The 54,934-nt window shown below is 40.7% G+C and overlaps 1 protein-coding gene and 1 non-coding gene across 2 annotated transcripts; both read right to left on the bottom strand.

Annotated features, from left to right (window-relative positions):
• Positions 1 to 13,911: 13,911 nt before the first annotated feature.
• Positions 13,912 to 26,351, bottom strand: SNRPC (small nuclear ribonucleoprotein polypeptide C). The gene is made up of 6 exons (XM_059076470.2): positions 26,291 to 26,351; positions 25,893 to 25,935; positions 20,684 to 20,792; positions 18,284 to 18,373; positions 16,919 to 17,023; positions 13,912 to 14,253 (listed from the first exon to the last, which is right to left on the bottom strand). The coding sequence occupies exons 1-6, from the start codon at positions 26,296 to 26,298 to the stop codon at positions 14,129 to 14,131; spliced, it is 480 nt and encodes a 159-aa protein (XP_058932453.1). The 5' UTR covers positions 26,299 to 26,351; the 3' UTR covers positions 13,912 to 14,128.
• A 10,202-nt stretch (positions 26,352 to 36,553) lies between these two features.
• Positions 36,554 to 36,687, bottom strand: LOC131764697 (small nucleolar RNA SNORA70). Its single transcript, XR_009337908.1, has one exon. It is a non-coding gene; the product is annotated as a small nucleolar RNA SNORA70 (small nucleolar RNA).
• Positions 36,688 to 54,934: the final 18,247 nt, after the last annotated feature.

Below are 54,934 nucleotides of genomic sequence, written 5' to 3'. Positions count from 1 at the left end.
GGTCGCCTCGCCATCCTCTATGTGCCCCTCTTAGCCTTCACCTGGTTAACCAAGGGATAAATGTTTACTCAACACATGTGAGATGTACTGCAGAGGCACCCACTCTCAAATGCTGGGGGCAGCAGAAAATGAGGCAGTAACTTTAAATGACCAAGGACTTTAGAGATCAACTTTGTTTTACAAATAAGGAAACTGAAGCCCAGGGGAAATAGCTGAAAGAGCTTACTGAAGGTCACAGCTACATAGTGAGACAAAAGACTAGAACCCAAGTGTTCTTACTCTCAGTCCAGTGCTACTTCCACTCAGTCCATACACTTAAAAGTGTAACCCATATGCTGGGGACACCTGTAGATTTGGGCAAAGGTGGGAAGGTGGCAGTATTCTGGACTTAAACCTTCAAGCAAAAACCTGAGCAAAATACTCCCCGAGACAGGCTTATAGGAAATCTGGTCACCGGTTAATTTTTAAGTTTATTCATTCTTGGAAATAGATAATACATGAACATAATACAAAAATCAAGATAAGCCTCCCCCATCCCCTGTCCCTCAGCCATTCAATTCCCTTTCACTAAACAACTGTTACCCCTTTCCCAAATTATGTTCTTGTTTTGTTTTAATTTATTTCATTTTATTTATTTATTTTTGGCTGCATTGGGTCTTTGTTGCTGCGCGCGGTCTTTCTCTAGTTGCGGCAAGCGGGGGCTACTCCGTTGCAGTGCGCGGGCTTCTCATTGCGGTAGCTTCTCTTGTTGCAGAGCACGGGCTCTAGGTGTATGGGCTTCAGTAGTTGTGGTGTGCAGGCTTCAGTAGTTGTGGCATGCGGGCTCTAGAGTGCAGGCTCAGTAGTTGTGGCGCACGGACTTAGTTGCTCCACAGCATGTGGGATCTTCCTGGACCCGGGCTCCAACCCGTGTCCCTGGCATTGGCAGGTGGATTCTTAACCACTGTGCCACCAGGGAAGCCCCCAAATTATGTTTTTAAAAGGGAACAAATCATCCTCAGCCTGGGTTCTCTACTATCCATTTTCCTCCATCAGGACTGCATAATCTATCATTATTTGTTCCTCTGCCCACTTCTCACCAGAATACATACCAGGGACCAATAGACCCCACGGAAGAAGAGACTTCTTGCCAGCATTATTGACCATAATAGTTCCTTCCCAATTTGGCTGTCACCTGCTGGGGCCTCAGGACAATTTCTTCCATTTCTTGCTCCTTTTCCTAGAGCACCCCAACAGCTGACTGGATATCTGACATTAGCTATGTAAAACAAAACTTGCCTCAAGCTCAGAGACTCAGCATCCTTGTTGGATGATTCATCATGCCTGATGAATGAGATATTTTTATTGAAAGCAAAAACTCATACTCTAAAAAATATGGCCCCTCTAAGGACCATGGAATTGGAGAGTTCATACTCTCAGCAATAGTATCGTGTTTACCTTTCCCTGCAATGCTAAGAATGCAAAGCATATAAAAACAAAAGGGATTTGGGGCCGATCTGTATTTTTTTTAAGGTTAAACATTTCATTTTGAAATGATTGTAGATTAACATTCAGTTAAAGTAAGAAATAATACAGAGATCCCTGTACCCTTTACCCAATTCCCCCCAATGGTAACATCTTGCAAAACTTTAGTACAATATCACAACCAAGATATTGACATTGATACATTCAGTGTACAGAATATTTCTTCCTGATATGAATCCCTTTTATTTCCTTTTCTTGCCTTATAGAGTGGGCTACCACTCCTGGCACTTTGTTTAATAGTACTGGTGAGAGCAGACATCCTTTCTTTGTTCCCAACCTTAGGGGGAAAGCACTAATTCAGTCTTTCACCATTAAGTGTAATGTTAACTGGAGATTTTTTTTGTAGGTGCTCTTTTCAACTTAATGAAGTTCTCCTCTATTCCTATTTTTTCTGAGAGATTTTATCAAGAATAAATGTTTAGGGAGTTCCCCGATGGTCCAGTGGCTAAGGCTCCACGCTTCCAATGCAGGGGGCCTGGGTTCGATCCCTGGTCAGGGAACTAGATCCCACATGCTGCAACTAAGAGTTTTCATGCCGCAACTAAAGATCCTGCACACAGCAACTAAGACCTGGCACAGCCAAATAAATAAATAAATACTTTTAAAAAAATAAATAAAGGATGTGTTTTTAAAAAAAAGAATAGGGACTTCCCTGGTGGTGCAGTGGTTAAGAATCTGCCTGCCAATGCAGGGGACACGGGTTTGAGCTCTGGTCAGGGAAGATCCCACATGCCGTGGAGCAACTAAGCCCATGTGCCACAACTACTGATCCTGCACTCTAGAGCCTGTGAGCCACAACTACTGAGCCCTCATGCCACAACTACTGCAGCCCGTGTGCCTAGAACCCCTGTTCACAACAAAGAGAAGCCACCACAATGAGAAGCCTGCACACCGCAACAAAGAGTAGCCCCGGCTCACCGCAACTAGAGAAAGCCCACGCACAGCCAATAAATAAATAAATAAATAAATTGATTTTTTTAAGGAATAAATTAACTTTTTACAAAGGCTTTTTCTGCATTTAATGTTATGTGATTTTTTTTTTAGCCTGTTAGCATGATGGATTACATTGTTTGACTTTTCAAATACTGAACCAGCCTGCATCCCTAGAGTAAACCTCCTTTAAACATGGTGTATAATTACTTTTATATATTGATGAATTCTACTTGTCAATATTTGGTTAAGAATTTGTGTATATTTCCTCGATGGCTAATAATGCAGAACGTCTTTTCATGTGCTTATAGGCCATTTGTATATCTTCTTTGGAGAAATGTCTATTCAGATCCTTTGTCCTTTTTTTTTTTTTTAATTATTTTTGGCCGTGTTGGATTTTCGGTGCCATGCACAGGCTTTCTCTAGTTGTGGAGAGTGGGGGCTATTCTTCATTGCAGTGCACAGGCTTCTCATTGGGTGGCTTCTCTTGTTGCGGAGCATGGGCTCTAGATGTGTGGGCTTCAGTAGTTGTGGCTCATGGGCTTTAGAGCACAGGCTCAGCAGTTGTGGCACACGGGTTCAGTTGCTCTGCGGCATGTGGGATCTTCCTGGACCAGGGCTCAAACCAGTGTCCCTTGCATTGGCAGGCGGATTCCTAACCACTGCACCACCAGGGAAGCCCCCCATTGTCCATTTTTAAATTGGGCTGTCTTTTTATTATCAAGTTGCAATAGTTCTTTTGTATTCTAGATACAAGTCCCTTACCAGATACATTATTTGCAAAAATTTTCTCCCATTGTCTTTTCATTTTCCTGACTGTAAACTTTGAAGCACAAAAATTTTTAATTTTGATATCATTTATCTTTCTTTCTTTTATTGCTGTTTTTTGTGTTGTATCTAAGAAATCATTGCATAATCCAAAGTCATGAAGATTTACATGTATGTTTTCATCTAAAAGTTGTATAGTTTTAGCTCTTACATTTACTCAAAATGATCCATTTTGAGCTAATTTTTGTATATGATGTGATGAAGGGAAACAATTTAATTATTTTGCATGTGGATATCTAGTTGTCTTAGCATCATTCATTGAAAAGAATATTCTTTCCCTATTGAATTATCTTGGTGGAAATCAGTTGCCATGTACCAGGAACTGACATAGGTTGTAGGTCAATTATACTTCAAAAACAAACTAACTCATAGAAAAAGAGATCAGACTTGTGGTTACCAGAGGTGGGGGGTTGCGGAGGGGATGGGGAATTGGATGAAGGCAGTCAAACAAATTTGTTATAAGATAAATAAGTACTAGGGATATAATGTACAACATGATAAATATAATTAACATTGCTGCATGTTTTATATTAAAGTTGTTAACAAAGTAAATCCTAAGAGTTCTCATCACAAGGAAAACAATTTTTTCTATTTCTTCAAATTTGTATGTTTATAAAAGGATGGATCTTCACTATACTTATTGTGGTCATCATTTCATAATGTATGTAAGTCAAATCATTATACTGTACACCTAAAACTTATACAGTGCTGTATGTCAATTATATCTCAAAACTGGAATTAAAATAATAATAGAAAAGCAATTGCCAATATAAGGGTTTATTTCTGAACTCTTAATTCTATTCCATTCATCTATATGTCTAATCTTATGCCAGTAACACAGTGTCTTGATTAGTGTAGCTTTGTAGTAAGTTTTTGATTTTTTTAAAATAAATTTATTTTATTTATTTTTGGCTGCGTTGGGTCTTCGTTACTGCGAGCAGGCTTTCTCTAGTTATGGCGAGCGGGGGCTACTCTTTGCTGTGGTGCACGGTCTTCTCATTATGGTGACTTCCCTTGTTGCAGAGCACAGGCTCTAGGCACACAGGCTTCAGAAGTTGTGGCACGCAGCCTCAGTAGTTGTGGCTCATGGGCTTGTAGTAAGTTTTGAAATAAGAAATCTACAGTGTTTTTGAGTGTATAGCTTTTAGTTGCACAGCTTTTGTTTGTCTAGGTATTACAGTATTTATACAAACCTTATCACAGTCTACTGGTATTGCCATTTACCAGACATAATGAAGTATAGAAACCTTACCTCCCTTTATGTTCCTTTTTACTCCTGGAGGTATAATTGTCTTAAATATTTCCTCCACATATGTTTAGAGCTGCATTAATCAGTGTTGTGATTTTTGTGTCAACCATCAAATGTAATTTAGAAACTCAGGAAAAGTATAGTCTACTGTACTTAACCATATTTTTGCTACCATAACCTTCCTTCCTGATGTTATGAGATTCATTCATTTATTGTTTCCTTTCTGTTTAGAGAACTTTTTAGCCATTCTTTTAGGGTATATCTGCTGGCAACAAATTCCCTTAGTTGTGCTTCATTGGAGAACATGCTTATTTCCCTTTCATTCCTAAAACACTATTTCCACTGGATATAGAATTCTGGACTGATAGGTCTTCTCTTTCAGCACTTGAAAACTGTTTGCCACTTCCTTCTGGTGTCCATGGTTTCTGATGAGAAACTGCTGTCCTTCAAATTGTTTTCCCTCAAAAGTAAGGTGTCATTTTTCTCTGTGTGTTTTCAAATTTTTTCTTTTTAGTTTTCAGAAGTTTGACTGTGTCTGGGTGTAGATTCCTTTGAGTTATCCTGGTTGAGGTTCACTCCATCCACTGCAAACCTTTGGAAAGTTGTCAACCATTATTTGTTCCAGTACTTTTTTTGGCTCTTTCCTTTTATCCTCTCCTGGAACTCTGACAATATGAATATTACATCTTCAGGGACCCACGGGTCCCTACAGCTCAGTTCATTTTTTTTCTTGTAAGTCTATTTTCTGTTGTTCAGATTGGGTATTTTTATTGTTTTATCAAGTTCTCTGATTATTTCCTGTTTCCAATTGTTTGCTGTTGAGCCCATCCACTAAATTTTTTTACTTATTTGGGGGTTCCAAAATTTCCATTTGGTTCTTCTTTTTGCCTTCTACTTCTTTGCTGAGATTTTTTTAAAAATATTTATTTATTTATTTGGCTGCACTGGGTCTTAGTTGCAGCATGCAGCATCCCCTTGTAGCATACGGGATCTTTTTTTAGTTGTGGCATGCGAACTCTTAGTTGCAGCATGTGGGATCTAGTTCCCTGACCAGGGATCGAACCCGGGCCCCCTGCATTGGGAATGCACAGTCTTAACCACTGGACCACCAGGAAAGTCCCCTTTGCTGAGATTTTCTATCTCTTCCTTTGTTTTGAGCATGTTCTTAACTGCTCATTGGAGCATTTTTACAATGTCTGCTCTAAAATCTTTGTCAAGTAATTCTAGCATCTCTGTCATCTTGGTGTTAACATGTATTGATTGCATTTTAAAATTCAGTTTGAGATCTTCCTGGCTCTTGGTATGATAAGTGATTTTAAATTGAAACCTGGATATTTGCATATTATGTTCTGAGACTCTGGATCTTATTTAAACCTTCTGTTTTGCTGACTTTTTCTTGCAATTGCCTGGCAGAAGTGGGTAGGTGCCCTCCTGTTACTATCAGGTGGAGATAGGATTGCCCAATTAGCCTCCCTGGACACCCAAGGGAAGGGCTCCCCGTTACTGCTGGGCTAAAGGGAAAGTTCTGACTTTCCAGTAGGCCACAGCTAATACTCTTCCAGCTGGCAGTGGCAGAGTATTGTTACTGCTACCCACAAGGCCTCCACTGGCATGGGGGTATGTGCAGCCTCATCACCACTGGGCATTGGTGAAAGTCCTTAAAGTCCTGACTAAGCATCTTCTGACACTGTATCAGTCAAGAGGGGGCAATGCCTTGTAACTGCCAGGTAAGAATGATAATCCCAGCTCTTCTCTGATACCACCCTGGCAGGAATTTGGGGCACTTCATTATAGCCTCACAAGGGTGGAAGTATAAGCTCCCCACTTGCCCTTTGTGGCATGGGTTGGGGTAGGGTAAGTTTTTTTCTATGGTGTTGGGCTGGAGTAGAATGGTTATCGTCTAAAAGTTTTCTGTCTTTGTAAGCTGCCTCTTTTCTGGTCCTCTGGCTATAGGGAGCAGGCTTTTCTTGGGGAGTTTTTTGTCTGTTGCCCATTGGAGTTTCGTGGTTGCCAGCTTCTTCGGCTCCAAGTCTGGCACCTTTGAGGCAAAAAGAAAATCCAGACAGCTCACTGTGTTGTTCCTTGGGTCCCAGGTTCCCTAGCAGTTCTGCTTTCTTCTCTCCACCTTTCAGAGTTTCTTATGCTTGTTTTTTAATATAATGTCCAGTGTTTTAGTAATAAGAATAGAGAAATGTACACCTATTCCATCCTTCTGGAAGCAGAAGTTCATACATTTTTAAAAACTTATTTTGAAATAATTATAGATTCACAGGAAGTTGTTAAGATAATACAGAGAAGCCCCATGTGCCCTTCACTCACTTTCCTGCAATGGTTATATCTTATGCAACTACAGTACAATATAAAACCCAGGAAAACTGATATTGGGGTGTGTGTGTCTATAATTCTGTTATTTGTTATGTGTGTAGACTTGTGTAACCACTACCACAATAAAGATACAGAACTATTTAATCACCACAAAGATCTCCCTCATGCTACCCCTTTATAGTCATTCCCTGCTCCCCCCAACCCCAACACCATTCATAACCCTTGGCAACTACTAATTTCTTCTTCATCTCAATAACTGTGTCATTTATATAGATGGAATCATGCAGTAGGTGACCTTTTCAGACTGGCTTTTTTCACTCAGCATACTGCCCTTGAGATCCATCCAAACTGTTGTATCAATAGTTCATTCTTTTTTATTGCTGAATCATATCAATCCATATATTTTTAAAACACCTAGGTGACCACTTTATTTCAGACCCAGTAGCTTCACTCACCTGCTTGGCAGGACAGCCACATCCTCTAAATTCAGGATTAGGGACTTCCCTGGTGGTCTAGTGGTTCAGATCCGGCGCTTTCACTGCCATGGCCCAGGTTCAATCCCTGATCAGGGAACTGAGATCCCATAAGCTATGCAGTACAGCCAAAAAAAATCATGATGAAACATTCATTTGTACATACTGTGCTTTGTATGGAACAAAAGAGGGCATACACAATGCACAAAGAAAGATAAGACTATGCAAACAAGGAAAGGTAGTTTTATAGAAGACTCAAGAGCAGGAGGGTTGAGTAGCAAAGAGGTGGTATTGCTGTCTGTAAGGCTTCTTGAGAGCAATTTCTAGTTTGTGGTAGTTATGACTTTTAAAAACAAGTTGAGGGGAACTTCCCTGGTGGCGCAGTGGTTAAGAATCTGCCTGCAAATGCAGGAGACATGGGTTCAAGCCCTGGTCCAGGAAGATCCCACATGCCGCGGAGAAACTGAACCTGTGCGCCACAACTACTGAGCCTGTGCTCTAGAGCCCACGAGCCACAACTACTGAGGCCAGCACGCCTAGAGCCCATGCTCCACAACAAGAAAAGCCACCCAAAGAGAAGCCTGCGTGCTGCAACGAAGAGTAGCCCCTACTCACAACTAGAGAAAGCCTGCGCACCGCAATGAACACTCAACGCAGCCAGAAACAAAAAATAAATAAATAAATTTATTTAAATCTATCTATCTATCTATCTATATATATTACTTTCCTCCTGGAGTATCTCTTTTATCAGTCAGGTAGGTTCAGCTGCACATAATGGAAAACTCAAGATAATGTGTGACCTTAATAAAAAAGATGTTTACTTCTCTTCCAGATAAAAGAAGTTTAATGTAGAAGTACATGGCAGCTCTTCAATCTTTAGGGACCTATGCCCCTTCTATCTTGCTAACACCATCCTTAGTTGCCAATTCATGGTCCAAGATGTTGCTTGCATTTCAAGCAAACATCATATCCACATTCCTGTCAACAGAAAAGAGAAAGGGCAGGAAAAAAAGGCATGTTCTCTCCTGCCACATGGCCTCACCTAGTTACAAGCTGTGGGAAATGTGCTACCACCCATGGCCCATGGTCATGCATACTGATAAAAATCAGGCATTCTCTTATTAAAGATACTAAGAGATACTGGGGTAGGCAATTAGTAATGTCTAACTGCCACTCTAGGTTCTATTGTTATTCTTTTTGTCCTCACATGCTTCTCTCTCTAGCAGAGCCCTGAGAGATCAAAGGGATGAAGAGGGGGAAAATATAGCATTTGAGTGTAGAGGTAAAATTCTTTGTCCTACTTTTTACTCCTATATTCTTTCAACAAGCATCCCCAGAAAGTACTAGGATGTGTGATGTACAGGCAAAGAGGAGGGGGGAAGGATTAAGAGACCTGTTTCTCAGGGTCATTATGAAAGTTAAGTACTTACAAAGGGCTTTGAGATCTTGGCCTCCTGTGCTGAGTTCAAAGTCGCATCATCATATGAGGGCGTAAGTCATCTTATGGGCTTTTCTTTTTCAAGAATGTGAAACCGGGGGCTTCCCTGGCGGCGCAGTGGTTGAGAGTCCGCCTGCCGATGCAGGGGACACGGGTTCGTGCCCCAGTCCGGGAGGATCCCACATGCCACGAAGCGGCTAGGCCCCTGAGCCATGGCTGCTGAGCCTGTGCTCCGCAATGGGAGAGGCCACAACAGTGAGAGGCCCGCGTACCACAAAAAAGGAAAAAAAAAAAAAAAAAAGGAATATGAAACCAGTTTGCCTTTATTTTTTTGGCTGTGTCACATGCTATGTGGGATCTTAGTTCCCCGACCAGGGATTGAACCTGCACCCCCTGCAATGGGAGCTCGGAATCTTAACCACTGGACCGCCAGGGAAGTCCCCTTATGGGCTTTTCTTAATCGGCAGCCAGGGAAAGATACTTATTCAAAAGGAACAAGTATGGAGAATTTGGACAATCACCTGGTAGGTGATTAAAATTACTGTTACCAATGAGGGGCGGATGCCTGTGTGCCTGCCTACAGATGTGATATTCTAGGGATGCAACTGAGGACATGTACCAAACTGTAATCCTAAGGAAACATTGGGCAAACCCAAAATGAGAAATGAGGAACATCCTATTAAACAAAAGCTGGTGAAATAATCAGTGTCATAAGACAAAAGAGAGGCTGAGGAATTGTTCTAGATTAAAAGGAGACTAAGGAGATGTGACAAAAAATTAAAGTACATGATTCCAGAGAGGATTCTCTACAGGAAAGGGGAAAAAAATACAAGGACAATGTTGGATCAGTAGGCAAAAATGAAACATGGTTGGTAGATTATTGAATCAAGGTTGATAACTAAACCACAGTTGTATAAGAGAATATACTTATTCTTAGGAAATACACACTTAAATATTTATGGTAAAGGGTATAATACAAGCAATTTACTTTCAAATGGTTCAGAATAAAAAAGAATGTATATATATGGAGAGAGGGAGAGAGAGAGAGGGAGGGGGAGAGAGAGAGAGAGAGAGAGAGAGAGAGAGAGAGAGAGAGAGAGAGAGAGAGAGAGAGAACAAGCATAAATGATAAAGCAAATGAGGTGAAATGCTAACAGCTAACAAAAGGTGATAGGTGATTCTGATCAAAGGGTATGTAAGTGTTCTTTGTGCAGTTCTTAAACTTTTCTGTAAGTTTGAAATCTACCACCCTGACCCTTAAAGAGCAAGAACAATAAGGATCATTTGGACTTTTTTATTCCTGCACTTGTCTGATGAACTATTCTAGATGCTGAATTTGATCCTGTGCCAGAAAGTCTAACCTTTAAGTTTTCAATTGGCAGGGAAAGAAATGTCTTCAATTAGTTAATGTTTACTAAGGTTTTCATGTAAAACAATACACCAGGCAAGCCTTCGGGACACTTCTGTCAGAGGAACAAGTATGGAGAATTTGGACAATCACCTGGTAGGTGATCAAAACTACTGGAGTAATTCACTAAATAAATTACTATTAGTAATAGTGATTTAGTAGTATCAGTAAATAGTAATTTACTAATACTAATTTACTAATAAATCACCTTAGTAAAATTCCTAAGGTAGGCCAGGCTTTTTTCTTCTGTTCACCAAGTGAAAGATACCATCTGACTGAAGCTATGTAATGGGGACAAGCACTTAATCACCACTGGACTTTTTCCATACAGGATAACCAAGTTAGCCTGTGGTTCTATGCAAGGATGCCATTCCTCATGCAGCCTGGAATCAAGAGGCCTGGTATTCTGACAAACCATTAAAGCCATGTAGTAGACATGATGACAGATTGGACTTTTTTTTCTGATTTATACATATTCGTGTATATATGTCAATCCCAATCTCCCAAATCATCCCACTACCACCCCCGCCGCCACCACTTTCCCCCCTTGGTGTCCATACGTTTGTTCTCTACATCTGTGTCTCTATCTCTATTTCTGCCCTGCATATTGGTTCATCTGTACCATTTTTCTAGGTTCCACATACATGCGTTAATACATGATATTTGTTTTTCTCTCTGACTTACTTCACTCTGTATGACAGTCTCTAGGTCCATCCATGTCTCTACAAATGACCCAGTTTCGTTCCTTTCTATGGCTGAGTAATATTCCATTGTATATATGTACCACATCCTCTTTATCTGTTTGTCTGTTGATGGGCATTTAGGATGCTTCCATGACCTGGCTATTGTAAACAGTGCTGCAATGAACACTGGGGTGCATGTGTCTTTTTGAATTATGGTTTTCTCTGGGTATATGCCCAGTAGTGGGATTGCTGGGTCATATGGTAATTCTATTCTTAATTGTTAAAGGAACCTCCATGATAGCTTGGACTTTAACTACACTCCCCATGGCTTTGGATCTGCCCATAGGAAAGGAAGCAAATATGTTACCCCACATCAACACTAACTTCTTCAATTCTTGGTATCTAGCAGTAGTCTGGTTTGTACCTATACAAATGCTCACATGACAGTTGACTCATATTTTAGAATTAAAACCAGGTGTCTAAAGGCATAAATCAATAGCAGTAAGTTTAGCTTCTTTATAGCCTCTTACAAAGGAACTGTCTTATGATCATTCATTATAATAATAGTTTGCCCTAGAAGGAGTTAATAAACAAAATAAAAAGAACTTTCCTTAAACTATTTATTCCTACTTTTGTTCACTGTAGTTAAAACTTGTTAAACTTTTAAGTCATGATATTGTTTTTCTGAAGCTATGTAAAACACTTTCTTTAAAGACTAGAAATGTTTCTAGGGTGGATATTCAACCTTAAAAACATACTGTGGAAAAAGCTTCGTTTTAGGAAAACCTGGGTTGTTTTCTCTGTATCCACAGGCTCTTTACCCTGAGCCTCACAGAGCTATACAAAACAGAAACTTGCTGAGTCACACATAAGCTCACTTGGCACGGTTTCCCCTAACAAACCCTTAAGTCTGCAGAAAATTTTAAAGACAAATCTGAGCTATAAAAGTCAGACATATAGGTCTTTCCTGGTGGCGCAGTGGTTGAGAGTCCGCCTGCCGATGCAGGGAACACGGGTTCGTGCCCCGCTCCGGGAAGATCCCACATGCCACGGAGCGGATAGGCCCATGACCCATGGCCGCTGAGCCTGCGCATCCGGAGCCTGTGCTCCGCAACAGGAGAGGCCACAGCAGTGAGAGACCCGCGTACCGCAAAAAAAAAAAAGTCAGACATATAATCAATTTCTGAGACTTAAGTCCTCCTTAAAAAGATGTGACAATAGAAAACTAAAAAACAAGTAGTCCTGGCAAAAGCTCAGACTAGGAAGTTGACTCAGCTCCTACAGAGGCTGAGCATAAAGATCATCTCACTGTAAGGGTATCTATTTCTAACCTCTGGTTTACCTAGATATGATGATTTATTTGTCTAAATTAGCTTCTCTTCAAAATATTCATGAGTTTCTAGGGAAAAAAAGTAATCTACCCATTTCAATTTTTAGCTACAAATCTTTTCAAAATTATAGACACATACATAGAGTTATACTCTTTTTATTTATTTTAAAAATTTATTTATTTGGTTGCGCTGGGTCTTAGTTGCAGCAGATGGGCTCCTTAGTTGTGGCATGCGAACTCTTAGTTGCAGCATGCATGTGGGATCTAGTTCCCTGACCAGGGATGGAACCCGGGCCCCCTGCATTGGGAGCTCAGAGTCTTAACCACTGTGCCACCAGGGAAGTCCCCAGAGTTACAATCTTGAGTAAAATAGATCTTAAGACAGAGTTTGCCAAACCCACTAATAATAATCAAAATTTCCTAGGGAGCTTTCCCCAAATGCTAATTTCCTAAGCCCTAAACCAGATATATAGAATCAAAATCTGGCATCTTTATTTTGGAAAAGGTCCTCCATTATTCTGATCACCACGCCAGGTTGTAAACTGTTGGTTTAGGGCACCCTCTGGCCATTACTATAACAATAACCTCAGATGGGAAAGGTGGCTTTTTTTTTTTTTTTTAAATAGCTAATGATTCAAAATCCAAAAGATACAAAAAGGTGGCAAAACTTTCTCCTTCATCCCTGTTCCCCAGCCACTCTTCATGGGCAATCAATATCACCAGCTGCTGATCTGTCCTTCCAGAGATCCTTTAAGCACACACAGGCACATACAGGTATCTCCTTCACAAAAGGATAGCAGCAAACAATACATTGTTATGCGAACAAACCAAAGTGCAGCGCAATGTGCATCTTGGAGTTCTTTCCCCATCAGTATAGAACTTCCTCATTCTGTTTCAACAAGCACGGTACATGCCACTTTGTGGATATAACGTACTTGATAAATCAGTCCCCTTTCACTGGACACCTATGTGATTTCCAGTCTCTTGCTATAACGCATAATCTTGTACACAAGTCATTTCATACATGTGCAAGTCTATCTGTAGGATAAATTCCTACACATAGAAACGCTATGTCAAAGAATACAAGTGTTGTAATTCTGAGCGATACTGCCAAATTGCCCTCCCCAGAGGTTATACAATTTTCACTCCCACTTGTAGTATGAAATAGTTTAGATTTTACACTGAGCTGTATATGAACAGTGGCGATGGCTTACTTTCTACATGCCTCCCTGAAAATATCCTCCTTTTATAGCCTAGTAACAAATAACATTCTGCAAACACCTTCTGCACCATGAAAATCTGCATAGTTTTTCATTACTAATAGAACATTTTCTGACTATTTTAAGTCCAAGAAAAAGAGGAGGTTAAGGCAATTCTTGCTGCTGTTAGCTGACATGCACTCACCGTGAAGCCTTTTTCCCTACTTTAACATAAAAGAATTAAAAATTTCCACTCACTACACAAAGTATTATTAGTGTGAAAAATTAACCAGGTGCTGCTTATTATTTTAATCAACAAAAGCTCTACAAGTGTTGGATTTACCAGTTTTTGCAAAAGAGAACTTTACTAAATAAAGACAAGGTGCCCAAAGAGACCCACTCTACAGCTAAGGGAAAAGAATGTCATACAGAGGGCATGCTGAAGAAAGAATGAGCTAGAGAAACACAACTGGACTCTCCTTTATAATGTAAAAAGAATACAGAGGGAAAAAAAAGGGAACACATTTTTAACTAAAAGAATTGATCATTTTATTTTCACATTTCACAATACAAATGAAAGTTGCTTTTTTGTCCCACCAGTCCCCTCCAAAACTACTCTCTCTTTGATAGGAAGGGGAGCAAGTCTTCCTTGTCATCCTGTTAGAAAACATCCCAAGTCACAGCACCATGATCTCCTGGTGAAGGAATATAAAACTGATATAAAGAGGCTCCCCAATCTCCTTATCTGTCTGGTCGAGTCATTCCTGGCCGGGTGGGCACCATCATGGGACGGGCGGGAGGTCTCATCATTGGGGGTCCAGGCATCATTGGCATGTGGCCTCCCATAGGCGGCCTCATTCCAGGAGCTGCAGGTAAAACAAAGAAAAGGAAAACAGACAGTCAAAAATACAACTTAGGAGAGCTTGATGGGACTTCAATTAAAGACAAAAAAGTAGCCCCCCCTGCAAAATGCTGGAAAAAAGACATACTTGACAGAAGAAATGCAACAAATTCATCACATCTGTAAATTACTTAGACATTCTCAAACAAAAAACAAAAAGGTCAACACAAGAACCATATGGGAATCATGATCTAATGATAGTAAGGGGGAAACTATTAATAGACTGCTTTCCAGAAATCACCAGGGACTAGTTCCCTAAATTGACCTTTTTTCTCACTCAGGGAAATTCTCAACTAAGTCACATGTTACTCAGTCAGCTCTTTTAATCAGTTCTATCCACCATATAACCAGGAGCTATTTCATGAATGTACACAGGCACAGAGGACAATCTTACCACTAAGCGTTTGTTCGGAGTTGTAGGAAAGGTGAGCAGGAGGCCCATGCTGAGAACCTGTTAGTAACCATACTTAGCTCAAGTCAAGAAAAATAATAGGCAATAATGTGATTTATAACAATTAGCACACACACACAAATCTGATTTTTCTAATAACATTTCAGAAACTATTAATGAGTTTTTTTAAAGTGTCCCATCAATATACCAGCCAAATAAATGAGTCAGGGAAGGGAGGGCAAGCAGACAGGTGAGGGTTGGGGAGGAATACAGGCAGCTTCACGGGAGTGGTAATGTTCTACTTCCTCAGCTGGGTGGTGGGTTCATGGTATTAATTGTATTACTACACCTTATAATTTTCATGTTACGTATCTTCTTTTTAAATATCAAATTTTACCTAATTATTTATTTTCAACTAAGTCATTTTAATTAAAGGCTTGCAATAAATGCTTCAAGAGAAAACTATATTTAAAGTTGAATATAGGCTTATCACAAAAAGTAAAACATAAGTATATGCAAAAACACAAAATCCAACAGGTAAAGAATTAAGATAAATTTCAACAGAAACAGAAAATACTAAAACTTCTAAATATCTTATTAAAAAAATCCCTCCAGGGGGTGGGGTGGGAAGAAAAAAAAAATCCCTCCATAACATAACCTGTATTCAGCATTTCTTAGAAGAAACTGATCTAGACCAAAGACTGAAAATGAGGCCCCTGAAAACTTTTTCTTTGGTCTCCATAATGCCTTAAATCTTAATTAGTTGTCAACATTGGCAATTAATATGTCTTGTTACTAATAAGTAATTCTAGATTTCTTTTTTCATCTTTTTATTGTGGAAACGTTCAAACATACACAAGCATAGGAAAATAGAATATAATGAACATCCATGTACCCATCAACCAGCTTAAATAATAATCCACCCGAGGGCAACCTTGTTTTATCTTATCCTCACCCATTCTTATCCCTGCCCACCTCCCAGCTACTCAATTATTTTAATGCAAATCCCATAATTTTATTATTTGATCCTGGCTAAAAACAACAACAACAACAACAACAACAAAATACTCAGGCAAATTGGCAACACTAAGCCTGTATTCTCAAATGTCAACCACAGGTTGATGCTGAGTTCTAGAAGGCTTCTTTACATGTGACAAGCATTCCCCAATTCACATCCCTAACCCCTCTAGAAATGTGAATCTGTGATCCCAATTTAAGAATGCAAAAGACATCTGAATCATTTAGATTACGTTTTGGATTCACAAGCCAGTAAGGCAGGAATTCTCATTATCTAAACTCTCCCACCCCTAAATGATACCCACAGCAAGCATACTGAATGTTTCTGGCCAGGAAGCTACTCTAATGCCTTTGCACCTTGTCTTACCAGTTGAGTTGTAGGGTTCTTATGTCAGTTGTAGTTACTCTAATTACATAATTTAATTATTCTGCAAACTGATGAAATACGAATGTAGAAAAAGAACTATTTCTATAAAAACTAAGCTGATAATAAGAAAGACTCAGGCAAATCATCCCCCAAAAGTACTCACAAATTTGGTAAGCGGAAACGATCATAAAAAATAGAAACGAAATTGCCTCACAAGGTCTCTAACCACTTCGAAGAAAATGAAACTGAAGTTGGTAAAGGACGCTTTATGAGTATGGCTTTCTGGTTTATGCAAGAAATATATGGTGTTCCAGTCAGTAGACTCATTCTCAAAGCAAAGGCCCTGACCATGTAGCAGAAAACTCTGCAAATTAATGTACATTTTTGTTTATGTTAAAATAAAATGTTTGAGGCATAAGTTTTTTCCCCTTCCTGAATAAAAGACTAACTACCAGGCCTAAGGCCTTTTTCATAAATACTAATTAACCTAGTTAACCTGCAAGATTAAATCAACAATAGGCGGTAGCTCTGCTCCAAATCAATACCAAGAAAAGCAGGAGCACAAATATATATCTACCTTTCTCCGCATTATAAATGGCCAAAAGTCAGGAGGGGGTGAGGAAAAAGGAGGGACAGAGGAGAAGGAAAAAAGAGGCAGTCTTACCCTGCTTTCAGTTGCACAAGGTCTTTGGATACCATCCAATTACACTGATAAACCAAGTATTTCTTTTTATCATTATCGATTCACCAAATGTAATTTGTTGCAATACATTTAGACAGCTAATTAAGAATTCTATTTAAATGGAAAGCTAAAACACAATGGAGCATCCAAGAAGGAAAGAGATTCAAACTTACCAGGTCCCACTGGCATCATCCCTGGAGGAGGAGGGCCCATCATTGGCATCATGGGAGGGCCCCCCATGTGGGGTGCTGGCATCATCCCAGGGCGAGGAGGACCCGCTGAAATAAATAATGGGGCCTGAGGCTGAGATATGCTTGTATATTAATGTTTTCTCTTCTCAATGAAATAGGGCCTCATGATCTGGCCCATATTCTGTAATAGTTCTGTAACTTCTTATGGTTTCTTTTATAACAGCAGATTCACAAAAATCAGTGGGCTACAAAACTTTAGTTTCATTATGACTAAAAAACAAGAACAAGCCTGCCTAGACAGAAGTGTAAAATAAAGATAAGTTTCCCAGGTTAAAAAGATTCCAACAGTTTAAATTTTTAAAAGAAGGGTATTATACCCTTGATGAACTTAAGCCACAAGTACCTAATTTCAGATCTTTTTTTTTCTTTTCCAATCAAAACTAGGTTTAAGAGAGTCTTTGGAAATACAAAAATGCTTCCGCACAGATATTCCTGAGCAATAACAATCTGGAACAACTTATATGTCCAACAATAAGCAAATGGTGAGACTAATTATGTACATTCATACCAATGACTATTCTACCATTAAAAATAATGGAGTTGAGTGCCAGCCAGTCAGGATAGAGTAGGAGAGAGAGCCTGTGAGCCTGATCAGGTCCCAGGATGGCAGGATTCCAAGAAGGGTTTGGTGGGTCACTAGTGGTCTACCTGCATTAGTGTGCAACTATTATAAACAGCCTACTTCTCTGTGTTTATATCCATGATAATTTACAGGACTGAGTTTAGGTCTCTGAGTTCAAATTTAATCTGAACCCTTCCAGGAGGGCCAAAGAACTTTTGGCCTAGTTGCTCAATGTTCTCCTGTCTGTCATGCAGAAACAACAAACCTTCCCAGAGAGGAGAGTCCTTTGATCCACTCCTCTTTTAACTATGCAATTTTTGTCTTTCACAGGTATATGTATTGGTTTTAGATGAGTTACAATACTGGGAGAGAGACTGAGGAGTTTATCAGCTACATCAATCCTCCAGTGTTGTATTCATAGCAGTAAACAACTCAGCAGCAATACCTCTTTATACATCAGCTCATCTAATCACAGGTACATTCTGAGTTTTCCATTGACTCTATCTCAGACCCACTTGAGATGCCACAAATATAATACCCTAATAATAAGGTAATCAGAAGGTAACTCTAAAGATAGTTCAGAAATTATACCACTGAAGTTGTTTTCTATTACTGCCTATGTATTCATTTAATGAACATCTGAAAGCCAACTGTGAGATAATCTAACAAAATCAAGGATAATCTGCCCAGTTACACCCCTTAAGATAAAAACTTTATAAACTTACGGAGACTGGGGGGAGGTGGAATCATTGCCCCTGCAGGAGGAGGAGCAGAGAATGGAGTAGGAGGTATCTTTCCTTGTTGGAATGCAGCGGCTTTGGAGAGTGAAACAACAAACAGTGAATGAGAATTCAACAACCCATTTATTTACTAAAATAACCACTTTCTTTTAAATTTTTAACAGTCCCATTATTTCACTCTAAAAAGCATTCATCTAAGATTACTACATCATGGTCTCCACAGTTTTTAAATCAACTTTAGGTACTCAAAAGCTAAAACTGCAATTAACTGGTTTACTGGTCTGGGTTTTTTAACCTGTTTTTATTTCATCAGCATTCCTATGGATGAATTAACTATGAGAGACTAGTTAACTATGAGTGAAAACCTCCCACTAATAAATGTCTTACCAAAGAGCAGCAGTCATCTTTAATCTGTACATGTAGTTTACACTCAATTCAAGCTGCTCATAGTTTTGTTTGAAAAATGTGTGATAACTGCCCAGAGGCCAGGCTTTGTAAAATTTCAATCCTTCCTATATGTGCTTTCCTCCATCAAAACAATACACCATTTTGGTTTACCTGTTTTGAAATTAATGCACTGAGGTAAGAGATGTAAAAGAAACAAAGATTTCAAAGCAAGAGCCTGCTCCGAAGGAGATTATGATCTTGAAAAACGTCCAATAAAATTACCTTTTAATTTTTCTTTCAGACAATATGAGGCACAAATGAAAACAAAAGAAACTGAAGATTGTTTATATTTGGTTTGGGAAAGGAGTCATACAAAAATACTAAAATACACACTCATAAAGTCTATTCCTGAATTTGTTAGCCCTTCCCAATTTAGGGCAGCCTGCAGCCCAGACACTCCCCCATTCCACTCCAACCCCACAAGTGCAAAGGAGATCAAATTACTCAAGTAGATCACTGGTAATTCATGAGAACCAGATCTAAAAAATGACCTAGAGTAGAGATTTATGAACAGCTATCATATTCCTCCAGAGCCTGTGCTCTCTAAGGGATCACATCCCCCAGCAAAAGCCTTTTCCAATCAAAAGTCACCTCCCACACATTGTGTAGGACAGCTTGTAAAGGCTGAAGAGGGAGTGGCTAAGTAGTGGACTCAACATCAACATAATCCTGAACATGATGAGGTATGCCCCCAAGGGCTTGCTTCTTATCCTCTAAAAGTCTTCCATCAAAAACATTTACTCATCTTAAATTATTCCACTGAGCACAAAAAATAACAAAGATAATGCTAACCTTTAATGCAAGAAACTTCTAACATCTTTTCAAATAGAGGAGAAAATGATTACATTATATTTTTTCCCAAATGAAATGAGACAATGTCTGAGATTTGCTCCTTAATAATCCAGGAGGGGAAAGGGAGTAGATTGCCTCCACAAGGGGCAATTCTGTCCCCTTGGTAATACCGGGAAATGTGTGAAGACATTTTTAGTCACAACTGGGCATTGCTATTGGCATCTAGTGAGTATAGGCCAGGGTTGCTGAACAGTCTACAATGCACAGGACAGCCCCCAACAAAGAATTATCAGGCCCCAAATATCAATAGTGCTAAGTTTGAGAACTTCAGTATAAATGAAACAAGACTGCCAAAGCAGAGTGAGGAGGGTGTGGCAGCCATGGGAGGTTTATTCTCTAAAGTTCTCCTTCTATTGTGCTTAAAATTTTCCATGATAGTTTTGCTATTTTTAAAAAATATATATAATCACACCACAATCAACGTCCACATTTGCCTGCCAGTTCTGGGTACAATGAACGATTAGGAAAGGCCATGTTTCAAATACACCAGGATGATCTAACATAAAAATGCAGTATCTCTTTCTGTCAGCGCCTTGGACCCAACTATCCTAAACAACAAAAATGTTCTTAATTAAACAAAAAGAGTATGGCATGTATGGCAGGGGTCCAAAATATACCCAAACTATTGTGTCACATCAGTTACTTCCTTTGTGACCAGTTATCTTTGCCAGGACAACAAAGAATAAAAGTCTCTCAAAGTCTTCAAAGAGAGCTACAAACTCACCCCCACCTTTTCCTATTACAACCGGAAAACAGATCTAAAAACCATGGCTCACTACAAAGGAGGTTCTGCATAAATGTGCTACAAAATCTGGTCCACATCAATAGTGAAATATCAGGCAACTCATTCTTCTCTGCCCAAATTCCCAGTCTAATCAATACCTGATTGCTCTAACCTCAAAAATTAATATTAATGTTTTCCTATATCCCTGGGAAACCAATGACCTTCCACTTCTTTGATTCAGCACATCAGAATGTTCCTATTTATCATTCAGAATGAGTTGCTTCTGTGAAAAACAACAGAGAGACAGCGACGAGAAAGAATGGGACCATTCTACCACATCAGAACAAGAGACTGAAACGCACTTGTTTTGTCAATCAGGCTCTGAGCCTGCTCTTCCATCCATTTCTGATAGTAGTCTTTCACATTCTCTTTGTGTTTCCTACCACTGCAGTGTGTCTTTCTCACAGATGGCTGTAAAACAAAAGGTTGTATCAGTCAGAGAAACAAATATCCGAAACCAGAAAATTTTTAAAGCCTTACCTTTTAATAGGTAGCCTGGCTACCTCTAGCAGCCTTAGCTGGTGCCAAAGCATCACTTAAAAACATTATCCAGCAACGTACTGTGGTAATTTACCTACTGTATTTATTATCTAAACCAGGGGTCAGAAAACTATGGCCCATGGGCCAGCCACCTGATTTTGTGGAAAAAAAGTACTGGAACACAATGGTGTTCATTTGTTTATGTATGGTCTTGTCTCTACAACAGCAGAGTTGAGCAGTTGCAACAAAGACTGTATGGTCCACAAACCCAAAATAATTACAAGCTGGCATTTGAAGAAAAAGTTTACAATCCACTGATCTAGAAAACAATATCATATAATGCCCTTTCTTAGGCTATTCTACAGTAAAACAATATAGCTTATATACATTTAAATAACACTTTACGGGTATATATTCTTTAAAAGGACCATGGGTCTAGAATATAGACTCCATGTGAATCACACACAGACCTTTGTCTCTAGCCCACTAATCCTTTTGTTCTTTCTTTAACAGTTTTATTGAGGTAAACTGACATAAGATAAACTCCATGCACTTACCCTTTTGGTTTTTTAAGTTAACATTTATTTAACTCTTACTACATGCCAGACACCATGCTATGTACTTTACAAGTAGTGCCTCAATCTCTATAGATATCACACATGCAGGGTACAGTGGAATACTAATCAGAAAGAACGAATCACTGATACAGGCGATACGGACAAATCTAAAAAACGTGCTGAGCAAAAGAAATCAGATACACAAAGAGTATATAAGGATCCATTCATAAGAAGTTTAAAACCAGTAATAATGATTTTTAGTCATAAACACCAGATCAGTCAGTGCCAGGGGTGCAGCGGACTGACTGCAAAAAAACAGGGAACTTTCTGGAGCGATGGAAATGTTCTATATCTTGAGGCATACATCAAGTTGTAATCATTTGACAAGTCATCAAACTGTACACTTAAAATGTGTGCATTTAATTGAATATAAATTATAATTCAATACAATTGATTTTAAAAATCACAAGGTTGGACTTCCCTGGTGGCACAGTGGTTAAGAATCCACCTGCCAATACAGGGGACATGGGTTCCATCCATGGCCCAGGAAGATCCCACATGCTGCAGGGCAACTAAGCTGGTGTGCTACAACTACTGAGCCTGCATTCTAGAGCCTGCGAGCCACAACTACTGAGCCCGCAAGCTGCAACTACTGAAGTCCATGCGCCTAGAGCTCGTGCTCCGCAACAAGAGAACCCACCGCAACAAGAAGGCTGCGCACTGCAACGAAGAGTAGCCCCCGCTCACCACAACTAGAGAACAAAAGCTTGCACGCAACAACAAAGACCCAATGCAGCCAAAAATAAAATTAATTAATTAATTAATAAAAAAACAAAAATCACAAGGTTATTGGGACTTCCCTGGTGGTCCAGTGGCTAAGACTCCACCCTCCCAATGCAGGCAGCCTGGGTTTGATCCCTGGTCAGGGAAGTAGATCACACATGCTGCAACTAAGAGTTTGCATGCCACAACTAAAGATCCCACATGCCACAACCAAGACCCGACACAGCCAAATAAATACATTTTTTTAAAAAATCACTAGTATGTATAAAATAGATAACACGAGAACCTGCTCTATAGCCACTCTACTTCACTTTGCTGTACAACAGAAACTAACACAACATTGTAAAACAACTATACCCCAATTTTTAAAAAGTTAAAAAAAATTTTTTAAATAAAATGGTTGGTTCTACTGGAAAAAATAAAATAAATTAAAAAAAATCATCCACTGCATGCAATTCAATTGTGGGGAAGGACATTTGAATTTTTAAAAAAAATTATTTATCTATTTTTGGCTGCGTTGGGTCTTCGTTGCTGTGCACAGGCTTTCTCTAGTTGCGGTGAGTGGGGGCTACTCCTCGTTGCGGTGCACAGGCTTCTCATTGCGGTGGCTTCTCCTGTTGTGGAGCATGGGCTCTAGGCGCATGGGTTCAGTAGTTGTGGCTTGAAGGCTCTAGAGCACAGACTCACTAGTTGTGATGCACGGGCTTAGTTCTTCCGTGGCATGTGGGATCTGCCGGACCAGGGCTCGAACCTGTGTCCCCTGCGTTGGCAGGTGGATTCTTAACCACTGCACTACCAGGGAAGCCCCAGGACATTTGAATTTTCACAGAAGAAAAATAAGAAAATAAACCCTTTACCTACATAAAAAAAAAAAATCACAAGGTTATTATCTTCTGTTTATGCTTAAAGACTTGTCTCAAAACACATAGATGGTAAGTAGCAAAGTAAGGCCTGGAATCCAGATCTCATTCAGATGCTCCTCACAGCTGCCTTCCTCCCTCCTAACTCTCTTCACGTGACTGCATATACGACCAACGTCATGTGAGCAAAACTGTCTTTTTTATGGTCGGTATCTCAAAATACTGTTCCCTGTCTCCCAAGCACTGCTTACACTAATACCACAATGATGCCTTAAGCCTAATAACAAAATCATGCCTAAGAACCAGAAAAAGCTCAAAAGTTACAGCACTGAATGTTTTATACATTCATACTGAACGTTTTATACATTTCAAAGTCCACCACAGGGACTGCTTCAATCACTACGGAAACTTCCTATTTTCTCAAGGTATCTTGTTAGAACAGCAGTATTACAAGGATTCCTGACATTTCTCATAAAGAGATATTTATTATAAAGAGAGACTTTTCCATTCTCTGAATTCTAGCATTAGCAAGATGAGTGAGTATATGACAATGTAGCACTGGAAAAGGGTAGAAAGGCATAGCCCCCCATACTAACAATTTCAAAAAATTATGACTAGGGGTTTGACCTAGAGAGGGGGTTAGGGACACAAAACCAAAACAAAACAAAAAGATGGGGGATCTATAGGCAAGCTACTACCACTACCAACTTACTGGAGGAGTCTCCTCCAGGACAATCTATAATAATATTTAAAACTATTATTTCTTCAAGAGGAACCACCCTACTTACATGTTCCACAAATCTATTAATGCTGGACTACATCTAACCATGTGTTAGAAAGAATTCCAAATGAAGTGGCAACAGAGAAATTATTGGCTAGGTTCTTGCAGCTACTATTCAAGATGACATCATGATCGAGTTCTAATTTCATCAGGTCTCTGCAGAGGCAGCAAAGTAGAGAGCTGCAATTCTGAAGGTATGGCTCACAGACACCACTCAAAGTGCAAGACAGACCAGTGAATTTTAATGTTAAAAGAGCGTATGACATGGTTTCAGATTCCACACTGCAACTAGCCATGTGCTGAGTTTTGGTGCAATAATATAAAGTAATAAAGAATATCCATGATTGTCTAAAAACGCTATTAAAGTACTCCCATATCCATGTGAGGCTGGATTCATCATATACTTCAACCAAAACATAGTGCAACTGATTTAAAGTAGAAGATGAGAAACTGCCAGCTTCCATTAAGTCAGATGTTACACAGGATTCCAAAAATGTTAAAATGCCATTCTTTGTACTGAATTTTTTGTTTTGGAAAATAGCTATTTTTCACTTTTAAAGTGTTATTTGTATTACAAGTAAAAAGTCTGTTATCATTACCTTTAAATGAATTAATAAGCATTTTTTAAGTTTAAGTTTTAACTTCAAATACAGCAAATTTTAATGGATATAACCCACCTTTTTTTTTCTTTTTGAATAATCCAGTAATTTTTAAGAGTGTAAAGGGACCATGAAACAAAAAAAGTTTGAGAGCTGCTGGCACAGAAGCTCTGGAGTTAGACTGCCTAGACTCATCTTCCAGCTCTATACAACTTACTGGTTTTGTAACATCCAGTCAGTTATTTATCCACTCAGTTTCCCCCTTTGTAAAATGGGAGATAACATCAACCTCATAGGATTAACATGAGCATTAAACAAAATGATACATGGAAAGCATTTGGGACACTGCCTGACATACAATTCAATCTTAGTCGCTGTTATTATTTGTCAAGCAGTTTTTAATCAAATCAAAGTATTCGGTTTAAAATTTAGGCATTTCTTCCCAATTTAATCAGTCAAACATTTAAGAGCCTTGACACAACGAAATATTTGAACTTCAGAATGTTTCCCTAGAATTTTTACTTGTCATATAAATTTTTTTCATCTTTAAACTTGCTAAAGCTTTATTATTTTGGGTCTCCATTGAAAACACTGACTGACGAAAGACTAATAACTTTGAATTGTGAAGACAATTACGGGAAGAGTGGAAAAATAAACACCCCAAAGTATATTCTCCAAGCATTAGCCCTTAAACCTTAGCAAGATGAAATGCACAAATTACAAAATTTTTTAAAAATCTAATTTAGGGAGTTCCCTGGTGGCCTAGCAGTTAGGATTCCGGGCTTTCACTGCTGTGGCCTGGATTCAACCCCTGATCAGTGAACTGAGATCCCACAAGCCGCACAGTGCAGCCAAAAAAAAAAAAAGCCTAATTTATTACGTATAAGGCTTTTCTTAGGTTTCCTTTTATTAAAAAAATAACTTTATTGAGCTATAATTCACAGATCATACAATTTACAAATTTTAAGTGTACAATTCAATGGGTGTTCGGTATATTCACCGAGTTGGGCAATCATCCGTACAATCAAATTTTTTAAAAATTATAGTTGATTTACAATATTGTATTAGTTTCAGGTGTAAAAGACAGTGATTCAATATTTTTGTAGATTATGCTCCGTTTAAAGTTACAAAATAATGGCTATATTTCCCCTGTGCTGTACAATTAGCTATTTATACACAGTAGTTTATACCTCTTAATCCCATACCTCTATCTTGTCCCACTCCACTTCCCTTTCCTCACTGGTAACCACTAGTTTGTTCTCTAAATCAATGGGTCTGTTTCGTTATAAACATTCGTTTGTTTTATTTTTTTAGATTCCACATACACGTGATAACACAAAGTATTTGTCTCTGACTGACTTATTTCACTAAGCATACTCTCTAGGTCCATCCACGTTGTTGCAAATGGCAGACATATACGTTTTTTGAAGCTGAAAAGAAACACTACTTACAGAGTCATGGGTGAGGTATGTATCGCAGTAGTCACAATAAAACCTGGAAAGAGAAGGAAAGTAGAGAAAGGGAAAATGAAAACCCGTTATAGATGCCCATCCACCGAGGTGCTGTTTATTGAAGGTAAAATAGAAAATAAAATAAAGTAAAAGACCTATTCACGATGCGAAGACATCAAACAGAGCGTCCTGACACAAGCCAAGCTTTGGGGTTGCCTTACGGAGAGTCGACCTCCACACTCTTAAAGAGGTATCTAGAAATCCGGGTCTCCCTTCCTCCCCCAGACCCTCTCGCTCCCCCAGAGGCTCGCGGAGCCAGAACCCGCTCTGTGCTTCCCCATAGGGCCACAATCAGTGATCCAGACCGCGAACACCCCCAGATTCCGGGCCCCACTCACTTAGGCATGTCGCTCTGCAGGCCGTTGGCAATTCCGTTCCGCGCCGCCCGGAAGTGACGCGCACAGTGAGCGCCCGACGCGGCGGAAGCGATGAGTCAAATGCGACTGCAGAAGCCCCACCCAGTCATCCAATCTGGCAGCTCCGCTGCGTCTGGGTACGGCTTTGTCGGAGGAGCGAGAGGTGGGGATTGTCCTGCTTCTCCCTTCACCTAGAGGAGGGTGGGAAGGGGGAGTATCAAGTGTCCCTGCGAGGTTCAATGCACGCACTTGAGGCCGCGATTTTCGATGCTCCCGGAAGCATGTCATTAATCCTTTCTTTCGACAGTTATCTAATGGGTGTCTGGTACTGTGCCAGGCATTGCTATAAATGCTAAGAAGACAGCAGTGAACAAAACAGACAAAAATCCATGCTTTCTTGGAGTTGATTTGGGGAAGACAAATACAGTAATAAAATCAGTATGTAGTGGGTTAGATGGAGCCAAGTGCTATGGGGAGGGAGGGAATGAAGCATGGAAGAGGGGAGTTCAACTTTAAATAAAACAGAAAGCTTGCTGAGAAAGTGATGACAGAAATGATAGGTTTCTTAAAGCAAGAAAGCCAGGTGCAATCCATTTTACATAGTGTCTCTTTTTGAGTCTCATAAACCACTGGAGGTGGCAGAATCCCCAGTTTCAAGTCTCGTGGCTGCTTGCTAGCTGTGCTGCATGTGCAAGTTATTTAATCTTTCTGACTTTGTTTACTCATCTGAAAAATATGAATAATAGTTCTTACTTGTAGGCTTTGAGGAAGAATTAGATGTGAAAATGCTTGTAAAGCTTTCCGTACAATGTCTGTACATACTAAGCCCTCCACAAATGGTAGTTTTTGTTCCACAGGAGGAAACTGTTAGAAGAAACTTGTCCAGGGAGTTCCCTGGTGGCCTAGGGGTTAGGATTCCAGGTGAGAAATGGAGTATTTCCTACCATATCAGTAAACAAAGGATGTCACACTCATCAGCAATTGCAGCCACCACTGTTGTGAGCTGGTGAGCCCTGAGGGAACTGAGGAAGGAAAAAATACCTGCCATCTAGCAGCCATCAGATTGTGGCCACTCCCTGCGGTGAGCCCTGAGGAAACTCAGGATGTGAAAACACAGGCCCCCAGATAGCTGATGTGCATATCAGAGGAAAGATTCCAGTGAGCCCAGACTCTTGCATCTTCCCATACATAGAAAAGCACTAAATTCCTCTACTTGGAATATCTTATTTTCTTTAATTAACAATAATCTTTTGATGTTCAGACTACCTGCTCTTTGTTGCAAAACTGCTATATAACCTGGCTCCCTGCCTCGCCTCCTCCGAGCAGTTCTCTCAGGGTTACTTGAAATGCTGCCTCCCGGGCTTGAAGTCCTAAAAATTCCTGCTGAATAAAACAAAACTCTCAACTATTAGGTTGTGAATATTTTTTAAGTTGACACAGGCTTTCACTGTCGTGGCCTGGGTTCAATCCCTGGTCAGGGAACTAAGATCCAGCAAGCTGCGGGGCAAGGCCAAACAAAAAAAAGGTAACTTGTCCATAGGGATAACCCGTTCTGGCAACAAGGCCAAACTTCCAGCCTGGTGTATCAGACTCCAAAATGGCCTGACCCCTCTTTCAGAAAAGGGAAATAGTGTTGGGAACTGGGGAGGAGAAGCTTTTGCTTCTTTTGTTCCATATTCTCTGATGGTGGAGTTGCAACCAAAATAATAAAACCTGGTGCTTTATTGGAATATTTACTATGTCCTAGTGAGACAGGAGATAGATGGGCCCCAGGCTGAACAGTGTGGACAGAAACTCCATAATAGCAGAAACTCCATAAAAGCAGGATGATGGAGGAAGCTGGGCCCTGCCCAGATAAGAGATAAAAGACCACATATTCCTCATTCTCGAAGTCAAGGAGACCCCCCTGACTACACATGCACAGAAAGGCTCCTTGGAGATCAAAAAGGGAGGGGGTGCCACCTCATAGTAAGTGATACCAACTACCCATAGCCCTCTTCACTAGAATCCATCTTGGCTAAGAGGTGCGCACTCACACAGGGGAGGACCCTGAGATATACCAAATGCGGACTCAGAACCAGGCAAGGCAAGATGATTGGACAAAAAAAAACCAGAAGAAATGCCACATAAAAGTGATTCAAACTGCCACGGGTGTGTGGCTCTCTCTCTGTGAGCCCGCCCTAGTGTCTATCCACACGTACTGTACTCTTTTTCCTTGTAATAAACACTTTACTTGCTTCACTACTTTCAATCTCTATGTGGAAATTCATATCTTCATAGCTGATGGGTCAGGGCCTTGTCACTGGCCACTGGTCCCTGGTGGTCTAGTGGCTAGGATTCAGCGCTCTCATTGCTGCTACTCGACCTCAATCTCTGGCCGGGAACCAAAATCCTGCTTCAAGCCACTGTAGGCCAAGGCCACTCTAGATCACTAGGTGCTTTTGTCAACTGACAAAAAAATGCACAGGGGCTCCCCTGGTGGCGCAGTGGTTAAGAATCCGCCTGCCAATGCAGGGGACACAGGTTTGAGCCCTGGTCTGGGAAGATCCCACATGCCACGGAGCAATGAAGCCTGTGCACCACAACTACTAAGCCTGCACTCTAGAACCCACGAGCCACAACTACTGAAGCCTGTGCACCTAGAGCCCATGCTCTGCAACAAGAGAAGCCACCACAATGAGAAGGCTGTGCAACGTAACAAAGAGTAGCCCCCACATGCCGCAACTAGAGAAAGCCTGCACGCAGCAATGAAGACCCCATGCAACCAAAAATATTAATTAATAAAAACACAGATGAAATCAAATTTAATATTTTTTAAAAAAGCACAACCTAGAAGTTGAGAGTTGGGACTTACCTGGTGGTTCAGTGGGTAAGAGGGTAAGACTCCGAGCTCCCAATGAAGGAGGCCCAGGTTCAATCTCTGGTTCGGGAACTAGATCCACACACATGACATGACTGAGTTCACATGCTGCAACTAAGACCCAGTGCAACCAAAATAAATAAATAAATAAGAAATAAATAAAATTTTTCAAAAAATAAAGGGACTTCCCTGGTGGTCCAGTGGTTAAGAATCCGCCTTCCAATGCAGGGGACGCAGTTTCGATCCCTGGTCAGGGAACTAAGATCCCACATACCGTGGGGCAACTAAGCCCGCGTGCTGCAACTAGAGAGCAGCCCGTGAGTCACAACGAAGAGCCCACGCACCGCAATGAATACCTAGTACAGCCAAAAAAATATAAATAAAAATACAAAACTAAAAAATAAAAAATTTATTTGGCAGACAAAACTGAAGACATTAAGCCCAGAAGACAACCTCTCAGAGAGCTCTGGAGGACTGCTCCAAAGAAGTAAGGGAGGATCCAGAATATATGAGTGTTGCAAGAAAAACATCAAAAGATTACTGTTAATTAAAGAAAACTAGACATCTCAAGTTAATGAATTTAACATTTTTCTGTGTATGGGAAGAGGCAAGAGTCTGGGCTCATTGAAGTCATTCATTTGATATACACCTTAACTATCTAGGGCCAGTATCCTGCTTTTCTCCATCCTGAATCCCCTCAGGGTGCATGTTTGGGGATAGCTGCAATGGCTGCTGGCTTGATGCCACAACATCCTTTGTTTACGGATATGGCAAGCAACCTTTTTCATTCACACTTTAAATGAATTACTTTATTTAATCTATTCAACAACACTGTTATTCATATTTCAGATGAGGAAACAGATTTAACAAGGTTAAGTGTACCACAAAAATTACTTCCTGGTCTTAAAAGAAAAGTTAACTGCACAATGAAGTTATCAGGCTTTCACCACCTGTACACAGTGCTTAAACTTATCATTATTAATGTGGAACAATCAGCTATTATGTGTCTCCTGCTGGGAGGCTAATATTAAGGAGACACCATCAACCATGATGTATTCTTACCAGAAATGTTTAACTTGGATCTAATGAAGAAGTATGTAGGATAGGCAAGAGGATCAAGCTAAAGGAAAACAAAAGATAACTGAAGAGATTCAGAAGTTGAGACATTCTACAGAACAACTGGCCTCTTTCCTTTAAGTCCAAAAAAGTGTCATTCTACATTAAAATATTTTTAAGAGATATAACAACTAGATGTAGTGCATGGTCCAGGGTTAGATCTTAGTTTGGACAGACCAGCTATAAAGAACACTTTGGGGAAACTGTCTGGGCCTTAATGTTGCAGTGCTACAAACCCATTTTTGTGCAGACAGTCTGAGTTTATTCTTCTTAAGGGGAAGGATTCATGAATATGTTTTGATTTTTTTTCCTACTTTCTCTCTGTCCTGATCCTGGGCCAGCTTTGCCCTTAAGTCCATTCCTCACCTTCCCCTGCTCTTTTCAGTATGGCAGTGGGGGGGCTGATCCCTAAAGGAAGTCTGCATGTCCTGGACTCCTGTGCTGGTTGGGCTCCAGACTGAGTTGCTGGACTCCGTTAATTGGAGGTACTTCTGGAGATTGGTGGGATCAAGGAAGAAGCCAGAATATCCCACCCCCCCACCCCATCCCACCCCCACTTCACCATCCAACCTCAGGCTGTCTCTTCCTATCTATCTGGCTCCAACTTCTAGCAGATGATCCCAGCCCCTGTGCTCTGATAACACCACCTCCTTCTTCTGCCTCTGCAGTGTAAGGGTGACAGTAACTTCTTGCTATTTCTCATCTCTGGGCTACGTCACTGTTCTCTGTTTCATTTTTAATCCCTGCCAACATCTACATAAAACAATTCTGTGAATTAAATTCCCTGTTTTAAATACTTAGAGCGGGGACTTCCCTGGTGACGCAGTGGATAAGACTCTGTGCTCCCAGTGCAGGGGGCCCGGGTTCGATCTCTGGTCAGGGAACTAGATCCCACATGCATGCCACAACTAAGGAGCCTGCAAGCCGCAACTAAGACCTAGCGCAACCAAAAAAAACCCAACAAAAAACCCCCCTTAGAGTGACCTCTTTTCCAGGACTCAGAGGATGACCTTACCTCCTAGTTCCAAGGGGTATCTCCCCGCAAGTCTTGACTATAGGCTCTATTATCTTGTAAAGCAGAGCTTTTCACACTTTTCCTCTGAGCGTCACAGGCAACCGAGAGAGCTCATTTGTTACCCTCATTCCCCTAGATCTAGGGTGAAAATCCCAAGCAAGCTTGAAATGCCCTTTGAACTCTTGTGTGATATCTTTTTTTTTTTTTTTTTTTTTTTTTTTTAGATATTTGCCATGTATTTCTTCTTAGGTCTTTTTTAAAAAATTAATTTATTTATTATATGTATATTTTAAATTTTTGGCTGTGTTGGGTCTTTGTTTCTGTGCGAGGGCTTTCTCTAGTTGCGGCAAGCGGGGGCCACTCTTCATCGCGGTGCGCGGGCCTCTCACTACCGCGGCCTCTCTTGTTGCGGAGCACAGGCTCCAGACGCGCACGCTCAGTAGTTGTGGCTCACGGGCCTAGCTACTCCGCGGCATGTGGGCTCTTCCCAGACCAGGGCTCGAACCCATGTTTCCTGCATTGGCAGGCAGATTCTCAACCACTGTGCCATCAGGGAAGCCCTGCATTTATAAGTTTGAAAAATATTGTGTAATTACCCTCCATTGTAGTTATATTTACCTGATAATTAATGAGTTTAATGACTTGAAATCATTTGATTTTGTTTAAACTAATTATCATATTTGGTTCATTCAAGTCCTTTTGGAGTTCACTTGTAAACCAAACTTATTGGTAGTAGTGAAGTTAGGGTTGATGCTATAATAAGTATAATTTTAGGTTGTTTGTTTGTGATGCTCAGTGTAGGGGTAGCAGGAGGGCAATTTCTAGATCAAACAGGAGGAATGTGATAGCTACTAGGAAAAATTTTATGGAAAAAGTAGGTGTGCTGATTCTATGAAATCAAATCCACATTCATTGGGGCTTGGTTTTTCTGTATAAATATTAATTTGAGGGCATATGCAACCTGATAGGTTAAAAAGTCATTGTATTATAATTTTAATTTCTCTTATGAATAAAGTGGAACATTTTTTCATGTTTAGGAACCTTAAAGAGTCTGCAGAAACTTCTATGCATAGACTACCTTTTCATGTCCTTTGCCTATTTTGTGTATTATATTGTTAGCCTCATCCTTTTCTTTTGATTTGTAGAGAACTTCATATATAAGGAAATTAACATTGCCTGTAACATGAGTCGCAAATATGTTTCCAGTTGTTATTTGTCTTTGGCTTTAATTGGGGTGATTTTTTTTTTTTTCCTGTGGTAAGCGGGCCTCTCACTGCTGTGGCCTCTCCCGTTGCGGAGCACAGGCTCCAGACGCACAGGCTCAGCGGCCATGGCTCATGGGCCCAGCCGCTCCGCGGCACGTGGGATCCTCCCAGAACGTGGCACGAACCTGCGTCCCCCGCATCGGCAGGCGGACTCCCAACCACCGCGCCACCAGGGAAGACCCTGGGGTGATTTTTATCATGAAAAAAATTTTGTTTGTATGTTAGTCAAATGTTAATCTGTGGGCTTCCCTGGTGGCGCAGTGGTTAAGAATCTGCCTGCCAAAGCAGGGGACACGGGTTCGACTCCTGGTCCAGGAAGATCCCACATGCCTTGGAGCAACAAAGCCCATGCACCACACTACTGAGCCCACGTGCCACAACTTCTGAAGCCCGCGCACCTAGAGCCTGTGCTCCACAACAAAAGAAGCCACTGCAATGAGAAGCCCGTGAACCACAACGAAGAGTTAACCCCCACTCACCACAGCTAGAGAAAGCCCACGCGCAGCAACGAAGACCCAACACAGCCAAAAATAAATAAATTTATTTTTTTTAATGTTATTCTGTTCTTTTATAGTTTCTGGGTTTTACGTGAAGGCTTTTCTCTGAGTTTTTAAAAAATTCTCTCATATTTTTCCTAGTTCTTTTATTATGTCATTTTTTTTTTTTTTTTTTTTTTTTTTTTTTGTGGTACGCGGGCCTCTCACTGTTGTGGCCTCTCCCGTTGCGGAGCACAGGCTCCGGACGCGCAGGCCCAGCGACCATGGCTCACGGGCCCAGTCGCTCCGCAGCATGTGGGATCTTCCCGGACCGGGGCACGAACTCGTGTCTCCTGCATCGGCAGGCGGACTCTCAACCACTGCGCCACCAGGGAAGCCCTATTATGTCATTTTTTCATGTTTATATTTTTTATCATTTGGAATTTGTTTTAAAGTGTGTAATAGGGATCTAACCTAATTTCTCTTAACAGTAACCCAGTTATCCCTCCCAGCACCAGTTAATGAATAATCCATCACTGTCCCTTCTAATTTGAAATGTTACTTTTATCATTTTCTCTATAAATTCTATCTCATTTCTGAGCTTTTGGTTTGTTCCATTGGTTTATCTATTAATGTGCCTCTACCAACTGTTTTTTTTTAATTAGTTATGTATTCAGTATTTTATTTATTTATTTTTGGCTGTGTTGGGTCTTCATTTCTGTACGAGGGCTTTCTCTAGTCGTGGCAAGCATGGGCCACTCTTCATCGTGGTGCACGGGCCTCTCACTATTGCGGCCTTCCTTGTTTCGGAGCACAGGCTCCGGACGCACAGGCTCCGTAGTTGTGGCTCACAGGCCTAGTTGCTCCGCGGCATGTGGGGTCCTCCCAGACCAGGGCTCAAACCCATGTTGCCTGCATTGGCAGGCAAATTCTCAACCACTGTGCCCCCAGGAAAGCCCTACCAACTGTTTTAATTGCTGTAGCTCATATCTTATCTATGGTTATTTTAATATAAAATATTTTTCAATTACCCAGTTAAATTACATACTTAACTTTATCCTTTCCTAAAAAGAATCTTCCAACAATGATAAAGGTGTTACATTTGACATGTGGTTGGGCACATCCTCTGATACACTGTTGTATATCCCAGTATGGTAAGGTTGTCAGCTAAATACACAATGCCCAGTTAAATTTGAATTTCAGATAAACAATTAATAATTTTTAGTAGAAGTATGTCCCATGCAATTTTTTTCTATTTCTGGAAATCCTACTATAGGATACTTGATTTTTTAAAATTCTTTTAGGGATTTCCCTGGCAGTCCAATGGTTAAGACTCTGTGCTTCTACTACAGGGGGCATGGTTTCGACCCCTGGTCCAGGGAACTAAGATCCCACATGCCATGTGACCCAGCCAAAAAGAAAAAATTATTTTAGTTCCATATGACAAAGCCAACTTACATTAGTGTAGGCAGATAGGGATTACAGAGGCCTAGAGAGCTGGGACCTCCAAGGGTAGATTATCTGCAAGTCTGGTTGACCCAGGGTCTCAAATAATTTTACTCGGTCTCTCCCTACATCTCTCATCTCTGTATGTCTGCTTTTCTTGGTACTTTGGCCTCATCCTCTCACATTGCAGCATGGCTTCCTCCATGCAACCAAGTGAGATAACCTCAAATATCTCCAAAATTCCATTCTTCTAGCACCATAATGCCAAAAGCCAGGCAGGGGCCTGAATGGCCAGGCTTGGGTGAAGAGTCCTTCTTGGATTGGGATGGGTGGGAAATTGGAATCAACAGTGTCACTTAAACTTCAGGGAGTGAGGGTGGAAGACCCAAGTGTTGGGGGAGTACTGTTTTTTCTTTTTTTTTTAATTAATTAATTTATTATTTTTTTTGGCCACACCACGCGGCTTGCGGGATCTTAGTTCCCTGACCAGGGATCAAACCTGTGCCCCCTGAAGTGGAAGTGTGGAATCCTAACCACTGGATTGCCAGGGAATTCCTGCAGGAGTACTGTTTTCAAAGGAGAAGTACGGGAAAGCATTCTGGGCCAAAAACAGTATGCACAGCTGCCACTGTTAGTCATATCTAGCTCAGTTTGCAAAGCCCAACTCGAAGAAAATGCCAATTTGAGGTGGTAATTTCCATTTTCACTACGAGAGGACTAGAGTCCTTAGTGCCTTAGCATCCTACACCTCCCCTCACGTCTTTTCCATAGCTTTCCCCAATGCTAAGGAACAGTAGGTAATTTTCAGTTATTTAATATTTATTCAAAAAACATTTACTGAGCACCCACTTGGTGTTCAGGTTAATGTTGGCCACTGTCAATGGGAAAATAAATAACACACTGTGCCCACCATCAAGTTTCGTGTAGAAGATAAGATTTCAACAAATAATTATAGCATTATATAGTATATGAATATTCATGAAGAAGTAGTATCGTGTAGTGATAATGAACACAGCTTCTAGATCCAAAGTGCCTATTGCTTTGACCTTGGGGAAGTTGCTTAACCTCTCTGTGTCTTCGCTTCCTCATCTGTAAAATGAAGACAATAATAGTGCCTGCTTCATAGGTTTGTGGCTGTGAGGAGTGAATGAGATAATTTTCATAAAGCACTTAGTACATGGTAAGCACACAGTAATTGATGGGTAGTGTTGGCACTGTCAGTAATAAGAATTGGTACTAAAAACCCAGATCTCTTGAATTCCACATCCAGAAATCCTTCCGGGCCACTTCAGAACCACACAAGAGGTGAGCTGTGGAATTAGAGGCATTTTCCCTCTCGCTTCCCATTAGAGACTTGTAGTTTGCAGCCATCATTGGCTGCTGAGTCTTCTATTAGGCACACTTCAGAATCCATAATTATTAGTTCCAGTCCCAGACCTCAGGGCCCTGAAATTCAGGGGAAAGACTGAAACCTGGAGGTGGACTTGCCTCTGCTCTCTGAGCTGTACTTCCATAGATGTCTCACTGGGGAGGATCTATCATTGTGACCTCGCCCCCTAACTTCTTTTTGAACTGAGACCTCACTACAGTGAAGTGGACTCAGAAAGCTAAAACTTGATCTTTTTTTTTTGGACAGGAAAGTAGGATTTATTGGTGGGCACAAGTAAGGAGCAGACAGTGCCAAGGCTCTCATGAGTGCAGGGGCCGCCAGTTATCCAGAGGACCACAATTAGTGTCCAGAGGACCACAATTAGGGATATATGTGACCCCACAGCCATCTGGGATGAGCTGTTTTCTGCCACCATGTTTTCAAATTCATCCATTTTAAACTTAGTAAATCCCACTTCTTGGAGATGTGGATCTTCTGGCAGCCAGGGAACTTGAACGTGGCCCTGCTGAGGGCCTCAATCACACGCTCCTTGTTCAGCAGCTTGGTGCAGATGGACATTATGACTTGCCAATGTGGACCCTGGCCACTGTGCCCTAAGGCTTTCCAAAGGCACCGCACATACCCGTCTGGAGCCTAGATTGGGGACAGCATGCCAGTCAGGAATGTCCACTGTAAAGGGCTGTCTCCAAGGTCCCTTAGGGTAATACATACAGGCAACAGGCTGCATGCACTACCAAGGAGGCTGCTGTTTGCAGCCATTGCACACTGGGCCCCCATGGGGAAAGAGCACAGTCTGCTTAATTGGCTGCAATAAAACTTGATCTTTTGTTTGGAAACAACAGCAGAACATAGGGCTCCAGTTGTGGAAGTTCATGCCAGGCCCCCCAGAAGGGTGTAAACACAGCTATGGCTGGGAACTCATGGCTGTGGCTGGTGAGAGGAAGGGGAGTTCCTGAGGACCTCACCCAACATATAGCCCATTCTACCCTGCAAGTGAAATCAACTGGGAGGTGACGGAGCTACTGTTTTCCAAGGCCAATGACTGGAGATGAGGCTTTCACCACCTAATTTGGGCACGTGAGAACAACACTAGGACCATACTGAGGGTGCCCACCTGGCACCTACCGGATGTCAGCAGACCCCATCCAGTTTTGCCTGGCCGAGTGAGGAGGAATAATTATTTATTAGTTCTGTTGTGATTGTCTTGCCTCCCTCACAGAAAACAAAGGGTTCAGTGTTGGGAATAGAGAAGCCCAGGGTCCTAGGACCTGAGGAGCAAGTTCTTTTTTTGAACCTCTTCATTAATTGAAGGCTGTTGGGCCAACAGGCCATGGTATCAGGAGGAAGCTGGGTCAGCCACTAATCACCAAGGCAGAAGAACAGGTTTGTTGGGGTGGTTTTGAGTAGCTCCTTATTAAAAAAGGGTTATTATACTCCAATAAAGATGTTAAAAACCAAATAAAAATTTAAAAAATAAAAAAGAGTTATTACTCACTCTTAGAATGTCTTCTCTTAGACAAATATGATATTTTCCCTGTGAGCCCATTTCATTAGCAGAGGAAGCTTTCAGTCTGACTCTAGGGGGGCCAAACTGGAAAGCTGGAAACAGAAACATAAGTGGCCTCTTTGTGGCTTAATACACACACACACACACACACACACACACACACACACACACACACACACACCCCACCCCATTCTGCTGTCCCCAGGCATGTTGTTTTTAGTGACGTGGCTTTTACTGGAGAAAGGGGCAGCTAACATTTAGCACCTAGTCTCTGTCACCAATAAACAGTGCGCTTTCATTATATTATCTGATGGGATTTGATTTTGAGGATTTTTTGGTAATAAGGATACCCAAAGAGGTGATGTGAGCTGAACAAAATACCTACTTATTAATACATGCCGAAGACAGGAGTTGAATCCCGATAGAGTCCAGTGCTTATGCTCTTTCTGTTGAACACACTGCCTGTACATCTGAGACCTTCAAAATCTCTGCCTGAGTGTAAGCCCCCCCAATAACTCCCTTACTGAAATGGATGAACCTGATTTATTCAAATATGTACTTCAAAGCACCAAGTACTACAAACCCCCAGCTGGAAGGCCTTCCACATCAAAGGAGCAGCTCCATTAAAAGGTGAACCTTGGGCTTCCCTGGTGGCGCAGTGGTTGAGAGTCCGCCTGCCGATGCAGGGGATACGGTCCGGGAAGATCCCACATGCCGCGGAGGGGCTGGGCCCGTGAGCCAAGGCCGCTGAGCCTGCGCGTCCGGAGCCTGTGCTCCGCAACGGGAGAGGCCACAACAGTGAGAGGCCCGCGTACCGCAAAAAATATATAAATAAAATTAAAAGGTGGTGGGGGACTTCCCTGGTGGCACAGTGGTTAAGAATCCACCTGACAGGGCTTCCCTGGTGGCGCAGTGGTTGAGAGTCCGCCTGCCGATGCAGGGCACACGGGTTCGTGCCCCGGTCTGGGAAGATCCCACATGCCGCGGAGCGGGTGGGCCCGTGAGCCATGGCCGTTGAGCTTGCGCATCTGGAGCCTGTGCTCCGCAACGGGAGAGGCCACAACAGTGAGAGGCCCACGTACCGAAAAAAAAAAAAAAAAAAAAGAATCCACCTGCCAATGCAGGGGACACAGGTTCAAGCCCTGGTCTGGGGAGATCCCACATGCCTTGGAGCAACGAAGCCCACGCGCCACAACTAATGAAGCCCGCATGCCTAGAGCCCATGCTACGCAACAAGAGAAGCCACCGCAATGAGAAGCCCATGCACTGCAACAAGGAGTAGCTCCTGCTTGCCACAACTAGAGAAAGCCCATGTGCACCAACTAAGACCCAATGCAGCCAAATAAATAAATAAGTAAATAAATAAACTTATATTTAAAAAGGGTGTTGGGTATAACATATAAAAAGCTCCTACAGGGCTTCCCTGGTGGCGCAGTGGTTGAGAATCCGCCTGCCGATGCAGGGGACACGGGTTCGTGCCCCGGTCCGGGAAGATCCCACATGCCGCGGAGTGGCTGGGCCCGTGAGCCATGGCCACTGAGCCTGCGCGTCCGGAGCCTGTGCTCCGCAACGGGAAAGGCCACAACAGTGAGAGGCCCGCGTACCGCAAAAAAAAAAAAAAAAAAAAAAAAAAAGCTCCTACAAAACAAAAATGAAATGACTCAATAGAAAAGTACAAATGGAAACTAAATATAAATGTCTTAAACATATGGAAATATCCTCATTCATAATAAAATTAATTCTAATTGAATTACCTTTTATTACTTACTGGATTGGTAAAAAACCAATTGATTGAAAACTCTTAGAATAGGCATGAATATGGGTAAATAGGAATTGTCATACATTACCAGCATATATAAATTGGAACAATTTCTACTGAGGGCAATTTGGCAGTGTCTACCAAAATCCCATATGTATATACCCTTTGACTCAGCATAGGAATTTATCCTACAGTTTTAGTTGCAGGTGTGCAAAATGATGTATATACAAGGTTTTTCACTGAAGCAGTGTTTGAAAGAAAGAATAAAAATCTGAAAAGTTCAACAAGGCCCTAGTTGAATAAATTGTAAGACACCATAGTGGAATACTATGCAGCTATAGAAAAGAATGAGAAATATCTTTGTGTGATATGGAAAGTAGTGATATGGAAATCTCTCCAAGACATATTGCTGTTTGAAACAAAGCAAGATGCCAAGCAGTGTTAATAGTAGATACCATTTCTATACAAAAGGAGGGAGATACTATGTATTTGTATTATCTCATACATGCATTAGCAATATCTTAAAGGAGATGCAAGAAACTAGTAACTGGTTATCTGTCATGAAAGGTAAAGGTGGGAAAGATATATTTCATGGTATTTTTTGGAAACTTTGGTATTTAAACTTAATGAATTAAAATAATTAAGTACAATTTTTTTTGCTGTTTTACTTATTTATGTATTTATTTTTATTCAAACAGAAAGTCACAAAAATTACCATCATCCTCATCAGTTCACTCAGTCCCATGTAATTAATTTTTTTTCATCTTGATTTTTGTTAGCACTTTTATGAATTCATCAGTTTTCCATTAGAGTTCTGAAAATGCTTATTCATTTAGTTCAGCAGTATAGTCAGTTACCAGAAACCTGTACTTGTCAGTCTTTTCCATGAATTCCTTGAAGATAAAACTCTTTTATAGGAACATTTTTGCAAAAGCATCAGAGTACACCCAGAGCTGTCTGTAAATGACAAAGATTTGTGAATGACAAAAGACTTAGAAATGACCACGGTTAAAGATTTGATGACAGTTCATAATAATGCAATTGACAAAGAAATTTAGTTATTTCTGAGATATACATTTTAAAATAATAACTACAATTATGACTTATAACATTATACCAGAACATACAAGATTTTTAGGAATTTCATGTAATGTCTGAAACATTTATATTAACATATTTCCATATAAATAACCCAAAGAAAGTTTAGTATTAGGGGTTTTTTTTTTTGAATTTTATTTTATTTACTTTTTTATACAGCAGGTTCTTATTAGTCATGAATTTTATTTTGGGTTTGTTTTTTTTTTTTTTTTTTTTTTTTTTGCTGTACGCGGGCCTCTCACTGTTGTGGCCTCTCCCACTGCGGAGCACAGGCTCCGGACGCGGCGGCCATGGCTCACGGGCCCAGCCGCTCCGCGGCACGTGGGATCCTCCCGGAACGGGGCACGATCCTGCGTCCCCTGCATTGGCAGGCGGACTCTCAACCACTGCGCCACCCGGGAAGCCCCCAGTCATGAATTTTATACACATCAGTGTATACATGTCAATTCCAATCATCCAATTCATCACACCACCATCCCCACCCCCCCACAGCTTTCCCCCCTGGTGTCCATACGTTTGCTCTCTACATCTGTGTCTCGACCTCTGCCCTGCAAACCAGTTCATCTGTACCATTTTTCTAGGTTCCACATACATGTGCTAATATACGATATTTGTTTTTCTCTTTCTGACTTACTTCACTCTGTATGACAGTCTCTAGATCCATCCACATCTCAACAAATGACCCAATTTCATCCCTTTTTATGGCTGAATAATATTCCATTGTATATATGTATCACATCTTCTTTATCCATTCGTCTGTCAATGGGCATTTAGGTTGCTTCCATGACCTGGCTATTGTAAATAGTGCTGCAATGAACATTGGGGTGCATGTGTCTTTTTGAATTATGGTTTTCTCAGGGTATATGCCCAGTAGTGGGATTGCTACATCATATGGTAATTCTATTTTTAGTTTTTTAAGGAACCTCCATACTGTTCTCCATAGTGGTTTATTAGTTTACATACCCACCAACAGTGCAAGAGGGTTCCCTTTTCTCCACATCCTCCCCAGCATTTGTTGTTTGTAGATTTTCTGACGATGCCCATTCTAACTGGTGTGAAGTGATACCTCATTGTAGTTTTGATTTGCATTTCTCTAATAATTAGTGACGTTGAGCAGCCTTTCATGTGCTTCTTGGCCATCTGTATGTCTTCTTTGGAGAAATATCTATTTAGGTCTTCTGCCCATTTTTGGATTGGGTTGTTTGTTTCTTTAATATTGAGCTGCATGAGCTGTTTATATATTTTGGAGATTAATCCTTTGTCCGTTGATTCATTTGCAAATATTTTCTCTCATTCTGAGGGTTGTCTTTTCATATTGTTTATGGTTTCGTTTGCTTTGCAAAAACTTTTAAGTTTCATTATGTCCCATTTGTTTATTTTTATTTTTATTTCCATTACTCTAAGAGGTGGATCAAAAAAGACCTTGCTGTGATTTATGTCAAAGAGTGTTCTTCCTATGTTTTCCTCTAAGAGTTTTATAGTGTCTGGTCTTACATTTATCCATGAGTCTATTCTTTTTTATTATTATTACTTTAAAAAATTATTATTTTAATTGATATGTGATTGACATATAACATTATGTTAGTTTCAGGAATACTCCATAAAGACTCCGGGACTTCCCTGGTGGTCCAGTGGTTAAGACTCTGTGCTTCCAGTGTGGGGGATGTGGGTTTGATCCCTGGTCAGGGAACTAGGATCCCACATGCCACGTGGTGTGGCCAAAAAAAAAAACAACACATAATGACTCCATATTTGTAGATATTGTGAAATTATCACCACAGTAAGTCTAATTAACATCCATCACCATATATACTTACAAATTTTTTTTCTTGCTATGAGAACTTTCAAGATTTACTCTCTTAGCAACTTTCAACATACAAGCCAGTATTATTAACTGTAGTCACTGTTGTTTTGCAAACTTGGGAGTTCCTCTGGTGAAATCCAAAACTGGTCCCCATACACAGAGGGCAAGGAGAGAGAGCTTTCAGGCACTTGATGAAGAAAAACAGTAGTTCATGTTTGATGAGATCTGGATGAGACTGCTTGTCTTGAAGGATCTCCTGGAGAGGTGGGGGTGGGGGGGTGGCCGCAGCTCACCCTGGGGACATAGGCAGTGGTGGCAGACATACTAGGGAACATTCACACGCATGAACACTGTTGATATTGGCAAATGACATATTGGTTCCATAAATTTATTCTGGCATCAGTAAATAACTACGTAAATAACTGGGGAAGAAGAAGGAGATTTTCCTTATAGCACATCTATCTTTTAAAATATATATATATATATATATATTTTTTTTTTTTTTTAATTTAGGCTACACCAGGTCTTAAAATGGATACTATCTGGACACTTACCAAATTTTGAATATGGATTGTATAAATTTCCTTTGGCTACGGAAACAAATTACCACATGTTTGGTGCATTAGAATAACACACATTTGTTCTCTTATAACTCTGGAGGTCAGAAGTCCAAAATCAGTTTTCACTGGGCTGAAATCAAGGTGTTGGGAGGGTCATAGTGCCCCTGGAGTGGTAGAGCACAAATGTCTCCAACTTACTTTTGAGTAAATCAGAAATATGTATATAAAATGGGATGAAGTATCAACAATTAGGAAATCTGGATAAAAGATGTACAGGAGCTCCTAGTACTGTTTTTTTTTTTTTGGCCACCCCACAGCTTGTGGGAATCTTAGTTCCCCACCCAGGGATTGAACCTAGGCCACCGCAGTGAGAGTGCCAAGTCCTAACCACTGGACCATCAGGGAATTCCTGCTCTTTGCACTACCTTTGCAAGTCATTAGATTTGATTATGCTAAAATTTAAAGGTACCAAAAAAAATAACTATTAGGGATAATAGAGGCAGGGATATTGATGCCAAAATCTTGGCTCTCTCTGTTTTTTAAAAATATTTTAATTTATTTATTAGCTGTGTCGAGTCTTAGTTGCTGCACTCAGATTATTTCATTGCAGTGCAAGGGCTTGTCTCTAGTTGTGGTGCTCGGGCTCCAGAGAACGCCGGCTCAGTAGTTGTGGCGCTCCGGCTTAGTTGCCCCAAGGCATGTGGGATCTTAGTTCCCTGACCAGAAATCGAACCTGCGTCCCCTGCATTGGAAGGCGGATTCTTAACCCCTGGACCACCAGGGAAGTCCCCCAAATCTTGGCTCTTTGTGCACTGATGCCAAAAAGAAATACGGAGACAGAGTTTTGGAGGAACGAGAAAAAAGTAGCTTTATTCTTTGCCAGGCAGAGAGAACACAGCAGGATACTGCCTCAAGAACTGTGCCCCTCTCCCTGGGGAATAAAGAGAGACTTATAATCCAGGGCTTGTGGTCTGGGGTAGGTGATAAGGCTCCAAGTAATGAAGTCTTGCTTTTTTTTTTTTTTTTTTTCTTTTCTTCTGTAAATTTATGGCCAAAGCTGGCATCAGGTGGCTCAGCAACGGGGTCTGGTGTCCCTGAAGTTATCAGACTGTGACCTTTTTTCTGAAATGACGAGTGCTACAAGGGAGTGTAGGGGGAGAAGATGCCAGGTACAGAGTGTAATTCTTATGGAGTCAGAGAGTAATTAGCTTTGTGAAGGACAAGTCTAGCTACAAGTGTTTGTTAGTAGTAACAGCTAAAGAATAACCAAGATTGCTTAACTCTTTCAGGCCTGTTTATGCTGTTTCCAAACCTGTTTATTGTTTCCTTATTTTCCTTGTTTATCAGAAAAGAAAAGTCTCATTTCTATTTTTGCTGCAACAATATAAGAAAAAGTTTCATGCCAGTTCTAAGGATAGATTCCTAACCAGAGGCAGGAAAATGAGTTAGGTAATAATACTTCTTTGCATTTGGATGATGCTTCTTTTCCAAATTATGTCAAAGCTATCATCTTATTTGATCTTTGCAATAACCCTGTGGGGTTGGAAGGGCAGATATTTTTATTCTCTTTGGACAAATGAAAAAACTGAGTCATTTAAGGGACTCACCTAATATCCCACACAAGCTTAGTGGCAGAGTTAAAGATTAGAAATTCTCTCCAGGGACTTCCCTGGTGATCCAGTGGTTAAGACTCTGTGCTTCCAGTGATGAGCACACGGGTTCGATCCCTGGTCAGGGAACTAGAGCCCACATGCCGCAACTAAAGACTCGGCACAACCAAATAAATAAGTAAATAAATAAATATTTTTTAAAAAGAAAGAAAGAGGGCTTCCCTGGTGACACAGTAGTTGAGAGTCCACCTGCCGATGCAGGGGACGAGGGTTCGTGCCCCAGTCCAGGAAGATTCCACATGCCGCGGAGCGGCTGGGCCCGTAAGCCATGGCCGTTGAGCTTGCGCGTCTGGAGCCTGTGCTCTGCAACGGGAGAGGCCACAACAGTGAGAGGCTCGTGTACAGCAAAACAAAAAAAAAAAAAAGAAAGAAAGAAAGAAAGAAATTCTCTGCAGATCCTTCTGTGCTCGTTGTAAGGAGGTGGTTAAGATTGGTTGAAGTCAGCCAGACCTGCACAAAAATCTTGGCTACAACTCACCTAGCTGTTTTACTCAGTGTAGGTAGCTTATGCAGTAGTGACAAATAAACCCCTGAAACGCCAGCAGCTTAGCACAACCAAGGTTTATTTGTTATTGCCATTACAGTGTAATGTACACCAGTCCCCTCCCTTGAGACACTCCTCCAAGCAGTTACTCAGGGGTCTGGGTTGTGTCCTTGAGAGGGAGGAGGGGGTGTCCTAGAAGTCCTTGGCTTCTAGCTGTGCAAATAAGAGAGAATGGAAGTTTGGGTGGACTGTTTTAAACGTGGAAATGGAGTATATCACATCTACACTCTGTTGACCAGAACTCAATCACATGGTCCCATCTAAATACATAGAGATTTGGAAAATGCAGTCTTTCTGTGTGGTCAAAAGGAAAATAAAACAGATCAGCGAACATCCAGCTCTGGCTCTGCCATACTAACTATGTAAACTTGAGCAGTTTATTTAAAATCCTCGGTTTTCTCATTCATCAAATGGAGACAATAACACCACACAGGGCTGTTGTAGTAATTGAAGCACATAATGTACACGACGTGTAGCAAAGTGCCGGGAACTTAGTAAACCGTAAACGCTTATTCTTAATGTCAGTTAACTTCCCATGTCTCTTACAGCACTAGTTCTATCAATTCCCTGGCTAGTGGTGGGGATTATTCATTCCAAACCTTTCCATGTGCTGCTCATTTGTTCATTGCTCTCTTCCCATAATGTAATGTAGATTTGTTTCATCAGAAAGAAAGATCAAGGTCTTGGAGCAGGGCCCAGGAGGCAGGATGTAACATGAAGAGCAATGGGTTACAAAGTGTCATTTTGCAAAACATACGTCAATGCAGAGGTATATTGAGGTGTGTATATATATATATATATATAGATATATATATATATATATATATTGAGGTATATATATTGAGGCATATATATATATATTGAGGCAGTGCAGGCACCCCTGAGCCCCCTGGGGTTGCAGAGATGGCCCCTCTCATAACAACAGGTGTTGGCATGCTTACAACAAAGCTGGCTAAGAGGTCTATTCTCTACTCCGGAATTTAGGGGAAGACGAAGGAGTGGTGTCCAGGGAAGGTCAGATGTAACAGCTGTCCAGAGCTCACAACTTTCCCCATACTCTAGGCCACAGTACTTAAAGGTGGCCCAACTAAGGCCTGTCCAAAGAGGCCCAGCAGGGGACATTCTGGGCCTCCTGGTGACCTGAAAAACAGAACACTGGGAGCTATGAACAGGAGTAGGGTGGACTCCTCCAAAGAGGCATGCATGATCATTTCTTTTCTGCTCGATAGAAACATCCCTTTCAGTCTGGAAGTGGACACCTGCTGCCAGAGTTTGGGACCTGCTGCTTGCATAGACCTTACTCCACTTCCTACATACAGTCAAACCATGATTTGTCCCACCGGCACAGAGGGTGGTTTAACCTTCCAGTTTGTGACCAGAGTTGAGAAGTTTAGCAAATTTGGTAAGCAATGTAATTCATGGTGGTGTAGCGAAATTATTCTTCTTTTAGATTAGTAGATGTCCAAATTCTCTTGGTTTTTACAAACTAGCAGATTTGGAACACAGTAAAGTTAAAACTCAAGACTCCAGATCAAAGAAAAAAAATTTTGTGTTTACTTATTTATTGGCTGCATTGAGTCTTAGCTGTGGTACATGGTCTCTTCGTTGCAGTGCGCAGGCTTCTCTCTAGTTGTGGCACAAAGGCTCAGTTGTGGCGCACAGACTTAGTTGCCCCAAGGCATGTGGTATCTTAGTTCCCTGAACAGGTATCGAACCTACGTCCCCTGCATTGCAAGGAAGATTTTAAACCACTGGGCCACCAGGGAAGTCCCTCCAGTTCAAAATTTGAATCCTCTTGAAACAGATTGCAACTTTTACTGAAGCCTTCTGTCAAACTTGCAACATTTGCTCATTCTTGTGAGATGCCCTCCCAGCATTTCTGGTGGTGATTTGTAGGCCTTGGACTTCTTTGTGGCTCAGGTCATAATGAGTGGGTTCAGAGCTCCTCTCTTCTCCATGCAAGACCAAAGTCCAATCAGCCGTCCCTCTGCCCAGGATCAATGTTAGGCTCTCCTTAATTGTGCTATTTGCTGACTAACTCCCAGACTCTGGACCTCACCTGTCTCATCTTACAGTCCCGTTCCATTTCCCTGTTACATTAGTCATTTCTGTGACTTGAATCCTTTCTGCTGGTACCTGCCAGATCCTGGGAAGTCCTGTTTTCTTACCACTTAACATCACTGGCCTTGGAATTTCTGTAATAGGCGTTCTTAGGAGGGGCAGTCTCTTTGGAAGGTGGTTAGGCAAGTCTCCCTTCTTGCTCAATTCCAGGGGCATCCCTTACTCCATATTTTACATAAATGATACCCCTTGGAGGTGAAACTCGGGGACTCTGATTTTTGGAAATTGTTATGAAGTTGCATTTCCCTAGCACTCTTTCTACTTAAATTGTGTGTTTATTTGGAGAGGTTGATGGGTCAGGAGCCTTAAGTTCTCCTCAAGTCACCTCTTGTTGCTACCACTACCACTCATGATCGGACAGGAAAATAAATGTGGGAAGAAAATTTGAAATCAAAGGTTGTGGAAGTTTGCAGTTACCACCAGCACCTCCAGAAGGGTCAAGAAGTGACACAGCAGAAGTGAGACTAAAATGAAAAGTAGAAAAGGTAAGAAGGGAATTCCCTGGAAGTCCAGTGGTTAGGACTTGGAGCTCTCACTGATGAGGGCCCAGGTTCAATCCCTGGTCGAGGAACTAAGATCCCGCAAGCCACTTGGCATAGTCAAAAAACAAAACCAAAAACAGGTAAGAAGAAAAGAGAAAGAATTTTCCAGAAGCAAACCTAACTCTAATGGCTCTTAATCCCTCTCTATTGGTTAGGATGATGGCTCATGAAACCCTGTTGGTTAAAAGGCTTTTCTGGAAGAAGAAGGCGTCAGGGGGCTGTAAGTCAGGTGACACAATTGAACTTCTAAATTCCCCAACTTCCAGTTACTGAACCCTGTGGGAATTGTTTCCCTTTCCCAGGGAGTCTCCTGGTCTGGAGAAGAGGACCCAGCCCACCTTACAGGTTGCTGTGAAGCTCAAGGCTGAGGTAAAATAATGATGTGGGAGTGTAGTGAAGGGTTTGGTTTCAGTTTACCTAAAAGCTTCTAGGCTTCTTGGAATTTCCTATAGAAATTTTAGGGAACCTGAAGATCATTTCAAATGCAGCTTGTTTTTGTAAGCTCCCCTTCTTCTTCCCAGATATATCTGTGTCCAGAGTGGCCTTCAAGTCCCCTTTTATAATGCTAATGACCCTGGGGAAAAAAACACCACTGACACATTTCCTGGCAACACATTAATTGTCCATAAATGCTTCAGCTCAGTGGGGGAATGAGATGTGGGATGGTTCCCTGTGAAGGAAGGGAGGACCAATTGGAGGTTCAGAGAACTGATAGCAGATGAGGTACAAAGCAAAAGTAGTTTGCTTCCCAATTTTGCAGAGGGAAAAGCCAGGCAGAGCAGGACGATCTTTCAACAATTTTGTTATATGTGCCAATAACTATCCAAAGGGGTGGAATCATTTGTTTCTCTCTCTGCGATATGTCTATATTTGTAAATGTGTATGTATAAATTATATTTAATCCAGTCCCTTAACTGACACACCACAAATGGCTAGATTGGAGTTGGAATCTGAGGTTTGCCTGGGGGATTTTAGTGCTTTGTCAGCCCCTAGTTCACCCATGAGAAATACTGAATAAAATATGAAGGGACAAGGAAAAAATTGAACGTTCTCAGAAGAAAAGCTCAGAATTGTCCTTTTCTACTGGGGAGGAAGCTTGGACATTTTTTTAAAAATTTATTTATTTATTATTTATTTTTGGGTGTGTTGGGTCTTCGTTGCTGCACGTGGGCTTTCTCTAGTTGCAACAAGCAGGGGCTACTCTCCGTTGTGGTGTGCGGGCTTATCATTGCGATTGCTTCTCTTGTTGCGGAGCACAGTCTCTAGGCACGAGGGCTACAGTGGTTGCGGCATGCAGGCTCAGTAGTTGTGGCGCATAGGCTTAGTTGCTCTGCTGCATGTGGGATCTTCCTGGACCAGGACTCGAACCGTGTCCCCTGCATTGGCAGGCAGATTCTTAGCCACTGCACCACCAGGGAAGTCCCCCATGACACTTTTTAATCAAACTTAAAAAATTTAAAGTATAACTGTATATAACAAAGTGTGAAAATCTTAAGCTTGATGACCTGCCTATACCCCTGTGTAACTGCAGATCAGGTTATATACAGGACATTTCCAGCACCCTAAAAGGCTTTCTCATGCTTCCACCTACAATAGCCATTGTCCCTTCCTCTCCATCTTCCCAGATAATCAACGTTCCAACCTCTATCAGCAGAGATTAGTTTTGCCAATCTTATACATGGAATCATATACAACATGCTTTCCTGCATTATGTCTGTGCAATTAATCCATGTTGTTTCATATAGCAGGAGTTCATATTTGTATTTAGTATTCCACTGTGTGGATAGATCACAATTTATCCTTCCTACTATTCGTTGGCATTGGAGTCTTTCCAGTTTTTGGCAATTATGAATAGCACTGCTCTGGACATCCTTATGTACTTCTGTTGGTGGACATAAGCACTCACTTCTCCTAGGTACACACCTAGAAGAGAAGTTGTAGGATCAGAGGATAGGCATGGATTTAGCTTTACTAGAGCTGATAAGTTTTCCAAAGTAGTTGTACCATTTATTCCCACCAGAAATGTATGAATGTTCTACTTGTTCCAGGATCTTGGCCACATTTGATAAAGTCATTCTTTAAAATTTTTGCCATCCTAATGAATATACACCTTGTTTGTGAGTTTTAATTTGCAAAAAGCATCTTAAAAGGTACATAGGTTTATTGGAAATTTTGGATATGTCCTGTGAAGTGCTTGTTCAAGTCTCTTGCCCATTTAACTATTGGGGTGTCTGTCTTTTACTTAGTTATTTGTAAAAGGGTTCTTAAAATACATTTTGGATTTGAGTCCTTTACTGGATGCATGTATTGTGAATACATTCTCCCAGTCTATGACTGACTATTTCACTCTCCTAATGGTGTCTTTCGGTGAACTGCATTTCTTTTTTGGTTTGTTTTGAATTTTATTTATTTTTTATATGGCAGGTTCTTATTAGTTACCTATTTTATACATATTAGTGTATATATGTCAATCCCAATCTCCCAATTCATCACACCACCACCACCACCACCCCCTACCACTCTCCACCCTTGGTGTCCATACATTTGTTCTCTACATCTGTATCTCCATCTCTGTTTCTGCCCTGCAAACCGGTTCATCTGTACCATTTTTCTAGGTTCCACATACATGCGTTAATATACAGTATTTGTTTTTCTCTTTCTGACTTACTTCAGTCGGTATGACAGTCTCTAGATCCATTCACGTCTCTACAAATGACCCAATTTCCTTCCGTTTTATGGCTGAGTAATATTCCATTGCATATATGTACCACATCTTCTTTATTCATTTGTCTGTTGAGGGGCACTTAGGTTGCTTCCATGACCTGGCTATTGTAAATAGTGCTGCAATGAACATTGGGGTGCATGTCTCTTTTTGAATTATGGTTTTCTCAGGGTATATGCCCAGTAGTGGGATCGCTGCATCATATGGTAATTCTATTTTTAGTTTTTTAAGGAACTTCCATACTATTCTCCATAGTGGCTGTATCAATTTACATACCCACCAACAGTGCAAGAGGGTTCCCTTTCTCCACACCCTCTCCAGCATTTGTTGTTTGTAGATTTTCTGATGATGCCCATTCTAACTGGTGTCAGGTGATACCTGATTGTAGTTTTGATTTGCATTTCCCTAATAATTAGTGATGTTGAGCAGCTTTTCATGTGCTTCTGGCCATCTGTATGTCTTCTTTGGAGGAATGTTTATTTAGGTCTTCTGCCCATTTTTGGATTGGGTTGTTTGTTTTTTTAATATTGAGCTGCATGAGCTGTTTATATATTTTGGAGATTAATCCTTTGTCCATTGATTTCTTTGCAAATATTTTCTCCCATTCTAAGGGTTGTCTTTTCATCTTGTTTGTAGTTTCCTTTGCTTTGCAAAAGCTTTTAAGTTTCATTATGTCCCATTTGTTTATTTTTGTTTTTGTTTCCATTACTCTAGGAGGTGGATCAAAAAAGATCTTGCTGTGATTTATGTCAAAGAGTGTTCTTCCTATGTTTTCCTCTAAGAGTTTTATAGTGTCCAGTCTTACGTTTAGGTCTCTAATCCATTTTGAGTTTATTTTTGTGTATGGTGTTAGGGAGTGTTCTAATTTCATTCTTTTACGTGTAGCTGTCCAGTTTTCCCAGCACCACTTAGTGAAGGGACTGTCTTTTATCCATTGTATATGCTTGCCTCCTTTGTCATAGATTAGTTGACCATAGGTGTGTGGGTTTATTTCTGAGCTTTCTATCCGGTTCCATTGATCCATATTTCTGTTTTTGTGCTGGTACTATATTGTCTTGATTACTATAGCTTTGTGGTATAGTATAAAGTCAGGGAGTCTGATTTCTCCAGCTCCGTTTTTTTCCCTCAAGACTGCTTTGGCTATTCAGGGTCTTTTGTGTCTCCATACAGATTTTAAGATTTTTGTTCTAGTTCTGTAAAAAATGCCGCTGGTAATTTGATAAGGATTGCACTGAATCTGTAGATTGCTTTGGGTAGTATAGTCATCTTCACAATATTGATTCTTCCAATCTGAGGACATGGTATACCTTGTCAACTGTTTGTGTCATCTTTGATTTCTTTCATCAGTGTCTTATAGTTTTCTGAGTACAGGTCTTTTACCTCCTTAGGTAGGTTTATTCCTAGGTATTTTATTCTTTTTGTTGCAATGGTGAATGGGATTGTTTCCTTAACTTCTCTTTCTGATCTTTCGTTGTTAGTGTCTAGGAATGCAAGATATTTCTGTGCATTAATTTTGTATCCTGCAACTTTACCAAATTCATTGATTAGTTCTAGTAGCTTTCTGGTGGCATCTTTAGGATTCTCTATGTATAGCATCATGTCATCTTCAAACAGTGACAGTTTTACTTCTTGTTTTCCAATTTGTATTACTTTTATTTCTTTTTCTTCTCTGATTGCCATGGCTAGGACTTCCAAAACTATGTTGAATAATAGTGGCGAGAGTGTACATCCTTGTCTTGTTCCTGAACTTAGAGGAAATGCTTTCAGTTTCTCACCATTGAGAATGATGTTTGCTCTGGGTTTGTCGTATATGGCCTTTATTATGTTGAGGTAGGTTCCCTCTATGCCCATTTTCTGGAGAGTTTTTATCATAAATGGGTGTTGAATTTTGTCAAAAGCTTTTTCTGCATCTATTGAGATGATCATATGGTTTTTCTTCAATTTGTTAATATGGTGTATCACATGGATTGATTTGCATATATTGAAGAATCCTTGCATTCCTGGGATAAATCCTGCTTGATAATGGTATATGATCCTTTCAATGTGCTGTTGGATTCTGTTTGCTAGTATTTTGTGAGGATTTTTGCATCTATATTCATCAGTGATATTGGTCTGTAATTTTCTTCTTTTGTAGTATCTTTGTCTGGTTTTGGTATCAGGGTGATGGTGGCCTCATAGAATGAGTTTGGGAATTTTCCTTCCTCTGCAATTTTTTGGAAGAGTTTGGGAAGGATGGTGTTAGCTCTTCTCTAAATGTTTGATAGAATTCACCTGTGAAGCCATCTGGTCCTGGACTTTTGTTTGTTGGAAGATTTTTATTTTTATTTTTATTTTTTTTGCAGTATGCAGGCCTCTCACTGTTGCGGCCTCTCCCGTTGCGGAGCACAGGCTCTGGACGAGCAGGCTCAGCAGCCATGGCTCACAGGCCTAGCCGCTCTGTGACATGTGGGATCTTCCTGGACCGGGGCATGAACCCATGTCCCCTGCATCGGCAGGCGGACTGTCAACCACTGCGCCACCAGGGAAGCCCTGTTGGAAGATTTTTAATCACAGTTTCAATTTCATTACTTGTGACTTGGTCTGTTCATATTTTCTATTTCTTCCTGGTTCAGTCTTGGAAGGTTATACCTTTCTAAGAATTGTCCATTTCTTCTAGGTTGTCCATTTTATTGCCATAGAGTTGCTTGTAGTAGTCTCTTAGGATGCTTTGTATTTCTGCAGTGTCCATTGTAACTTCTCCTGTTTCATTTCTAATTTTATTGATTTGATTCCTCGCCCTCTTTTTCTTAATGAGTTTGGCTAAAGGTTTATCAATTTTGTTTATTGTCTCAAAGAACCAGCTTTTAGTTTTATTGATCGTTGCTATTGTTTTCTTTGTTTCTATTTCATTTATTTCTGCTCTGATCTTTATGATTTCTTTCCTTCTGCTAACTTTGGTTTTTTTTGTTCTTCTTTCTCTAGTTCCTTTAGGTGTAAGGTTAGATTGTTTATTTGAGATTTTTCCTGTTTCTTGAGGTAGGCTTGAATTGCTATAAACTTCCCTCTTGGAACTGCTTTTGCATCCCATAGGTTTTGGATCGTCGTGCTCTCATTGCCATTTGTCTCTAGGTATTTTTTTAATTTCCTCTTTGATTGCTTCATTGATCTCTTGGTTAATTAGTAACATATTGTTTAGCCTCCGTGTGTTTGTGTTTTTTAGGTTTTTTTCCCCCTGTAATTGATTGCTCATCTCATAGCATTGTGCTCGGAAAAGATGCTTGATATGATTTCAATTTTCCCCAATTTACCAAGGCTTGATTCGTGACCCAAGGTGTGATCTATCTTGGAGAATGTTCTGTGTGCACTTGAAAAGAAAGTGTAATCTGCTGTTTTTGGATGGAATGTCCTATAAATATCAATTAAATTTATCTGGTCTATTGTGTCATTTAAAGCTTCTGTTTCCTTATTTATTTTCATTTTGGAAGATCTGTCCTTTGGTGTAAGTGAGGTGTTAAAGTCCCCCACTAGTATTGTGTTACTGTCGATTTCCTCTTTTATAGCTTTTAGCAGTTGCCTTATGTATTGCCTTATATCTTCTTCAAGGATTGATCCCTTGATCATTATGTAGTGTCCTTCCTTGTCTCTTGTAACATTATTTATTTTAAAGTCTATTTTATCTGCTATGAGTATTGCTACTCCAGCTGTCTTTTGATTTCCATTTGCATGGAATATCTTTTTCCATCCCCTCACTTTCAGTATGTATGTGTCCCTAGGTCTGAAGTGTGTCTTGTTTTTGTATCCATTCAGCGAGCCTGTGTCTTTTGGTTGAAGCATTTAATCCATTCATGTTTAAGGTAATTATTGCTATGTATGTTCCTATTACCATTTTCTTAATTGTTATGGGTTTGTTTTTGTACGTCCTTTTCTTCTCTTGTGTTTCCCACTTAGAGAAGTTCCTTTAGCATTTGTTGTAGGGCTGGTTTGGTGGTGCTGAATTCTCTTAGCTTTCACTTGTCTGTAAAGGTTTTGATTTCTCCATCGAATCTGAATGAGATCCTTGCCGGGTAGAGTAATCTTGGTTATAGGTTCTTCCCTTTCATCACTTTAAATATATTGTGACACTTCCTTCTGGATTGTAGAGTTTCTGCTGAGAAATCAGCTGTTAACCTTATACGAGTTCCCTTGTATGTTATTTGTCATTTTTCTCTTGGTGCTTTCAATAATTTTTCTTTGTCTTTAATTTTTGCCCATTTGATTACTATGTGTCTCAGTGTGTTTCCCCTTGCGTTTATCCTGTATGGGACTCTCTGTGCTTCCTGGACTTGGGTGGCTATTTTCTTTCCCATGTTAGGGAAGTTTTCGACTATAATCTCTTCAAATATTTTCTCGGGTCCTTTCTCTCTTTCTTCTCCTTCTGGGATCACTATAATGCGAATGTTATTGTGTTTAATGTTGTCCCAAACATGAAGACAGAATGTGTTTAATGCTGTCTTCATTTCATTTCACTCTTTTTTCTTTATTCTGTTCTGCAGCAGTGAATTCCACCATTCTGTGTTCCAGGTCAGTTATCCATTCTTCTGCCTTTGTTATTTTGCTGTTGATTCCTTCTAGTGTATTTTTCATTTCAGTTATTGTATTGTTCATCTCTGTTTGTTTGTACTTTAATTCTTCTAGGTCTTTGTTAAACATTTCTTGCATCTTCTTGATCTTTGCCTCCATTCTTTTTCTGAGGTCCTGGATCATCTTCCCTAT

The sequence above is a fragment of the Kogia breviceps genome, chromosome 10 (assembly GCF_026419965.1).
Source record: "Kogia breviceps isolate mKogBre1 chromosome 10, mKogBre1 haplotype 1, whole genome shotgun sequence".
Classification (NCBI taxonomy): domain Eukaryota; kingdom Metazoa; phylum Chordata; class Mammalia; order Artiodactyla; family Physeteridae; genus Kogia; species Kogia breviceps.
The sequence above is the reverse complement of the archived record's forward strand: the minus strand, read 5'-3'. Positions and strand labels throughout refer to the sequence as shown.

Coding starts and splice junctions, on each gene's coding strand:
- SNRPC (XM_059076470.2), bottom strand. Junction 18,374..20,683: donor GAGCCTGATTGACAAAACAA/GTGCGTTTCAGT, acceptor CACTCTCCAAAG/CCGCTGCATTCCAACAAGGA. Junction 14,254..16,918: donor GATGATGCCAGTGGGACCTG/GTAAGTTTGAAT, acceptor TTTTACCTGCAG/CTCCTGGAATGAGGCCGCCT.